Source organism: Agelaius phoeniceus, chromosome 32, assembly GCF_051311805.1.
Source record: "Agelaius phoeniceus isolate bAgePho1 chromosome 32, bAgePho1.hap1, whole genome shotgun sequence".
NCBI classification, from domain to species: Eukaryota; Metazoa; Chordata; class Aves; order Passeriformes; family Icteridae; genus Agelaius; species Agelaius phoeniceus.
This window is the reverse complement of record NC_135296.1, coordinates 2,635,921-2,706,199: the sequence shown is the minus strand read 5'-3', so window position 1 is coordinate 2,706,199 and position 70,279 is coordinate 2,635,921. Positions and strand designations below refer to the sequence as shown.

General features: G+C 50.9%; 2 protein-coding genes across 2 annotated transcripts; both read right to left on the bottom strand.

Moving 5' to 3' along the window:
- Positions 1-3,265: 3,265 nt before the first annotated feature.
- Positions 3,266-5,402, bottom strand: LOC143696278 (olfactory receptor 14I1-like). The gene is made up of 2 exons (XM_077192234.1): positions 4,480-5,402; positions 3,266-3,272 (listed from the first exon to the last, which is right to left on the bottom strand). Exons 1-2 carry the CDS (start codon positions 5,400-5,402, stop codon positions 3,266-3,268), a joined length of 930 nt encoding a protein of 309 aa, XP_077048349.1.
- A 19,049-nt stretch (positions 5,403-24,451) lies between these two features.
- On the bottom strand, positions 24,452-59,539 carry LOC143696277 (hydrocephalus-inducing protein homolog). The gene is made up of 10 exons (XM_077192233.1): positions 59,433-59,539; positions 58,057-58,246; positions 56,868-56,967; positions 55,519-55,637; positions 54,167-54,390; positions 52,180-52,247; positions 49,679-49,911; positions 48,766-48,866; positions 43,604-43,747; positions 24,452-24,563 (listed from the first exon to the last, which is right to left on the bottom strand). The coding sequence occupies exons 1-10, from the start codon at positions 59,537-59,539 to the stop codon at positions 24,452-24,454; spliced, it is 1,398 nt and encodes a 465-aa protein (XP_077048348.1).
- Between the last annotated feature and the right edge of the window lie 10,740 nt (positions 59,540-70,279).

The window sequence follows — 70,279 nt, the reverse complement described above, 5'->3', positions numbered from 1 at the left end:
AGCCATTTGCCCTGGCCAACAGGGCAGGGTCCAGTGAGAAATTTGCAAACTTTACCAGATTCCTCCACAACTAAAGCTGCCAACAAGTGGGAGCTTGCAAGTCCTTAGAGCCCCAAAGGCCACCTTTCATCTGACACCCAGACCCTGGTGACATGACTTCTTTTCCCCATGGAAAATGGGGTCAGTTTGAGGCCACTCGCCCTGGCCATCTGCATCGTTCCCGGTGTGAAATTTGCAAACTTGGCTGATTTTCTCCAAAACTAAAGCTGCTGGCAATGAGGACCCTGCAACTCCTTAGGGCCCCAGATGCCACCTTTCATCTGATACGCAGACCCTGGGCCAATGACATCATTTTCCCCATGGAAAATGGCCTCCATTTGCAGCCATTTGCCCTGGCCAACAGGGCAGTGCCCAGTGAGAAATTTTTACACTTTGCTGGATTCCTTCACAACTAAAGCCGCCGGCAACCAAGAGCTTGCAAGTCCTTAGAGCCTCAAAGGCCACCTTTCATTGATACCCAGACCCTGGCGACAAGACTTCTTTTCCCCATGGAAAATGGAGTCAGTTTGAGGCCACTCGCCCTGGCCATCTGCATCGTTCCCGGTGTGAAATTTTCAAACTTTGCTGATTTTCTCCAAAACTAAAGCTGCTGGCAACGGTGACCCTGCAAGTCCTTAGAGCCCCAGGTGCTACCTTTCATCTGATACCCAGAGCCTGGACCAATGACTTCATTTTCCCCATGGAAAATGGCCTCCATTTCTGGCCTCTCGCCCCGACCAAGAGGGTGGTGCCCAGCAAGAAATTTGTAATAACACTTTGTCCCCACCCCCTCTCATCCATTTCCCTCATCCAACCCCTGGCGCTCCTATGGATCAGGAATGGTGTGGCCAGCAGGAGCAGTGCAGTGATTCTTCCCCTGTGCTCAGCACTGGTTTTGCAGCATCTCGAGTGCTGTGTCCAGTTCTGGCCCCCCCATTTAGGAAGGACCTGGAGGGGCTGGAGCGTGTCCAGAGAAAGGCAACAAGGCTGGGGAGGGGTCTGGAACACAAGTCCTGTGAGGAGCAGCTGAGGGAGCTGGGGTTGTTTATCCTGGAGAGGAGGAGGCTCAGGGGAGACCTCATCCCTCTCTACAACTCCCTGACAGGAGGGTGCAGTCAGGTGGGGGTTGGGCTCTTTTCCCAGGGAACAGTGACAGGACAAGAGGACACAGCCTTCAGCTGCACCAGGGGACATTTAGGCTGGACATTAGGAAATATTCTTCACACAGAGGGTGATGGGGCAATGGCATGGTCTGCCCAGGGATGTGGGTGAGTCCCCATCCCTGGAAGTGTTTAAGGAAAGACTGGATGTGGCACTCAATGCCATGGCCTGGGTGACAAGGTGGTGTTGGGTCCCAGGTTGGGCTGGATGCTCTCCAAGGTCTTTTGCAGCCTGGCTGATTCTCTGATGATTGTGACCCTGCAGGGCCCTGGGGAAGCAAGGAGCCATTGTGACACTGCGGGGCCTGGTGGCACTAAGAGGACCATGGTGACACTGTGTGCGACATGGCAGCACAGAGCCAAGGCGCCATTGTGACACTGTGGGGCTGGATGGAAGCAAGGAGTCCATGGTGACAGTCTGGGTCCTCCTGGAACCACAGAGGCCACTGTGACACTGCAGGGCCTTGTGGAACCAAGGGGCCTTTGTGACACTGAGGAACCAAGGAGACCCTTGGGAGAGCCTGGGGACAATGGAATCAAGGGGCCATTGCTCCATTGCAAGGACTCCGGGAACTGAGGGAACAATTGTGACACTTTGGTGCCCCATGGAACCAAGGGTCCTGCAGGATCTTGTGTCACCAGGGCTCCATTGTGAAACTGTAGCACCAAGGAATTCATTGTGGCACTCCTAGGCCTCATGGAGCCAAGAGGCCACTGTGACCCTGCAGGGCCTTGTGGAACCATGCAGAGCATTGTGACAGAGCAGGACCTTGTGTCATGGTGGGGCCATTGTGACACTGCAGGGCCCCATGGAACCAAGGGGCCAGGGCTGCTCCTCAGGGACTCCTGGCATGAAGGAAACATGTTTGACACTGTGGTGGCCCTTGGGACCAAGAGGCCATTGTGACACTGTGGAACCAAGGAGAGCATTACTGCACTGCCAGACCTCATGGAACCAAGGATCCATTGTGACACTGCAGGGCCTTGGGGGACCACATCACCATTGTGACACTGCAGGACCCAAGGATCCAAGGGACTTTGTGACACCAAGGGGTCCCATGGAACCAAAGGGACATTGTGACACTGGGAGGCCTCATGGAATCATGGAGACCACTGAGACACTCTGGGGCCTCATGGAACCATGGTGACCCCAAGTCAGCTGGCAGTGTTGATCTGCTGGAGAGTAGGAGGGCTCTGCACAGGGCCCTGGACAGGCTGGATGCAGGGCCCAAATCCAACAAGGTGATGTTTAACAAGTCCAAGTGCTGGGTCCTGCACTTTGGCCACAACAACCCCTGCAGCACTACAGGCTGGGGACAGAGTGGCTGGAGAGCAGCCAGGCAGAAAGGGACCTGCAGGGACTGATGGACAGCAGGCTGGACATGAGGCAGCAGTGTGCCCAGGTTGCCAAGAAGGCCAATGGCTCCTGGGCTGGATCAGGAATGGTGTGGCCAGCAGGAGCAGGGCAGGGATTCTTCCCCCGTGCTCAGCACTGGTTGGGCAGCACCTCAAGTGCTGTGTCCACTTCGGGGCCCCCAATTTAGGAAGGACCTGGAGGGGCTGGAGCATGTCCAGAGAAGGGCAACAAGGCTGGGGAGGGGTCTGGAACACAAGTCCTGTGAAGAGTGGCTGGGGGAGCTGGGGTTGTTTATCCTGGAGAAGAGGAGGCTCAGGGGAGAAAAGGCAGTGTCTGGGCACAGGTTGGACTTGATGATCTCCAAGGTCTTTTCCAACCTTGCTGATTCTGGGCTTCTCTGAAACCACCTTTGGGGAAGTTGCAGGATGAGCCCTGGGCCTCCTCTTCAGAAGCTCCAGCAGCCCAGGTCCCTCAGCTTCTCCTGCCAGCCCCAAAGCCCATCCTGTCAGTCCTGCAGAGCCTCTGCAGCTCCTCCTCATTGCCCAGAACAGGGAGCCCCAGAGCCAGACACAGCAGCCCAGGTGTGTCCCCCTGGCCTGGGGTGCCTCTGGCAAGGGAGCAGCACCAGGCACTGCAGGAGCCTGCAGGACATTCCTGCAGCACTTGTAGGATGATCCTGCTTCCCAGGGGAAGTTCCCATGGTGCCAAGTCAGGAACTGCAATGGGGAGTGGGGCCAGAGAGGAAAGGGCAACCAGGGATGGGCTGTTTGCAGGGGAGGGAACAGGGCTTGGCAAGAGGAAGAAATTTGCAGCAGAAAGATTAAAGAAAGCAAAGGTGGCACAAAGGAAATGTTGAGGGCAGTTTGGGGGTGGCTGTCAGACAGCCCTGGCTCTGAGCAACAGTGTCTGCAGTGGCACAGGAAACTCCCAGCTGATGGGAACAAACTTTCTGGCTGACTGCAGAGGCCAGGACAAAGCTGAGTGGTTTCCCTGGTGTCCCCCCAGCCCTTGCTGACCCCAGGGGCTGATGGCATTTGTGCTCCCTCAGGTTCATGTCCCCACAGCAACAGCATGGGGGTGCTCCCCCTGCTGTGTGCAATGCAAACAGGGGCTGCTGAGCCAGTGCTGCCGTGTCTGTGCCTGCAAGGATGGGCCACCTGTGTGAGCTGGGGGAGAGGCCAGGGCTGCAGAGGGGGGATGTTGTTGGCAGCTGCATGAGGACGCTCTGGGACTCTGCCCTGGGCTGTGCAGTGCACTGGGGATGGATCAGCCCCTGCTCTGCTCCTCCTTCCCATCTGCCCCAGGGCCCTTGCAGAGCCCCAGCCATGCTGTTTGCCCTCAGCCTGCCCACAGCCAGCCTGGGGCTGCTCACGGGGGTTTTCTGTGCTGAGCATTGGCCTGGCCGTGTTCTTGAGAGAGCCTGGGCAAGGAGCCTGGAGCCCCCAGGGCCTGGCCTGAGGCGTCAGCGCTGCCCCAGCAGTGCCCATGGCCTGTCCCTGCTGCAGCCCCGGCACTGCCACCCCCAGGGCTGTGCCCGACCCCGAGAGCACTCAGGCCCTGCAGCAACACCAGGGCCACCAGGGCAGCGGGGCAGGGCCACGGCAGCAGCACTGGCAACACCAAGTGCTGCTGCTGCTGTTGGGCACAGCTGCTGGGTCAGCACTGATCTGCCCCCAGCTCTGCACACAGACATTGCTGCTGCAGCTCCAGAGAAGGCAACAAAAGGGCATCTCTGCAGAAAACTTTGCTGGGAGAGATCCTTTCATTCCTTTAAAGCCACCAAGAGCGCAGCCCCTCATTGACACAGTCTGTGGCCACAGGGAACGTGGAGAGAAACAAAATGAGAAATGGCACCTAGAATGACATTTCTTTGTGGAAAATAGTTTAAAAAATAAAACAAAGGAAAAAACACCTATAACCAACCTGAAGCATCCAATCATCAGTCTCCACACTGCAGCCTTGAGCTCCTGGATCCTCAGGCTGTAGATGAGGGGGTTCAGGGCTGGAGGCACCACCGAGTACAGAACTGACAGGCCCAGATCCCGGGATGGCGAGGAGATGGAGGGGGGCTTCAGGTGAGCAAATGCTGCAGTGCTGATGAACAGGGACAGTACAGCCAGGTGAGGGAGGCAGGTGGAAAAGGCTTTGTGCCGTCCCTGCTCAGAGGGGATCCTCAGCACAGCCCTGAAGATCTGCACATAGGAGAAAACAATGAACACAAAACAACCGAGTCCTAAACAGCCACTAACACCAAGAAGACCAAGTTCCCTGAGATAGGATTTGGAGCAGGAGAGCCTGAGGATCTGTGGGATTTCACAAAAGAACTGGCCCAGGGCATTGCCATGGCACAGGGGCAGGGAAAATGTATTGGCTGTGTGCAGCAGGGAATAGAGAAAGGCACTGGCCCAGGCAGCTGCTGCCATGTGGGCACAAGCTCTGCTGCCCAGGAGAGTCCCGTAGTGCAGGGGTTTGCAGATGGACACGTAGTGGTCATAGCACATGATGGTCAGCAGGGAAAACTCTGCTGAAATGAAGAAGAGAAAGAAAAAGAGCTGAGCAGCACATCCTGTGTAGGAGATGTTGCTGGTGTCCCAGAGGGAATTGTGCATGGCTTTGGGGACAGTGGTGCAGATGGAGCCCAGGTCAGCGAGGGCCAGGTTGAGCAGGAAGAAGAACATGGGCGTGTGCAGGTGGTGGCCGCAGGCTATGGCGCTGATGATGAGGCCGTTGCCCAGGAGGGCAGCCAGGGAGATGCCCAGCAAGAGGCAGAAGTGCAGGAGCTGCAGCTGCCGCATGTCTGCCAATGCCAGCAGGAGGAAGTGCCTGATGCAGCCGCTGTTAGACATTTGCTGGGGCTGCACATGGGCACCTGTTCATGGAGAAAAGGACAGTGAAGAGTTGGAAGAGATACTGATAACCAAAATCAAAGCCATTTCTCATATACCATCCTCTTTAACATACATGGGCATGATTTTCTTTTTAATCTCCCCCCCATGTCTCTCCTGGTATTCTTGGATATCAGAAACCCTAAGCATTATTTTTGCCCTCTGGGAGAACAGAGTGAATTCTCTGTGTCAAGATGATGAGTGGAGAGCGAGGGGAGATGGTTTGTCCCCTCATTCTGTTTGGAGTTTTTGTGGGCATTCACTTTTCTCAAATGGAGGATGTTCACACTCCCAAGTTTGTCTTACAAACCCCCAGATACTGCTGAGAGCAGATGTTTCCACCAGAGCCCAGCTCCACATTTGTAGCCAAGGACTCACGTTGCTCATTTCACCAACCCAGAAGCATTTTCAGTGTCACAACACCTCTGCCTTTCCCCATCAGTCTTATAACTCAGAGATGCTCTAGGACAGGTTTGCACCCTGGATTGAAGCTCCCAGCTTGGACTGAAATCTCAGGGAGACTTCCAAGTGTCCTTCTGATGGCACTGGATTGTGGGAGATGCAGCTCCTTCCCTGGCTGCACTGACAGCATTGCCCAGAGCCGGGCACTGGGGACAGCGTCACCCTGAGCCAGCTGTGCCCCCTGCCAGAGCCCCCAGGGCCGGGCAGCTGCTCCCAGCCCTGTGCTCTGCAGAGGGAACTGGGCCCGGGGCTGCAGAGCTGCCCCACGGCTCTGCTGCAGCTCTGCCTGCACAGGAGGGGCTGCACGCCTTGGAGCCCCGGCCCTGAGGGCAGAGGCTTGGCTGGGGCACAGGAGGGAGGGGGCTTGTTCAGAGGGAGGGGCTGCACTGCAGGGGATCCTGTGGGCATCTCTAAACTCTCCCTGCCACAGCATTGCTGGGCTTTGTTTTCTCTCATTGCCTGATCTTCTCTCTGCTTCCTGCAGATTTTCCTCCTGCAGGTGTTTCCCTGTGCCTGATCTCTCCCTGCCAGCACTCACAGAGCCCAAATCTCTGTGCCCTCTCCTTGGCCCTACAGAACCCTGCCTGTTTGCAGGGCACTGCCTGGGGGCAGGTTCTGTTTGCAGCTTGGAGAAAGGACAGCTCAGACTGAGCCTGATGGCTCCAGCAAAGGGGATGCTGCTGCTGGCCATGGGTAGAGTGGCTGAAAGCACATTAGGGATCTCCTACTGATCACTAAAAAGAAACAGTTTGGATTTCTAAGGCACACGTCAAAATTCATAAGAAAGAATTCATAATCAACATTTAATATTTATCTTCCCTTCCCTGCCATTGTCCAATAGTAGGAAACTCAGTGAAAAGTCTTTGGAAATTTCCTCAATTTTTACAAATTCCTTGTCTTGGAAATATTCTATGACCAATCAGAACCCCTCAGCGTGTCAGAGCTTCATGAGCATTTCACCTCCCCTGCACCAGAAATACTCAGAGTTGGACTCACAGGGTCTGTAGGCATTGGGATGTTCCAGCTTGAGGAGATGGCTCCAGGAGCTGTAGCTGCATTGTCCTGCAGCCAGAGGTTCCTGTGCCAAGGGCTGGCAGTGATTGTGCCCCAGGCACTTCTCAGCACCTTCCCAGCCCTGACTGATTGAAGCTCTCTGTGCCTCTGTGCTGTGCCCGGGCTGGCTGCAGGCAGTGTCCCAGCCCTGCTGGGCTGGCAGAAGAGCTGCTCATCAAGAGAAATGTGCTTTTGAAGCTCTTCTTGGTGACCAGGAGCTGCCTCTGTGCCAGGAGCCCAGCCCAGCTCAGCAGCACAGACACAGCACAAGGACTTTAATGAGCCTCTGGGCCTTTGTGCTCAGGCCCTGAACATCAGTCCCTGAGAGGGAGCTGAAGAAGCCTCTCCAGAACTCCAAGGCTGAATCCAACTCCAAAGTTTCTTGGACTTTTAATGGGTCCCACTGAGGGACACGACTGAGAAAGTGTCCCCAGGCCCCAGGCAGAGCAGAGAAGTGCAGGCAGTGATGACAGGTGGGGACAAAGAAAAGCCAAGTCTTGGTGCCCTGGGGCACAGCAGGGTCTGTGCCAGCAAGGGCTGGGAGGAGACCCCTTGTCCTGAGGCCCTGGGGCCTCCTGGCCCAGCCCCAGCCAGGCTGGGCACTGTCAGCCCCTTGTGCTGCCCTCAGCATCCCCCCCTAGCCCACATCCCAGTGGCCTCAAGGATCTGCTGGAAGGAGTCCCTGGGGAGCCTTGCTCAGCAATGGCCCTGGGGGCTCCTTCATGCTCCCTGCAGGGACTGCAGGTTTTTCAAAGGACTTTGGGTTTGGCTTTTGCCTTGGAATCTCTGAGAGGTTTGTGCAATCATGGCCTTCAATTATCTGCTTTGACAAGTCCCTTGAGAGCTTTGCATTGACACTCAATAGAAGTCATTATTGTGCTTGAGATACTCAAGGTTTTTTAAGGTACTTTGGATTTTTCTTTCCACTCTGAATCTCTGAGCGGATTTTGTGCCATCCTGGCCTCCAATTCTCTCCTCCATGGAGTCCATGAGGAGCCTGTGTTGGGGATGGAGCTCAGTTGGACCCATTCATGCTTTGAGACACCTTGGGGTTTTCTTCTGACTTCGATTCCTGGAAAGGTTTGTGCAATCTCCTCTCCGGCCCTGAGGTTCAAGAGCTCAGCTCCAAATGCACCACAGGGCTCATTAGGATCAAGCAAGTCCTGACAAACCATGGCTCTGCCTTGATTTCCCTCTGGTCTAGTTCAGTTCAGCAGGAACTTTTCCTTTAACAGTTATGGAGAAATATTTCAATAAGCTTCTAAGAAATATGTAATCCTATTTTAAAGAGAGTATTTTATTACTGTTCTCTAGAGAAGAGGTAATTGCAGCATTCTGTGCTTGATATTGATGTAGGGCCACTCCTAAGGAGGTCTGGCCAGGTCAGAGAAGTTATACCTTGAGAGGTGATCCATTGTGGACAACCTTGCCCCACATTCTCCAACCGCATATGAGAAACAATTTTCACTTTCAAAAATGTAAATGTTTTATTAAGATCTTATCAAAATACAACCAAAGACTGAATAAAAAAAAGAATGCAGCACCAGAAGCAAAGAATTCAGTCACTGTGTGCGCATCCACAAAATGGATGTTCTGTCTTTTATACCTCTAGCCCCTCCCAAAGTCTTGTCAATCAACCCCTTCTTCACTGTCCAGTGGTGGAGATCACTGTCTCACACCTTGATTGGAGGTCAGGTGCTGCCATAGTAACAAGCCAACCCTCCCAAATGCCCCAACTACTGAGGCCATCCTGTGATAACAATGCAAGGGGGAGGGGAAGGATAACTATACATCTACTAAACTTCTCTGAACATATATTTAATATTCACCGCTTAATTGTGAGACTCAGCCATAGGATTACTCATCTATAACAAACTCTCCTTTTCTTTTTCTATAAGTAATATTTTTAAACAATTGATTCAAAATTTTCTCTCACTTTTGAATGAGTCATACCAGCATCTGTTGATATGGGCAAGGACAGTGGGAACAGGAGAAAAAAAATCTCAGGTTTTCCTTAGACACACTCATTTGGAATGGGCAAAAGGGCATCCCAGAGGTCCAGTATGGCTTTGACTCCCATCTACCATGCCTATGTGTCTGCTACCCATAGTTGGGGTATCTTAGGGGTGAGTACAGAGACCAACTCGGTCCTGCCCTCCAGTCCCTGTTGAATTAAAAGACAGCTGAGGAATGATAGAGGTCTGGTATGGCCTTTTGTCCCTACCTTACCATGCCTATGGGGTTGCTACCCACAGCAGGGCTATGGAGCCTTCTTGGTAGCAAAAAAAGGGGCCAACCCGGTCTTGCCCTCCTTCCTTTGTCTTATTTTCTTGAAGAAGCTGTCCCATTACCTTTTACTGTCTGTTGTGTACTTGTCCTCAACAAATGCTGGTAATTCTCACCCATTAAAACAGAAAAACAGTTCTCAAGCTGGTTGGTGGAAGCTTGACTCTACTTTTTGGGCGTCTTGGTGTTTTCCTGGTTGTCTCTCAGTCTCTGCTTGAGAGTCAATCTTGTTTCACCCAGCCTGGATGTTACAGTCCACTCTTTGGGTTCTTCTACTGGGCCATTGACTCTGTTGCACTGAGTCCATCCCCGCTCTGCAGTTCGCATGGCTGATTCAGTGGTGAGCAGTACTTGAAAGGGACCTTCCCACTGGGGAGTTAGAGACTGACCTCTCCATGATTAATCATCACCCAATCCCCGGGATTAATGTTATGGATTCTGAAATCCAGGGTGGTAATTTGAGGAATTTCCCCTTTATGTCTTAGCCCTTCAAAGGTTTGTGCTATAGACATCACTTATTTCTTGGCATTGGCTTCCCCTTCCTCATAGGTGGCAACCTTCTGGGGTGAGGTCAGGAAGGGTAACCCAAACATCATTTCATAGGGTGACACCCCCAAATCTGACTGGGGTTGGGTTCTAATTCTTAATAAGGCCAAAGGGAGACATTTTATCCATGACATTTGGGTTTCAATCATTAGCTTAACTGGAGCTCTTTTAAGAGACTGATTCATTCTCTCAACCCAACTGGAACTCTGTGGATGCCATGGAATGTGTAATTCCCATTTTACTCCCAGGCCCTGAACAATTTTCTGCAATATCTTCGATGTAAAATGAGTTCCCTGGTCTGAATCAATCCTGTTTGCCATCCCATATTGGGGAATGATTGATTCTAGAAGTTTTACTCACAACATTGGCACTGGCTTTCACAGTGGGTACCACCTCTACCCAATCAGTCAAGTGATCTACTATCACTGGCAAAAACTTCCACCATTGTACATGGGGAAGCTCAGTAAAGTTCAGTTGAATGTTTTGAAAGGGCCATAAGGCTAGTTGTCACCCTCCCCTGGGTGTTTTCCTCATGATTTTCTTATTCACTTGTTGACATATCACACACCATTCAGTTACTTGCTTAGCTATTCTGAAAATTCCCATGAATCCCCAGTCCCTTAGAATTTGATCACTTTACAATTGTGTACCCCAATGGGTTGTTCCACGTACACCTTCTAGCATTTTTCTGGCAAAAGGTTTTTTCAACATTTGCCTCCCATCTACTAATCTCCACTTCCCTTCATTGTCTTTCTTAGCTTCTATTTTAAGGAGTTCTTCCTCTTCTGTCCCACTGAATATGGGGACTTTTTGCATTTCTCTCATGGGGGTTAATACTAGTATTAGTTTTTCTGTCTCTGATTCAATTGCATTTTTAGCCTCTAAATCAGCTAAATTGTTCCCTCACTCCTCCTGAGTCACCCCTTTTTGATGTCCTTTAACATACACCGCTGCTACTTCCTCTGGTAGTTGTAAGGTTTCTGACTCTTCTAAGACAAATTTTTCGTGAATCAGTCCCTTTCCCTTTGAATTTAATAGACCACTTTCTTCCCAAATTTTTCCAAAGGTATGTGCTACTCCAAAAGCGTATTTTGAGACTGTATCTATCGTTCCCCTTTTCTGTGCCAATATTTCCAGAGGTTGTTTTAGGGCATACAACTCACACCTTGGGCTGACCAGTTGGAAGGTAACTTTCTCTTTTCTATGGCCACCAACCCTTCATGCACTATAGCGTACCCCATACCCTGTGCCCCTTTATTACCCATGAAGGTCCATCGATGAAGAATCGTTTTCCACCTTGGAGTGGTTGATCTGTTAGGTCTTCTCTTCCTTTAGTTTGATAGTTTATAACCTCTAGGCAATTATGTATTAGTTCCTTATCTGGTTCCCCATACAAAAACTGGGCAGGGTTGACTTGGTTACTCATGATTAGCTCTAAACCATTATCTATTAAGATCTCTTCATACTTTAGCACTTGGGAATCAGTGAGCCATTTCTCAGCCTTTTGGCTCAGGATACTCCTTACTGAGCTTGGGGTAGACATCCTCAATTTTCCCCCAAATGGGTAATGTTTTGCTTTCTGCTATGAGTAGGGCAGTCACTGCCACAGCCTGAATGCAGGTTGGCCACCCCTGGCTGACAGGATCTAGCAGTTTTGATAAAGAGGACACTGGTTTCCTGGATCCTCCCCAGTCCTGGGCTAACACTCCATGTGTTACCCCTTTTTCTGTATCCACAAACAGATAGAAGGGTTTGTCTAAGGCAGGAAGACTCAGTGCCGGTGCACTGACTAATTTTTGCTTTAAATCCTCAAACTTTTGTTCATTGTCTTTTTCATACCTAATCTCTTCTTCTACTAACTTTTCAGACAAGAACCAGACAGCCTGTTTGTATCCTTCAATCCATAGCCTACAACATCCCAACAGGCCTAAAAACCTTCTGACTTCCCTCTTAGTTTTTGGCCATGGGAGTGAGACTAACCCCATAATTCTCTCAGGGTTCAGCTGCCAGCTCCCTTGACAAATCACGTGTCCTAGGAATTTTACTTCCCATTCTACAAATTTGAGTTTCCCTTTTGATACCCAAAGTCCTTGGTCCCCCAGAAAATTTAACACCACTATGGTGGATTCCCAAACTTCTTTTTCTTCCCGTCCTGAGAGAAGCAAATAATTTACAAATTGGATGAGCTTTATCTCAGGTTTAATGGAGAAGAGTTGTAGTACTTCTCCTAGGGTTTGACCAAAGAGGTTTGGGGTTTCAAAAAACCCTTGGGGTAACCCAGTCCAATGCAGCTGTTGCTTCTGCCCAGAATCGGGGTCTTCCCATTCAAAGGTAAATATATTCCACTTTCCTCTGCCAGTGGAAAAAAAGAGCATCTTTTAGGTCTATCACAGTAATCCACTGGTGTGAGGGAGGATATTACTCAGTAGTGTATAGGGGTTAGGCACTACTGGGTATCAATTCACAGCTCTTTTGTTCACTTCTCTCAAATCTTGGACAAGCCTGTAAGTCCCATCTGACTTCTTCACTGGTAATATGGGTGTATTATGGGGGGACATACATGGTTCTTAGGTCCCTTCCTCAAGTAGGTCCTGGATCATCGGCTGTAGTCCTCGTCTCCCCTCCAGGGAGAGTGGTTATTGTCATACCTGAACTGGATGGTTCTCATTAACTATTTTTATTACTATAGGTTTCATGTTTAATTTACCTCAGTTTTTTGGTTTTGCCCACATCATCTCATGAATGTTCTCCTCATTTGCTTCCCTTAAATGGAGAAGCTTAACTTCCATTTCCCCTTCCTCTGGAAGCACTCCAATGTCAAACTGCACCTGTAAATCCTGTCCTAATAAATTTCACCCTGCATCTGGAACTAACAGAACATCCCCACTTCCAATTTTATTTGTTCCTTCAAACTTCATTTGCTTTATAACTGAAGCTTTGAAACCTTCCCCTAGTCAAGGTTTGAAAAGACAAGTGTCGGCTAATGAAGGCAGGAGCCGCCCCTGAAATGGAAAATGTAAACCCCTTCCCTCCAAATTGTTATCATTTTGAAATTAAGGGGGCTCTCAGGCACAGATATGGGAGCAGGAAATAACAGTTCTTTATTAGGGAAGAAAATTAAACAAATAAAAAATGCAGTAAACTAGAACAACACTGACAGAGTCAGAACTCAGCCTGACACCCTGTTGGTCAGGGTGTTGGTAGCAGTCCAATTGGAAATGTGGCTGCAGTCCTCCTGCAGTGTCAGGTGTGGTTCTGTTGGAGCAGGGATCCTGTAGAGAAGGATGTATTCTTCCTCCGAAGATCCAGTGGAAGAAGAGGCAGCTGCTGTTCCTCTGGGGAATCCAGTGGAGAAGCTGTGCTGGTGTTTCAGAACCTCTGGATTATATCTGGGTAGCAATGCTTGGCTCCTCTCTCTGGGCGCAGCATCTCACAATGAGATGTTATAGTTCTTATCAGTCATGCAGTGACATTCAATAGCCTGTTATCAGCAGATGTCCCTTCCCGAGGGAGGTGTGATTGTGATCACTCACAGAGAGAGATAAGGAAAACTGCCCACTTGACAAAAGACAACTGCCATACAGGTGGTATTAGAATACATCTTGCCTTGCAATCTGGAACAAGCCCAGAGCCATCAGCCCGTCCCTGCTGGTTATGTGATGAGGCCTCCAAATCCCATCTTGAGAGATTTTTGGTTCCTCTCCAAGGGCTGTGAAAATGGAAGAAAGTGGTCAAAGGCATTTTCTCCCAAATCTTGCAGTGACATAACAAGCCTCAATATCTCCAAACTGAATGAGGGTGGATTTACATTTGTTAGAAAGAGGAGATATTTTACAATTATGAGAGTGGCACAAAACTGCAACTGTTTTCCAGAGAAGTGGATGCCCAATCCCAGGAATACTCCAAAGTCAGGAGCCTGACCCAGTGAAACTCTCTCATCCCCAGGGACAGAATTTCTGTAGTGTGTGTTCTCTGATGTGCTGGATGCCCTCACAACGCTTCTGGCCAGAATGTCTGCTGAGGGCAGCCAGGCTGCTGCAGGGGCAGTGACCTCACAGCCATCACCATGGCAGCCCTGTCCCCTGGGCCTGGCTCTGCCCTTTCCCCTGCCCCTGCCTTGGCTCTGCTGCCCTGAAGAGTTTTGTCATTGATATCTTGTCCCTGAGGTGCTGGGGCCAATGGCTTCCCAGTCAGCCTCCTGGGGCAGAAGTGGCTTTTCAGAGCCCAGCCAGGAATGAGCCCTGAGGCAGCGGCTCTGCAGTGGTGGCCACCAGGCCAGGCTGCCAAGGGAGGCTTCTGGCCATGGCCTGCAAGCAGCTGCTGCTGCCAAGGTGCCTTTGGTGCCTCAGGCTCTCCCTGGCACAGCTCCCAGCACGGCACTCTGCCCTTGTGCCCGAGGCCTTCCCTGTGCTGGGGCTGGCCTGGGGCTTTTCCTGCAGCGGGACCTGCCCTGCTGATGGCACAGGAAAGGCAGTTTCTGCTGGAGCAGGAGGCTCTGCCTGCAATGGGCTCCAACAACTCCAGCAAGGCCCTGCTGACTTCAAAATTGCTTCCTAGAGCACTATATTCTAAGAATTGTTATAGCTCCTGAACTGTGGAGTAAATAACTCTGGTTAAGATCTTTCTGTCTGATCATGATCAGAATCAATCAGAGCCGTATTTATATAAATTTATCTAGTATTCAATCATTAATCCTGTGGGACAAATTGCGTGAAAGTTCAATTCCACCTTTTCAGTCCTTTGCACATTTGACAAATTCTGGGGCTGGGATTGGATCCAGCCGCTGCCAGTCTCCTCTCCTAGAAGGAATTTTAGAAGTCTAGGGTGCCTGCAGGGGTTTGAGGATCCATGGTGGCTGTTGAGTGTCATTTCTCCACTTCATGTCTCTGCAGGAGTTTCTCCCATAAAGAAATAAAGCTTTTGCCTGAAGCTCCCACCGTGCCCATGAAACAGGAACCCCTCAGAGTGTCTGGGACATCCCGGCTCTTTGGCAGCCTGGGGACTCCTGGGATGTCACCGTGGAGCCCCCGTGAGTGCCTGTGACAGATCGGTGCCTTTGCAGCCCAAGGTGCCCTGGGATGTCACCATGGAGTGGCTGTGACTGCCTCTGACCACGGGGCTCTTTACCATCCCCAGAAAGCCCTGGGAGGTCTCCATGGAGCCCCTGCCCCTGCCTGTGACATTCCAGCTCTGGAACAGCCTGGAGAATCTTGGAAAGTCCCCATGGAACCTTTCTGAGGGCCTGTGACAAATCTGACCCTTAGCAGGCAACCATCACCAGCCCCCTGTTGCTATGGTCAGTTTCCATGGCAACCATCACCAGGCCCCTGTTGCTATGGTCAGTTTCCATGGCAACCATCACCAGCCCCCTGTTGCTATGGTCAGTTTCCATGGCAACCATCACCAGCCCCCCCGTTGCTATGGTCAGTTTCCATGGCAACCATCACCCTACCCCCTGTTGCTATGGTCAGTTTCCATGGCAACCATCACCCTACCCCCGGTTGCTATGGTCAGTTTCCATGGCAACCATCACCAGCCCCCTGTTGCTATGGTCAGTTTCCATGGCAACCATCACCAGCCCCCCTATTGCTATGGTCAGTTTCCATGGCAACCATCACCAGCCCCCTGTTGCTATGGTCAGTTTCCATGGCAACCATCACCAGCTCCCCCTGTTGCTATGGTCAGTTTCCATGGCAACCATCACCAGCTCCCCCTGTTGCTATGGTCAGTTTCCATGGCAACCATCACCAGCCCCCCTATTGCTATGGTCAGTTTCCATGGCAACCATCACCAGCCCCCTGTTGCTATGGTCAGTTTCCATGGCAACCATCACCAGCCCCCCTATTGCTATGGTCAGTTTCCATGGCAACCATCACCAGCCCCCTGTTGCTATGCTCAGTCCCTTGGCAGCTCCATGGAGACCCCATGCCAGGGGTGGTTGCCATGGACACCAGCTCAGGCCTGCAGCCAGAGCCCATGGCAACCATTGGCAGTCCCATCCCCAGTCTCATGGGATCCCAGAAGCACAGAATTGGCTGAGCTGGGAGGGACCCATCAGGATCCTCCAGTCCAACTGCTGGCCCTGCACAGGACACCCCAACAATGCCAGCCTGGGCCCGGCAGCGCTGGCCAAACGCTGCTGGAGCTCAGAGAGCCCTGGAGCTGGGACCCTTCCCTGGGGAGCCTGGCCAGGGCCCCAGCAGCCTCTGGGCAAAAACCTTTTCCTGACATCCAACCTGAGCCTGCCCCGACTCAGCTGCAGCCGTTCCCTCCACTCCTGTCCCCGGGCACCAGAGGGAAGAGGTTCCCACAGCCCCAGCCAGGGACCCGCTCCCAAGGCTGCTGCCATGGCCACCAGGGCTGGCACCAGCTGGGATGCTCGGTTTCCATGGGCCGGGCTTCAGGAATGGGATTCCCCAATTTCCTGCTCTTGCTAAAACCGCGCTGCCCTCGCTGCCCTCCCACCTCCCATGGAAAGCACAAAAGGCAAAGATCCCAGACTGGAATAAGAACAATTTATTGAGATAAGGAACAAATGGAACAGAAACAATATTGATAACAGAAGGGATAAATAAAACTTTTTACAGGGAAAACTAAAACACAGCTCACTGAGTCTTCTTGGCCACAATTTCCCCTGTCTGGAAAGGACACCCTTCTCCGCAGCGATAGAGAGAGAGAGAGATTCCCTTTCCTGCCCCTGGCAATGACCTGAGGTGGGAGTGGATATAATGACAGGGCCATGGCCAGACCCTTATGTTTTTCAATTCCACATCAGGTCATTGCCAGGGGCAGGAAAATTGACAGCTGTCTTCCCAGCATGGATTACAGGGAAAATGGATCCCCAGGGCTCTTCCCAACGTGGCACCTCCAATGGAGAAAGAAGCTGGAGTGGTGCATGAAGCTCTTCCTGCAGCTGGGGCACTCACAGAACTTCCCTTACTGGCGACTCCATTGGTGTCTGCTCAAGTCCAAGCTCATGGAGAAGCTGTTCCCATGAAGTGGGGCACTCGTAGGGCCTCCCTCTCCCCGGTGTGGATGCGCCGGCGGGTGATGAAGGTGGATTTTTTCTTGAAGCCCTTCCCGCAATATGGGCAGCGGAAGGGCCTCTCCTGGGTGTGACTCCACTCATGCAGGCAGAGATTTGTGCTGGTCTGGAACCTCTTCCCACAGGTGGGGCACTCGTAGGGCCTCTCCCCAGTGTGGATGCGCCAGTGGGTGATGAGGTGGGAGTTGCCCTTGAAGCCCTTCCCACACTCAGGGCAGCGGAAGGGCCTCTCCTCTGTATGAATGCGCTGGTGGCAGAGGTAATTGGAGCTGGTCTGAAACCTCTTCTGACACTCGGGACACTCGTAGGGCCTCTCCCCAGTGTGGATGCACAGGTGGGTGATGAGTTCTAAGCTGCAGCTGAAGCCCTTCCCACACTCCCCACACTCATAGGGCCATTCCCCAGTGTGGATCATCTGGTGGCTGATCAGGGTGCTGCTCTGCCTAAAGATCTTCCCACACTCCAAGCACTTGTGGGACTTCTCCCCATCATGAAGCTGCTCAGGGACCACCAGCTCTCAGCTCTGGCTGAAGCTCTGTCCACCTTCCTGGCACAGGGTGGGTGTTTCCTCCTCAGAGCACCCTGGTCTGGGTTTAGAGCCCCTCCTCCTGTGGCATCTCTGGGGATTTTCCTCCCTGTTGGATTCCTGTGCACTAGAGTTGCTCAAAACAGCCTCTTCCATGAGGTTCTGCCATGGAGATTTTTCCTCCCTGGTCTCCATCCTCAGCTCCTTCTCTGGGGGAGGAAGGACAAGGAGAGGATGGGATTTGCCTCTGTGCCAGAGGGAAGGGGAAGGAGATCCCCCCAGTGCGTCCCCAGCAGGACGGGGTTGGCAGCAGGGCTGTCCTGCAGCCGGGGGTGATGCTGGGCTGGGAGATGGAGCAGGAGAGAGGGGGAAAGGGGCACTGACTTCCTCCTCACCTGCCTGGGTGTCCCGGTGCTCCTTCCTCTTCCTCGCAGCCTCCTCTTCCATCTGGCAAAGTTTTGGGGATGGGAAATCCTGTTTTGGGAAGAAAACAAAGGGTGCACACAATGTCTTTTGTACTGGTTTGAAGGCAAACCAGGGGGAGAGTCTAAGGCAGAACTACAATTTAATAAGAAAATGAAGATCAAGGCAATGATACAGAAACACTGCCTTAAACTGACAGAGTCAGGATATAACCTGACACCCTGTTGGTCAGGGTGGTGGCAGCAGTCCCATTAAATGGTGGCTGCAGTCCTGTTGGAGAGATGAACGTGATTCTGTCAAAGCAGTGGCTCTGTAGAAGGGTCTGGTCTTCCTCTGAAGGTCCAGTGGTGGTTCTGGAGTTCTTGTCCTCTGGGAATCCAGTAGGCAAGCTGTTCCTTGTTGTAGCAAGCCTCAGCTTATATCCAGGTAGGAATGCTTGGATCCTCCCCCTGGGTGGAGCATCCCACAATGGGATGATGGAATTTTATCAGTCCTGCAGTGACACTCAATGGCCCATTCACAGGAGATATGTCCCCTGGAGGGCGTTATCAGGGCTGTGTCATGGAAGAGATCAAGAACACTGCCCCACCTGTTTATAGCAGTTGATGAAGATGGGGATTGAAAAGATGCATTTGGTTCCATCTTACACTGCAACCTGAAACAGTGGGGTAATCCCTGCTCAGGGGGTGAACACCACCCCCTTTACCCAAACTGGCTCAGGTGTAAAACCCCCACCCTGGGAAGGCCACACACACAGGGGACAATGTCACACTTGCCCTGCCCCAGGGGAGGTCTCTGTTCTTGTCACTCACTCTTGCTCTCCCTCCTTTTCTCTTTCTTTCCATCTCTCTGTCTACCCTACATTTACTGTTCAATAAAATCCACTTTGGATTTGGTCTTCTTAGGACCTTAATTGGGGCAGAGGCATCTCTCTAACAATTTTACTAGCCAGATTGTGACATTATTTTGGCACAGTGAGTTTACACACTGTTCTCTGACCCCAAGTGCTTTGACAACAGCATGGTTCCCTCCTCTGAGGAGGTTGTGCTTCTCTCTGGCGGAACTCTTGGAAACTTGGACACAGCTTCCTCTGAGTGACTTACAGGAGAGCTGATGAGGAAAACGGCTGTTGTGCGTGGCCAGTGTAAAGAAAATATCTTGATGTCCTTTCTTGAAAAGTTTGTTAAAATCACTGGAGGAAAGGGAGCAAAAGATACCAGCGAGACTGACAAGGTTCATTCACCCCAAGGTGAGGAACACAGGGCTGCTAAAAGTCTCACAAGAAGCCCAGCACAAGTAGCTAAATTCCCAAATAACTCCCAAATTCACAGGCTGGTGGGCTTTGCCAAGTGTGACAATCATTTTTCTCATTGTCCCTGTCACCTATGTGACAGCTACACAGACCTTTCCCTTCCTTTTCATAATCTATTTTGGGCTGAATTCCACTTTTCTTTTATCAGAATGCGCCAGCAGCTGAGCTGGAGCTGTGCAGGAACCAATGGAAATTGGAATTGCCACAAAATTGCTTGTACTGTCAGTTTATTAATGTTTGGGATTTGTTTGCATTTCCATCACAGCTGTCTTTAGGGAAGAGCAACTTCAAGGCATTTTATGTAGGGTTAAGTTTGATTTCTGACATGAAACAATTTTACTTCATCCGGTGCCCAGTGGATGCTCGAGGGGTCTCTGAGCCTCTCACCCTGGGGGATGCATGGGAGGGCCTGGGGGGGTTGTCCCTGTCCCTGTCACCCCAGGCCATTTCCCAGGGGGTGCCCCTGTCACCCCAGGCCATTCCCCAGGGGGTCTCCATCATTCTCACCCCAGGGAATGCCTGGGGGGTCTCCCTCCCTCTCACCCCTGTGCCAGGGGGTGCTCGGGGCAGTCTCTGTCCCTCTCAGCCCAGGGGATGCTCGGGGGTCTCTGTCCCCTGGCCCTGGGGGATGCTCGGGGGGTCTCCATCCCTCTGGCCTTAGGGAATGCCTGTGCAGGGCTGGGCACCAGGGGCTCTGTGTCCCTCTCACCGCTGAGGCTGCTCGGGGCTGGGGGGGCTCTGCCACCTTCTCACACCTGGGGAGGCCGGGGGAGTCTCTGTCCCTCTCAGCCCTGCTGTGACCCCACCCAAACATCATCGGGGGCACAGGGACAGAGACACCCCCAAAGCCCCAGAAGGGTTGAACCTGGGATTTGGTTTGGGGCTGAGGATTTAGGAAGGGGCTGAAATTGGGGCTGGAGTTGGACTTGGGGCTGAGATTTGGATTAGAGCTGGGATTGGGGTTAAGGCTAGACATGGGATTGGCTTTAGGGCTGGGGTTGGGACTGGGTCTGGGGCTAGACAAGTTTGGAACCGGGATGTGATTAAATACAGAACTGTGAGTGTGTCTAAACGTGGAGTGAGATTGAGACCAGGATCAGGGTCACGTTTGGGACTGAGCTCACCCAGAGCAGGACAGGAGGGATGTCACTGCAGGATGGCCCTGGCATTGTCCCAGCCCTCCTCAGACACCTCCAAACATGGGGGGCAGCTGGGTGCCCCAAGATCCAGGTGTTCTCACGCTGCCCCTCAATACCAGGTGAGCATTCCCTGAGGGCAGCCCTGACTGTGACCCTTGGGGCTCTGGGATCAGCCCTCACATCCCCGTGGGAGCAGCTGCAGACAGGGTGGGAGATTGCTCCCCACCCCTAATTCCTGCAGAACAGTGAAGCCCAGCTACCCTTTGCTTTTGGTGCCTCCTCCTCTCCATTGTCCTGTTTTAGGATCTCTGTATCTTACCCATACATCTTGCTTCACATCATCTTTTTCCTGTACATAGTGGCGAATTACAGCAGGAACTTTACTTTCCCCCAAAACACACAAGTGATTTAAAACAAATAAACACTTTAACAATCTTTCTTGTGGCTCTCTGATATGGGTGTATTTACCCAGATATCTTTTCAAGGTACCATTTGCTCTCTCTACAATTGCTTGCCCTGTAGGAGAATTAGCGATGCCTGTCACGTGTTCTGTCCCCCACAATTGCATGAACTGCTTTATTCTTTTGCTACAGTAAGCAGGCCCGTTATCTGTCTTGATGCGCCGTGGCACTCCCATTACTGCAAAACAACTACTGAGATGTCTCTCCACCTGCCCTGCTTTCTCACCAGTTTGTGCTGTGGCCCATATAAAATGACTGTAAGTGTCTTCGGTAACGTGCGCATACTTCATCCTTCCAAACTCAGCAACATGTGTGACATCCATTTGCCAGGTCTCATTTGTGTTCAGCCCTCTTGGGTTAACTCCCCGACCTAACCCGCAGCCCCCATTATGATGACTACATATGGCACAGGCTTTGACTATTGCCCGTGCCTCCTCCATAGATATCTGAAATTCTCTATGGAGGCCTTTTGCATTTTGGTGAAACATGGAATGTGCCTCTCTGGCCATAGTCTGCCTGGGAATTGGAGTCGCTTGTGTGATTGAGACTAGCTTATGTGCTCGCGCATTACCCTCTCCTAGACCAATAGCCCACTTGTGACTTCTGATATGGATAACAGAGAAAAGATGTTTCCTCAGCTTAATTGCCCTCTGCAACTGTATAAACAGCTCATGGAACCTCCTGTTTTGAACCTCTTTTATAGAGGCATCTTCTATTCGCTCACACGCTCCTGCAACATACACAGAATCTGTCACTATGTTGAGAGGCCCAGAAAAGTGCATCATGGCCCATACAACAGCCAACAGCTCCATCGTTTGTAAAGTATCCAACTCAGAAGCCTGGAGAATCTGATGGTGCCATTGTCCCTTTTCCTGCCAGGTTACTGCAGCCGTTCTGGATTTTTTTCCTGCATCCATATAGACTGTTATAGCATCCAACAGGGGCTTCTGTGATCTTTTTGCGTATTGAATCCAACCCCATTGCCCTACCCAATTCAACAGTATATTGGGAATATTATCAGTGGCAATCACGCTACCGGCTCCCAACAGAGCCTCTTGTAATTCCATACTGTTTGTCAGGTACCAGGTCAATGCATGTTTCTTCATTGGTATCCGTATCTGATCAGGTATGTATGTATGTATTTTAATATTTAATTGCAAGTTCTGGGGGGGGGTAACAATTTGATCAGTAAGTATCCATCCTAGATATTTCCAAGGTGCAGATAATTGAATTTTTTAGGAGCTACAGCCAATCCATGTAGTTTCAGGGCATCATGTATCTTTTGAATTTGTTGACCTGTAAAAGGTTGTGGCTGTGCAAATAAAATCTCATCCATATAATGATAAATGATTGTTTCAGGCCAGGCCTGCCGCAAAGGTTGTAAAGCATTGACACAAGGTTGACACAAGGTGGCGCTGTTGCGCATCCCCTGCGGAAGAGAAACCCGTTCAAATCTCGTGTCTGGCTCTTCCCTATTTAACGCCGGTAAGGTAAAGGCAAACCTCCGAGTGTCTCGAGGGTGAAGAGCAATAGTAAAAAACCAGTCCTTAAGATCAACAATCCAAAGTGGCCAGTCCCTTGGCAACATAGCCGGGTTAGGTAATCCTGGTTGTAAGGCTCCCATAGGCTCCATTGGTTCATTTACAGCCCGCAAATCATGTAGTAAGCAATACTTCCCGGACTTCTTTTTAATAACAAAGATAGGGGTATTCCATGGACTTGTTGACAACTGTAAATGACCTTGCTTATATTGTTCATGTACTAGTATATGAACTTGTTCCAGACTTTCCCTTTTTAACGGCCACTGCTTAACCCACACTGGAACGTCCGTGGTCCAAGTTAATGGGATTGGGAAAGTCCATGCAATGGCCATTAGCCTAAAGGGTGCTCATTTGTCAGCACTACTCCCATTTGAGGCAAAATGTCCCGACCAACAAGGCACTGTACAGTAGCGGGCAAAGGTACAACTGAGAAAACACTCCACAAAGTTTTTCCATCAATAGTTACAGATAACATGGGTGATTTTCTTGCAAGTGTTAGGCCTCCAACCCCGGTAATTGTCACTGTGGTTGTCTGTAATGGCCAGTTGTGGGGCCAGAAATCCGGACTAACAAGGCTGGAGTCCGCCCAGTATCCAATAAAATCCTTCCAAGGTTTGCCTCCCACCCCGATACTCCATTATTACAGTGCGCTTTGGTCGGTCATTCAGGTTCATTGTTAATAAAGTAAGTCCTCCAGTGGAACCAAATCCTCGCTCCCCTCTCGACTGTGATTGACAAGGGGGTAAAGTTTTAGCCATTTGTTCCAAAGGAACCAACTGAGCTATCCTTTGTCCTTTCTCGATTTGTATAGGTGGAAAAAGACTATGCACCATAACAGAAATTTCCCCGGTATAATCAGCGTCTATTACCCCAGGTAAAACAAACAATCCCATCATGGTGGCCGATGATCGTCCCAGGAGCAAAGCTCCCATAAGTTGTCCATCAATGATGATTGGTCCCTTTATTCCAGTCGGAACCTTTTCCTGTTAGGTGGTCATCAATGTTACTGCTACTGAGGCTGCCACGTTCAGCCTGAGGCTCCTGGCGGTGGCTGCTTGTAGGGAAGCTGAGCTGAGGTGTTGACAGCAGCTACTTGTGTCTGGGCGCGGCGGCTGGTGGATGCGCTGGCTTTCCCGTTTCCCGAGCGGCGTTGGCAGGCTCCGCTGTTGTGGGTATCCAAGCGACAATTTTGGCACCAGATGCTGGCTGCTTGACAAGCCCGTCACGTGTGTCCTATACCTCCACACTGGTAACATTTGAATCAGCCAGTAGATGAACCCCGTGGAGTATTTATTGCTGCTGCTTGTAGGGGGGCAAGAGCAGCTAACACCTGACTCTGTGAGGCTTCTGCCTGTTTTTGTAATCCTGCTCCTAACTCCTTAATAGCATCTACTAACATTGCTTGATTCCCTACGGGCACATTCGCCAATCGTTCTAAAGCTTCTTCTATAGACCAATTAGCTCCTAGGGTATTTAATACGTTCCTCGTAGCCTGATTACTGTTCTGGAGTGCACATTGTTTTAACAAAGTACCTGTCATGAAATCAGGGACTCCTGCCCGCTCAGTAGCATTGGCTACCTTATCTATAAAAGATCCAAATGACTCATCTCTCCCTTGATTTATTCCCATATAAGAAGGAATTCCCCCTGGCTCTTTTATCCTATCTATAGCCAACCGCACCAGGCGCATAGCCTCCCGACACTTATCAGGACCGAGTAAGGCTTGTGCTTCTGTCCGAAGAAAAGGCCCTTGACCCATTAACTCCTCTAGGGTTATTCCATGTAACGGGTCGCCTGGCTGCCGTGCTACTGCTACACATTCCTGACAGAGTGACTGCCAGTGTGCCTTAAACAAGAGCTGCTGATGCTGAGTGAAGATAAGCTTTGCTATTCCTCTGCAATCAGCTGGCAGCAAAACCTGAGTCCCCCAGATATAATCAAGCATTTGTTTTGTGGGCTCATCGGTTACCCCAAATTGACTAACTGTGGACCGTAATTGTGACAACAACTTCCAGTCTAGAGCAGTTATTGTTGCTTGAAACCCGCCTCCTGCCACAGGAGAATATATCACCGGACAAGCAACATCCATAGCTGCATTTATAGCCTCCTCATCCCCCGTATCCATGATATTCTTTGTTACCGCTACCCATGCCTCCCTTCGCCCCTGTGCAATGGCCCCCACTAGGTCACTCTCTGACCCAGGGATCAGCTCATTACTAGGAGGAGGAGATGGAGGGTTTGACACAGGCGGTGCGGACGGTGCTGTTGTAGCACACGCAGGGGGTGAGCTGCTGCTTGAAGCAGGAGCCGATGTTGGTGGCAAAATGACTGTAGATGTGGCAGGGGGTAACAGACAATTAAACCAGTCCCCATAACTCTTATTCTTTTCATGTGCCACGCTAGCTTGCTGAGCAGCCTTCTTTTCTGCCTGATATTGTAATAACTCATCATGCACAACCCGCCACAGCTTTCCCAACTTTTTTGCAGTTTTATCATCATCTATGACTGCCTCCCACAGCTTGTGCCCAAATTTATGCCACTCCGTTAACTCATGTACTGTATGAGGATTTTGAAAAACTCCCTGTTCATACCCATAAGCTAACAACCCAGGAAGCTCTTTCTGCAAATCTATGCCCTTAACCTGACGCTTTTGTAAAAAGCAAGTAAATAAATCATATGCTGCTTGCCTTTCTCTATCCATTTTAAAAACGTCAGCGCTGTTGCAGCCCTACAAGGTCTCGGCAGCACGTATCAGCCGGGCTCTCCGTTGAGGTCACCCAGGGCACGGCACCTTCCCTTTTTCAGCGGTGCTTATTCGCCGTCCTTGCTGCGACAGGACCGAAGTCCTACACCGATTCACCGTGGTTGCCGTTGCCGGTATCACGTCGCAGGGTCACCATTTGTTGGATCGGTGGAAGAAATGCGACACACAATATGCGTGATCAGCAAGTCTCGAACTTTATTGCTAGTTCACACATATTTACAGTGGTGTTAATGAAGCTTATACATATTGCAAAGCTGAGCTCATTATTGGTTAATTACTTATCAGTCAACCACGGCTACTTCTATATTCTTATGGTTATTTTGTTACTGCTTCTACATTCTTGTGGTTATTCTGCTGAAACTATCCTATATTTCTGGCAAAAGATCCTCTCCTCAATCCTGCTGTTGCACCAAGGGCACAATGTCCTTGTCACTGGTTGGACGCTGACTGCTGAATCCTAGAATTGCCTTCTTCTAACTTAACCAACGGTACTAGGTCGAGGTGACCTTTCTCAGCTAGCCAACTGTCCACAAAGCTCTCCACAGACCTCAAATGCTGTGTCCATCTCTGGGCCCCCTGGGGTAGGAAAGAGGAAGAAATTTGTAGGAGGAGGAGTAAAGAAAGCAAAGGTGAAGCAAAGGAAATGCTCAAGGCAATTTGGGGGTGGCGGCCAGGCAGCCCTGGCTCTGAGCAGCAGTGTCTGCAGTGGCACAGGAAACTCCCAGCTGATGGGGACAAACTTTCTGGCTGACTGCAGAGGCCAGGACAAAGCTGAGTGGTTTCCCTGGTGTCCCCCAGCCCTTACTGGCCCCAGGGGCTGATGGCATTTGTGCTCCCTCAGGTTCATGTCCCCACAGCAACAGCATGGGGGTGCTCCCCCTGCTGTGGGCAATGCAAACAGGGGCTGCTGAGCCAGTGCTGCCGTGTCTGTGCCTGCAAGGATGGGCCACCTGTGTGAGCTGGGGGAGAGGCCAGGGCTGCAGAGGGGGGATGTTGTTGGCAGCTGCATGAGGACGCTCTGGGACTCTGCCCTGGGCTGTGCAGCGCACTGGGGATGGATCAGCCCCTGCTCTGCTGCTCCTTCCCGTCTGCCCCAGGGCCCTTGCAGAGCCCCAGCCATGCTGTTTGCCCCCAGCCTGCCCACAGCCAGCCTGGGGCTGCTCACGGGGGTTTTCTGTGCTGAGCATTGGCCTGGCCGTGTTCTTGAGAGAGCCCGGGCAAGGAGCCTGGAGCCCCCAGGGCCTGGCCTGAGGCGTCAGCGCTGCCCCAGCAGTGCCCATGGCCTGTCCCTGCTGCAGCCCCGGCACTGCCACCCCCAGGGCTGTGCCCAGCCCCGAGAGCACTCAGGCCCTGCAGCAACACCAGGGCCACCAGGGCAGCGGGGCAGGGCCACGGCAGCAGCACTGGCAACACCAAGTGCTGCTGCTGCTGCTGGGCACAGCTGCTGGGTCAGCACTGATCTGCACCCAGCTCTGCACACAGACATTGCTGCTGCAGCTCCAGAGAAGGCAACAAAAGGGCATCTCTGCAGAAAACTCTGCTGGGAGATCTTTTAGTTCCTTTAAAGTCACAAAGAGCACAGCCCCTCATTGACACAGTCTGTGGCCACAGGGAACGTGGAGAGAAACAAAATGAGAAATGGCACCTAGAATGACATTTCTTTGTGGAAAATAGTTTAAAAATTGAAACAAAGGAAAAAACACCTATAACCAACCAACAAGAAGTACCAAGGATTAGTTTTAATACAAGTGATTTGCAGAAACTGGCCAGCAGTTTAATGTTTCTGAAAGCATCCAATCATCAGTCTCCACACTGCAGCCTTGAGCTCCTGGTTCCTCAGGCTGTAGATGAGGGGGTTCAGGGCTGGAGGCACCACTGAGTACAGAACTGACAGGCCCAGATCCAGGGATGGTGAGAACATGGAGGGGGGCTTCAGGTGAGCAAATGCTGCAGTGCTGATGAACAGGGAGAGCACAGCCAGGTGAGGGAGGCAGGTGGAAAAGGCTTTGTGCCATCCCTGCTCAGAGGGGATCCTCAGCACAGCCCTGAAGATCTGTACATAGGAGAAAACAATGAACACAAAACAGCCAAGTAACAGAAAAGCACTACCCATAAGAAACCCAAGTTCCCTGAGATAGGATTTGCAGCAGGAGAGCTTGAGGATCTGTGGGATTTCACAGATGAACTGGCCCAGGGCATTGCCATGGCACAGGGGCAGGGAAAATGTATTGGCCGTGTGCAGCAGGGAATAGAGAAAGGCACTGGCCCAGGCAGCTGCTGCCATGTGGGCACAAGCTCTGCTGCCCAGGAGAGTCCCGTAGTGCAGGGGTTTGCAGATGGACACGTAGCGGTCGTAGCACACGATGGTCAGGAGGGAAGACTCTGCTGCAATGAAAAAGACAAAAAAAAATAGTTGGACTGCACATCCTGTGTAGGAGATGTTGCTGGTGTCCCAGAGGGAATTGTGCATGGCTTTGGGGACAGTGGTGCAGATGGAGCCCAGGTCAGCGAGGGCCAGGTTGAGCAGGAAGAAGAACATGGGCGTGTGCAGGTGGTGGCCGCAGGCTACGGCGCTGATGATGAGGCTGTTGCCCAGGAGGGCAGCCAGGGAGATGCCCAGCAAGAGGCAGAAGTGCAGGAGCTGCAGCTGCCGCGTGTCTGCCAATGCCAGCAGAGGAAGTGCCTGATGCAGCCGCTGTTGGACATTTGCTGGGGCTGCACATGGGCCCCTGTTCATGGAGAAAGGACAGTGACAAGTCAGGAGAGGCTGCTTGGAGCCAAACCTGCCCCATTCCCTGTAGACAGTCCCTACAGCTAGAACTCACTCACCCTTCGTCCTGCTGTGGGAAAACCTTTGGCTGGAATTAGAGCACAGTCACACTCCCGGGCCACCCTGGGATAAACCAGACCCTGCCCAGAGCAGAGGGATCCCTGAATGTCTCACCTTCTCTAAAGGTCTCTGGGCAAGGTCTCAGCACCCCCTTGTGCCAAGGACACTCCCGGCTCCCTTGGCAAACCCAGCAGCATTTCCTCAGCTGTGCAGCTCTGCCCTTCCCCGTGGGACATTCAGGGAACTCCCAGAGGCTCTGGCACAGATTTGCACCCAGGAGGGCAGCTCAGAGCTTGGCAGGGCACAGCAAGGAGATCCCTGGTTGTGCCCATGATGGGATCTCAGGGAGGGGGCTCAGCTCATTCCTCTTTGCCATAGACTGCTTTGCCCACAGCCCATCAGGTGCCAGGGAAGCTTGGACACCCCATTCCCATGGACACCCCTGCCTGGCAGGAATGCCAAGGGCAGTGCCTGACTCAGCTGCTGCAAATGCCAGAGCCTCCCTGAGAGCAGCAGATAACAGTGCCAATGTCAGGGCAGTGCAGAACCAAGAGCAGATGTTGTGGTGCTGTGCCTGAGAGGGCAGGGCAGAGACAGCCGGGCACTCAGGACAGTGTTCCCGTGCCCAGCTGTGCCCGGCACCTCCCACACACCAACAGTGCCCTCCTGCCCCAGCACTGCTCTCTTCAGCCCCCTCTGCTTCCCTGAGCATCTCCCTGGGCCTGGACATTCCCTCCTGAGAGGAGCCTTGTCCCTGCCAGCGCTCACAGAGCCCATCCCAGCCTGTGTGCCCTGCCTGGGGCCCTACAGAAACCTGCCTGTGTGCAGGGCCCTGGCTGGGGCAGGCTCTGTGTGCAGCTGGGCAAGGGCAGCTCAGGAGAGCCCTGCTGGGCCCTGCAAAGGTGATGCTGCTGCTGTCCAGGGCTGAGGAGTGGCTGAGGGCCCTTTGGGAGGCTCCCAGCAGAGACACTGATCAACTGAATTTACAGTTCTGCAGTCCCTGTAAAAGTTCAAACATTAGTTTGATGATCCTGTGTGTCCCTTTCAACTCAGAATGTCCTGGGATTCTGGGATTACAATTCCTGTTCTGCTTCTCTCATCCCCTTGTTTTTTTATAATCAAAAGAGAAAAAAAAAAAAAAAAACCCTTGCAACAGCGTTAGAAGAGTGAAGTAAAAACCAGACATTAATTGGAAGCTTCCAGGTGTCCCAGTGGGGATGGGGCACACCTGGGGCCTGATTTCAACAATTTATTAAGGTTGATTAGTTAGGAAATTTAACAGGAACATCCAATAGGAGATTCACTTACCCCAGTTACACACCCCTGGCTCAATCCATTGGAGTAGGTCCAAGGGCTTCTTTGCCTTCACTTTTTATTCTGACTGCTCACATTCTGGTCAAAAACCAAAATCTTCTTCTTGTAGGTCCTCTTCCTGATAATAAGACTATACAGGATACTATATGTATTGTATACTATATGTATTTCAGGAATGCATTTAGACAATCAGCTTATTTTTCTAAAATCAAAGAAAAAGGTTAGGGAAAATAATAGAGTTAATAAAGGATTATAGTTATAGATGTATATAATAGTAAGAGAGTTCATGAAGAGTTTAATAGACTTAAAAAAGGAATATAGATTTATAACTATGTAATAGTAATTTATAGAGCTACAAATACATGAAAATTGTATAAAATGAAAAAATCTTTTTGTCATCACCCCAACGTTCCCATCCTTCTCCAAGCAGGAAATTGAAAACACTCTCAGGAAAGCTCCTGATCTTTACAACAATCCCAGGCTTACCTTCTTTGGGAAGTGCCCTCCGGAGCAGTGTCCAGGCTGGTCTGGAGCTGGGAGCAGCCCTGCCCCACCCAGCCCCTCTCAGCAGCAGCCCCTGCCCTGCTCAGGGCGGCTCCTTCCCCCCAGAGCTTCTCCCCAGTGCTGGGAGCAGCTGCCAGGGCTGGCTGAGAGCTGTCCCTGGCAGGCAGCAGAGTCCCTGCCCCAGCACAGCGCCCTGGGCTGCAGGACCCTGCTCTGCAGGACAGCCCTGGGCACCCCTGGCTGCAGCCCCGGCTGCTCAGCCCTGCAGCAGAGCCTGGCAACAGGAGCTGCCTTGGGCTGTGCCTGGGCTGGGGCAGCAGGGAAAGCCAGCCCTGCCCTAGGGCCACAGCCCTGCCCTGGAGCAGCCCTGAGAGTCCGCCTGAAAGGTCCTAAAAGCTCTGGGATGTGCCAGCTCCAGGAGATCCCTGCAGGAACTGCAGCTTCTCTTCCCACAGCCAGGGAATGACTGTTTCAAACCTGGGATGATTTCTGCCCTAGTGAGCCCTGAGTGAGCTCTGCTCTGTGCTCCCAGCGCAGGCTGAGTTTAACCCCTCTGTGCTGTGCTGTGCCCTGCAGGCAGTGTCCCAGCCCTGCTGGGCTGGCAGAAGAGCTGCTCATCAAGAGAAATGTGCTTTTGAAGCTCTTCTTGGTGACCAGGAGCTGCCTCTGGGCCAGGAGCCCAGCCCAGCTCAGCAGCACAGACACAGCACAAGGACTTTAATCAGCCTCTGGGCCTTTGTGCTCAGGCCCTGAACTTCAGTCCCTGAGAGGAAGCTGAAGAAACCTCTCCAGAACTCCAAGGCTGAATCCAACTCCAAAGGTTCTTGGACTTTTAATGGGTCCCACTGAGGGACACAACTGAGAAAGTGTCCCCAGGCCCCAGGCAGAGCAGAGAAGTGCAGGCAGTGATGACAGGTGGGGACAAAGAAAAGCCAAGTCTTGGTGCCCTGGGGCACAGCAGGGTCTGTGCCACCAAGGGCTGTGAGGAGACACCTTGTCCTGAGGCCCTGGGGCCTCCTGGTGCAGCCCCAGCCAGGCTGGGCACTGTCAGCCCCTTGTGCTGCCCTCAGCATCCCCCCCTAGCCCACATCCCAGTGGCCTCAAGGATCTGCTGCAAGGAGTCCCTGGGGAGCCTTGCTCAGCCATGGCCCTGGGGGCTCCTTCATGCTCCCTGCAGGGACTGCAGGTTCTTCAAAGGACTTTGGGTTTGGCTTTTGCCTTGGAGTCTCTGAGAGGTTTATTGCAAACATGGCCTCCAATTATCTGCTCTAATTAGTCCCTGGAGAGGCTTTGTCAGCAACAACACTCAGTGGGGTTCATTAATGCTTCAATGTACTTCAGTTATTTTAAGGTACTTGGTGTTTCCATTTTGATACAGAGTTTGTGACATGTTTGTGCAATCATGGCCCCGATTATCTGCTTTAACGAGTCCCTTGAGAGCTTTGCACTGACACTCAGTGGAGCTCATTAATACTCTGAGATACTCGAGGGTTTTAAGGTACTTTGGATTTTCCTTTCCACTCTGAATCTCTGAGAGGTTTTTTGTGCCATTCTGGCCTCCAATTCTCTCGTCCAGGGAGGCCATGAGGAGCCTGTGTTGGGGATGGACCTCAGGGAGACCCATTCATGCATTGAGACACTTTGAGTTTTTCCTCTGAATTTGACTCCTGGAAAGGTTTGTGCAATCTCCTCCTGAGCCCTGAACTTCCAGGGCTCAGCTCCAAATGCACCACAGGGCTCATTAGGATCAAGCAAGTCCTGACAAACCATGGCTCTGCCTTGATTTCCCTCTGGTCTGGAGCAGTCCATCAGGAAGTTTTCCTTTTCAGTTATGGAGAAATATTACAAAGAACTCCTAAGAAATATGTATTCCTATCTTAAAGGGTGTCTTTTATTGCTGTTCTTATTATACAACATGTGATTGCAGCATGCTGTGATTGATATTGATCCAGAGTCTCTCCTGAGGAGGTCTGGCCCGGTCAGTGAAGTTTTACCTTGAGATCTGACCCAGTGTGGACAACCTTGCCCCACAATCCCCTACCCCATGTGAGAAACGATTTTCACTTTCAAAAATGTAAATGCTTTATTAGGACCATATCAAAATAAAACAGAAGACTGAAGAAAGAAAAGAATACAGCAGCAGGAGCAAAGAATTCAGTCACCATGTACTTATCTACACAATGGATGCTCTTTTACACCTCTAGCCCCTCCCAAAGTCTTGTCAATCAACCCCTTCTTCACTGTCCAGTGGTGGAGATCACTGTCTCACACCTTGATTGGAGGTCAGGTGCTGCCATAGTAACAAGCCAACCCTCCCAAATGCCCCAACTACTGAGGCCATCCTGCGATAACAATGCAAGGGGGAGGGGAAGGATAACTATACATCTACAAAACTTCTCTGGACATATATTTAATATTCACCGCTTAATTGTGATAGTCAACCATAGGATTACTCATCTATAACAAACTCCCCTTTTCTTTTTCTTGAAGTCATTTTGCTTGAACAATTAAGTAAAAAATTTTCTCTCTCTCTTGAATAAGTCATACCAGCATCTGTTGATATGGGCAAGGACAGTGGGAACAGGAGGAAAAAATCTCAGGTTTTCCTTAGACACACTCATTTGGAATGGGCAAAAGGGCATCCCAGAGGTCCAGTGACTCCCATCTACTGTGCCTATGTGTCTGCTACCCATAGTTGGTGTATCTTAGGGGTGAGTACAGAGGTCAACTCGGTCCTGCCCTCCAGTCCCTGTTGAATTAAAAGACAACTGAGGAATGATAGAGGTCTGGTATGGCCTTTTGTCCCTACCTTAACATGCCTATGGGGTTGCTACCCACAGCAGGGCTATGGAGCCTTCTTGGTGAGGAACAAAGGGGCCAACCCGGTCTTGCCCTCCTTCCTTTGTCTTATTTTCTTGAAGAAGCTGTCCCATTACCTTTTACAGTCCCTTGTGTGCTTCCTCTCAACAGATGCTGGTAATTCTCAACCAATAAAACAGAAAAACAGTTCTCAAGCTGGTTGTTGGAAGCTTGACTCTACTTTTTGGGCGTCTTGGTGTTTTTCTGGTTGTCTCTCAGTCTCTGCTTGAGAGTCAATCTTGTTTCACCCAGCCTGGATGTTACAGTCCACTCTTTGGGTTCTTCTCCTGGGCCTTTGACTCTGTTGCCATGAGTCCATCCCCGCTCTGCAGTTCACACGGCTGATTCGGTGGTGAGCAGTACCTGAAAGGGACCTTCCCACTGGGGAGTTAGAAACTGACCTCTCCATGACTTAATCATCATCCAATCCCCGGGATTAATGTTATGGATTCTGAAATCCAGGGTGGTAGTTTGAGGAATTGCCCCTTTATGTCTTAGCCCTTCAAAGGTTTGTGCTATAGACATCACTTATTTCTTGGCATTGGCTTCCCCTTCCTCATAGGTGGCAACCTTCTGGGGTGAGGTCAGAAAGGGCAACCCAAACATCATTTCATAGGGTGACACCCCCAGATCTGACTGGGGTTGGGTTCTAATTCTTAATAAGGCCAAAGGGAGACATTTTATCCATGACATTTGGGTTTCAATCATTAGCTTAACTGGAGCTCTTTTAAGAGACTGATTCATTCTCTCAACCCAACTGGAACTCTGTGGATGCCATGGAATGTGTAATTCCCATTTTACTCCCAGGCCCTGAATAATTTTCTGCAATATCTTTGATGTAAAATGAGTTCCCCAGTCAGAATCAAGCCTGTTTACCATCTCATATTGGGGACTGATTGATTCTAGAAGTGTTTTACTCACAACATTGGCACTGGCTTTCACAGTAGGTACCACCTCTACCCAATCAGTCAAGTGATCTACTATCACTGGCAAAAACTTCCACCATTGTATGTGGGGAAGCTCAGTAAAATCTACTTGGATGTTTTGAAAGGGCCATAAGGCTACTTCTCGCCCTCCTCATGGGTGTTTTCCTCATGATTTTCTTATTCATTTGTTGACATATCACACACCATTCAGTTACTTGCTTAGCTATTCTGAAAATTCCCATGAATCCCCAGTCCCTTAGAAATTGACCACTTAACAATTGTGTACCCCAATGTGTTGTTCCATGTATGTCTTCTAGCATTTTCTTGGCAAGGGGTTTTTTCAATATTTGCCTCCCATCTGCTAATCTCCACTTGCATTCATTATCTTTCTTGGCTCCTGTTTTGAGAAGTTCTTCCTCTTCTGTTCCACTGAATACTGGGACTTTTTGCATTTCTCTCATGGATGTTAATACTATTTTTAGTTTTTCTGTCTCTGATTCAGTTGCAGTTTTAGCTTCTAAATCAGCTAAATTGTTCCCTTTTACCTCCTGAGTCACCCCTTTTTGATGTCCTTTAACATACACCACTGCTACTTCCTCTGGTAATTGTCATGTTTCTAACACCTCTAAAATGAGTTTTTCATTAATCAATCCCTTTCCCTTTGAATTGAATACCCCCCTTTCTTCCCAGATTTTCCTAAAGGTATGCGCTACTCCAAAAGTATATTTATAGTCTGTATCTATTGTTCCCCTTTTCTGTGCCAAAATTTCCAGAGGTCGTTTTAGGACATACAACTCACACCTTGGGCTGACCAGTTGGATGGTAACTTTCTCTTTTCTATGGCCACCAACCCTTCATGCACTGTAGGGTACCCTGATACCCTGTGCCCCTTTATTACCCATGAAGATCCATCAATGTACAATCGTTTTCCACCTTGGAGTGGTTGATCTGTATGATCCTTCCTTACTTTAGTTTGATAGTTTATAACTTCTAGGCAATTATGTATAAATTCCTCATCTGCTTCTCCATACAAGAACTGGGCAGGGTTGAGTTGGTTACTCACAATCAGCTCTAAATCATTAGCTATCAAGATGGCTTCAACATTCAACATACAGGAATCAGTGAGGCATTTCTCAGTCTTTTGGCTTAGGATACTTCTAAAATGAGTATGGGGTATATATTTTCAATTTTCCTCTAAGGGTGAATGGCTTGGTTTGAAAAGACAGGTGTTCACTAAGGAAGGCAGGAGCCTCCCTTGAAATGGAAAATGTAAATCCCCTCCCTCTGAATTATTATAATTTTGAAATTAAGAGGCTCTCAGGCAAAGATATTGGAATAGGAATAACAGTTCTTTACTAGGAGAACTAAAAATACAAATGAAATAGTACAAACAACAAAAAAAACCTACTGAGTCAGAATATTTGTTGGTCTTGGTAGCAGTCCGATTGAATGGTGGCTGCAGTGCCCCTGCAGTGACAGGTGGGGTTCTGTTGGAGCAGGGATCCTGTAGAAAGGTGTAGTTTTCCTCTGAAGGTCCAGTGGTGGTGTAGATGGGCCTGGTGTTCCTCTGGGAATCCAGCAGAGAAGAAAGCTGCTCCTCTGGGCATCCAGTGGGGCTGAAAGCTGCTTCTCTGAGAATCCAGTGGAAAAGCTGTACTAGTGTCCCAAAATCTCAGATTATATCTCAGTAGGAATGCTTGGCTCCTCACTCTGGGCAGAGCATCTCACAATGAGATTATGTAATTTTTATCAGTCATACAGTGAGACTCAATGGCCAATTAACAGAAGATACCTCCCCAGAGGGGGATTGATTGAGGCAAAGATAAAGAAAACTGCCCAATGAACAGAAGATAACTGCCCCATCTCTAACAGATAGGAATTGAAAACACACCTAGCTACATCTTTCAATTTAAGGCATTTACAAAAGTTGCCACTTAAACTTCTGAGTTTGGCTGCCCTAGGTTTTTTTCCTACATGCTCTCGCAGCCCCCTTAAAAACTACCTGAGAGACCTGACCCTCCTTCCAAAGATGATACATCCTCTTTTTATTCTTAAGTTCCTCCAAAACCTCCTTGCCCATCCAGGCTGGGCATTTGCCTCGTCGACTTGTCTTTTGGCACACAAAGACAGTCTGTTCCTGTGCCCTCAAGATCATTGTTTTGAAGCATGCCCACCCTTCCTGAACTCCTTTGTTTTTAAGGGCTGCTTCCCAAGGAACTCTCTGAATAACTCTCCTAAACAGGCCAAAGTCTGTCCTCTGGAAGTCCAATGTAAAAGTCTTATTAATGTTCCTCCTGACTTCACCAAATACGGAGAACTCTATGATTTCATGATCACTGTTCCCCAAGTGGCCTCCAACCATCACATCTCCCCCCAGCCCATCTCTACTTGCAAACAACAAGATCTAACACAGTCCCTCCCCTGATGGGCTTACCCATCTGCTGCCACAAAAAGTTGTCCTCCACAAACTCTAAAAATTTCCTGGACTGCCTTTTTTCAGCTGTTTTAACTTCTCAGCAAATGTCTGGCATGTTGAAGTCACCAACAAGAACAAGAGCTGATGATGCAGAAGCATTCTCTACCTGTTTATAGAATGAGTTGTCCACCACTTCTTCCTGGTTGGGTGGACAATAACAGACTCCCAGTAGGATGTCAGCCTTGTTGGTCTTCCCTCTAATTCTCACCCACAGGCATTCAACTTCATCATCATTAATTTCAATACCTATGGTGCCCAAAGCCTCCCTAATATAAAGGGCCACCCCTCCACCTCTTCTCCCTTTTCTGTCTCCCCTGAAGAGCTTGTAGCCATCCAGTGCAGCGCTCCAGCCATGTGAGTCATCTCACCATGTTTCCCTGATGCCAATTACATCATAGCTCTGCTGTTGGACCATAGCCTCCAGCTCTTCTTGTTTGTTACCCATGCTGCATGCACTGGTATACATACACCCCAGCTGGGCTACTGATTTCACCCCTAACTCAGGCTTACCACCCTTGGGCCTGCTTCCAGACAGCCCAGCTGCTTCCCTACCCCCTTCAGACCTAGTTTAAAGCCCTCTCAACGAGTTCTGCCAGTTGATGATCTAAAAACCTGCTGCCCTTATGTCCTGGTTTGAAAAGGAAGAGAGTTTTTTGGGATGCTGTAGTCAAACCGATAGGTGCTCAGATTTGAATATTGGCACCTGGTGTGGCCACTGAGGACATGGATGTGCCTCTGAGAACACAGGGGGGTAAAAGCAGAGAACGCCCAGGGGGAAGCTCTCTTGGGTTCTGTCTGTGAAAGAGGTCAGAGCTGCCCTGCCCTGCTGCGGGCTGGCAGGGAAGGGGAAGCCATGCGGCCGGGTGAGGTAGGCTGGGCCTTGGACAGAGAGGGGAGGTGAAGGCCCCTGCAGGATGGAAGGGTGGAGGAACATTGGAGAGTCATCAGGCAGCCAGCCCCCCAGAGAGAAAGAGAGTGAGCCTGTGCCTGTGCTTGTGCCAGCTTGAAATTCGGTATCACATGCGGGCAGCACGGCCAGCCATAAAGGAGAAGGGGGGTGCAGCGAGAAGGTGCCCGGCAGGGCAGCGTGGGACTTCTGGACAGGCCGAGCCTGAGATTTTTAACCCTTTTCTTGGATGATGGAAACCTTACAAATGCTGATCCTCCTGGAGCTGAATGAGAAGAGAGAGAGATGAGATAAGAGGAAATGGGCCACGAGAGAAGTTGAGAAGAATCTTAGGTGGGAGGAGATGATGGTGTGGCCTTTGGCTGGACTTTTCTTGTATAGCTATGGACAGAACCAATTTTCTCTTGTGACACAGAGACTGCATTTAGGGTGAGGCAATGGCTTGGAGCCAAGAGAGTGCAGTGATGTTATGTGAAGGAGTGTGTGAACAGAGACAACAGGTGAGGAGGGCAGTGGTGCCCTCTGTCTTCATGGAAGAAGAAGATCTCTGTTCTTGAGACCCCTCGGCCCCAGGGGGTGAATCTGGGGGGGGACAGGTGTCCCAAAAGTCAGAGTCTGTGCTTTTTATGGAACTGGGCAAAGCATCCTTAAAAGGGGAACCCTAGAAGCAGCTCTGGTCCATGTGCAGTGGTGAGAGCACTGGGCATGGAAGGAAGAGGTCACGATGGCAAATGCTCTCCAGGCAGTGCCACGTGTGATATGGAAACACACAAGGTCTCAACTGTGTTTCCAGGGGAAGCCTATGGTACAAGAGGGACTCCTCTCTTCTTGATGAACGGAGAACTGATTATCTAAAGGGTGGTGATGGACTGAGAGTTGGTGATCTGAGGGGTGGTAACTGAATTGAGAGTCCAAGGTTTTGTCTGACTGTGATGTATTAGGAATTTGGTGGGGGGAGGAGGAATGTTTGGAAGGTTTTCATCCTGAGTTCTGTGTGTTTCTTTTACATATTGTAAGTTAATAAAGTTGTTTTTTCCCTTTTATTCCTCAGCTGGAGCCTGCTTTGCTCTATTCCTGGTCACATCTCACAGCAGACACAAGGGAGAATGTATTTTCATGGGGGCACTGGCATTGCGCCAGCGTCAAACCGTGCCACCTTTGTAGCAGATGATTGGCCCGTCTATAACTCAGAGCTCCTCCGCACCACAGGTAAGAGACCCAACCTGGCAGATACTTGGGACAGGTGGACAAAACTGCTGCCCAATGCTCTAGAGCAACCCCAAGAACTGGACCTGTTGGGGTCCTCCAAGGCCACATACTGGGTCAGATTTTACTTTAGATGCCTGAAAAACAATTGGCCAGAAATGGACTGGACCAAAAACACATACCAAAAAGACATATCAGCAATTAACAAAGCCTATAACTATCCCTATGGATAACTATCAGCTATATTGAAAAGCAGTAAATGCAACGCCTTATTACCTATCAAATTTTAACATGGTCTGATTTCTTTAACAAGAAGGCTAACAAATGTGCCATATAAAATGATGCCAGATACAGTCACAAAAAGCTGTTGGGTTGTTCAGCAATATGCTAAATTGCACGTTATTATATTTATTTTCCAGTAACCCGGCACTTTAAAAAGCCTTACTGCATTTCTGTTTCCATGGAATTTGCAGTTACCATGGGTTTTTCTCATAACTGATTTACTTATAATTCTAACATGCTTGTTACAACTTGAATCCCTCCAGTGCACCATCATGCTGTTATTTCACTAATGGCTTATTCACCTTTAAGTAGTCTTTTTGTGTTAATAACTTTGGACAAAATTACATCATGGCATTATCTATAACTTTTAAGGATGTTCATTTTAATGCTGTTAAATTGAAGCCCAATATTGTAATGCTCAGTTACCTTCTGTTAAATTAAATAAGGCAAAGGTTTTTTTGTTAAATTTTGGTAGATTTAATTTCTGATAAGTTTCAATATTACTAAGTTTGCACAATGATCTATTCCAGTTTTTATGGGTCCAGTTATGTTTGGTATTACTAGTAATTAACTTTGAGTTCTCTTGAGTGCGCTTTTTGTTCTACTAAGGTGATAATGACATTAATTTGAAATCCTTTTAGGGCTGAGTTTAAGTTCCTCTTGTGAAGCTCAAGTGCAGTCCAAATAAATTTCTGTCAGGTTTGAGTGTTATTTAATCTGAGGTATCATAAATTTTACTAGTGAGCTGTTCAGTGTTTTCTTTGGATGCATTTATTCTGTCATAAATACATCAATCTTTGATTTACTGTTTTTATAGCCAGCTTTTCATTTGCTTTACCATCTTTTGGTGTAATTATCTACAAGAGACGTGTCATTTCAGGATCCTCCTTTTGTTCTCTAGCTGCTTATGTATCTCTCAGACCAGACTACCCCTCTAGCTGGGCTCCACACTGTGGCTCTATGGTTTGACCCAGTGCTGTCTCATCATTTCTAAGTATTTTTCAGAGTTCCAAGAAATGATATCTCAGCTTTGTGGGAAGCCTCCTCTAAACTGATGGTATTGTGACATCTACTCTAAGTAATCAGATGCAGCCCCAATTATTATTACAGAACCACTCCAAGAGTTTGCTGGGTTTAAAGCATCTCTATGCTGAGGGAATTTTGGAGGAGACAGCTATTGCATGGTTCATTAGTCTGTCACCCCTAGACCTTTACTCCTAAGTGCTAATCTCAAGAGCCTTGTTTTAAATGATGTTTAGGGAATTCTCTCCCACTTAGAGCTTGGGTGGTGGCCAGGCCTTAGCTCTGCCTGGATGGGAATTTGCCAACAGACCCAGATGTTTTCTGCATCAAAGCTAGATTTGAGTGGCTTTGACTTGGCAATTTGACCCTCTAGACATGACAGTTGAACTCTTTTTAAAGGGAGCTTGGGAATTATTATCTGGAAATAATTCTCCAAGTCCCCACTGAATCGAGGTTTGTCAGCTGTTTGCAGACTCTGGGATGATGGTACATTATTGCAGAGATTGCTATTTACCTAATTCCACCTATGTTGTTAGCTTTGTCTGCTATTTGAAATATTCCTGATTGTTGTATCCAAATTATTCCTAATTGCTCTAAGTTTCTTGTCCACTGCATGTATTATTTTGCTATGATGTTTCTTCATACTCATAACAAAAGGCATGCATCTCATTCTTAAGAAACAATAAAGAAAAGGAATGTATGCCTTAAGAACGTTCAAATAATGCAATATGTACATGAGAAATTTGGACGACTAATCAGTTTGAATAATGCAATATTTACATGAGAAATTTGGAAAAAAGATCATCACATCTAAATCCCAATTGAGGGTACCACAGTGCAGCCTGATTGATTCATTAACTTCAGGAGAAGATGTGCCTGTGTTTCATCATCCGCAGTTCAAAGCAGTCACCTGTTCATTCCATCAGATACTGATCAGCTCTGAAAAAATGAGGCCCAGTGCAAAGAGAAATAACCTCATCACCTTGCAGCTTTTGCTTCAAAGGTTTCCTTGCAGCCTTTGTGGCCAGAGCAGGAACAGGAGGAGGACTGCCCAGACATGGCTGTGTCTGGAAACTGACAGAGGCATTTTGCCAACAAAAGCCTCCTGGCATCCTCATGGTACAGTGCTCCTACGAACCTTCTTCAGTTATTCCCTGTTCCAGCACCCAGGAGGACATTCAGTGATGTCAAAGATCAACATTTCCAGCTCACAGACTTTCTCATACTTCTCAACTCATTGGAAACAATGGTCATTTCTTTCCATTTCCCTAAGAGACATCGGACATTATTCTTTTGTTTTCTCATGCTGCAAAACTCTGTGTCAATGACTTGATAGAATTTGGTAAGTTTTGTTGATTGTAATTGGTCTTTTATCTATCTTAGCCCCGTATCTAACAGATAACCAGTGATAACCTTGATGAGATAATACCCTCACAAGAGTGAGCTCTTTCAACATCAGAACATAGGAGCCTTTTTTAAATGAACAAAAAGGGGGAGATGTCATAGACAGGTAGAATAATGATAAAAGAAAGGCCCTATGAAATCAGGCCTTGTTCTGCCATGTTAATAGCTGGCCTGTCATCTCTTCTGAGTACAGCTAAGCAGGTACAAGTTCCTATGTGAAGCTATTGTGAGAATGAGACTTTGTGACCAATCTATTCTGAGGGTGAAAAACAAATACACCTGCAACAACAAGGGATTTGTCCCATGAGAATCAGTGAAGAGAACAGGTAAACAATACAATAGAGAGATTTGATGCACAAGTAAAATCTATTTTATTAACCAATAATAGAATAACTGGCAAGAAATCTATGAACTAACTAAAGTTGCACACAAGGTCCTTCAAACTGTAAAATGAGTTGTATGAATAAAGAATAAAGAGTTCTCCAGCTCAGCTGGGTCCTCTGGGATTTCAGTTCCCCCCTTCTTTGAGGCTTTGTGTTCCCTCTTCTTTGGGGCTTTGGGTTCCTTCTTCTCCAAGATTTTGGGTTCCTTCTTCTGTGGGATTTTGCTTTCCTTCCTCTCTGGGGCTTTGGTGTCCTTCTTCTCTGATGCTTTGCTTTTCTTCCTTTCTGATGCTTTGCTTGCCTTCTTCTCTGGGGCCTTGGTTTCCTTCTTCTCTGGGATTTTGGTTTCCTTCTTCTCTAATGCTTTGCTTTCCTTCTTCTCTGGAATTTTGGTTTCCTTTTTCTCTGGGATTTTGGTTTCCTTCTTCTCTGGGATTTTGGTTTTCTTCCTCTCTGGGGATTTGGTTTCCTTTTTTGGGATTTTGGTTTCCTTCTTCTCTGGGGTCTTGGCTTTCCCCTTCTCTAGTTTTGGAGGTTGCTTCCCCACAGAGACACCCTTCTTTTCCTGCTTCTGCCTCTCTTCATCCTTCTGCCTCTCTTCCTCCTCTAAGGCTTTTGCCTCCTCCTGAAGCTTTTTACCTGACTGCTTCAGCTCCCTTCTGCAGACAAAATAAAATAAAACAGAAAATATGGCTGAGAGTCACCACCAGAAACTTGGGCTCCCTAGTCCTGGATGGCCCTGCACTTCATTCCTTGACCCTGAGGCCATTTCCATTAATTCTTCTCAACCCACAGATGTTGGGAACATCCCAAGTGAGGCCATTGGTGGAAGGGGACCTCCAGGACCAGCCAAAGCTAAATTTTGCCATCATAAGCTCTTGACTGTGCAAGCTCCCTCTTAAGGCACAGCCAGACCCCTCCAGCCCCTGCCAAAGGCTGATCCACCAGCTCTCTGTGCTGGTGCCTGAAAACGCCCTTTGTCTCTTGGCTTCCTAGTTTAGAGCAGAGCTGACATCTGCTTATCTCTCCTACAATTCTTACTCAGCTCATTCAGCCCCGTTCCTCCTGGGCATAGCTGAAGCATGATTTTAGAGAGTTCAGATTTCAGCTGAGGCTTAGAAGCAATTCCCATTGATCAGGATGTAAGTTAGACAGGCAGACCATAGGTTAATGATTATGAGATGCTTAAGCTGGAGCTGACTGTTCTATTGTTTACCATTAGGAGCTTCTTTCTAGAAGGAATGGAGGAAGTGAACTGTTATAAGAACATCTTGAAACCAGGAGAACAATGGTTAGCACCTGGGCTTGATGTCAATCAGACACTAAGCAGGGGCCTTGGATCGTGCCAGAGGGTCACAGAGACCTGATGAAGACATTCCTGACTTCATCCCTTAAGACCACGGACCCAATTCGAGACCCAGTTCAAGGGAAGAATTGCACAGGTGTGAAGGACCAATGACCTCATTTGAATACACAGCGGGGATGGGAGGTGCTGGGGTTGTGCAGATGTATTGTATGTAAGATCTTGGGCAATAAAGAGAGGACAAAGAACCTTGGACAGCGCGGTCACGCCTTTTAGGGACGGCTCTGGTGCCTCCCGCCGGTGTTAATAAACACACCACTGCCTAACTTTAATTAGTTAGAGAGTCTCTGTCCGTGACCTTTGGTTTTAACGACTCCTAGCCTGCTCCTTCATGAGAACAATCCTATCAGTCAGAAAGCAAAGGCTGCAGGAACTCCTCTCCTGCAAGACAGGCTCTTGTCAGCCAGATTTCCTGCTGGAACCCAGCTGTGACCAAGCAAACCAGTGCTGGCTGCCATGGAAACCATTGGAAGCAGCCTCGTCCCTCTCCTCCCCATGCAACCAACTTCAGCCTGGCCTGAAGAAGTCCTGATACACAGGCTGGCTTGAAGCAGCCTCCACTCCCAGCTCCACCCTTGGCCTGTGTGTCCTGAGCTGGGCTGCCTTGCTGGAGCTGAGCTTCTCCTGTGCTTGCCCACTGCTGCAGCTGCAGGGGAGCCTAAAGGACATGAGCTTTTCTGGCTGCTGTCCCACCATAAGGAGAACCCTGGCAGATCAGCATTGCAAGGACTTAATCTGGGGCAGGAGCAGGACCCAAAGCAAGGTTTGCTCTGTGCCCCACGCCTGCCCATACCACAATGCCACTGTTTTGGTGAAGAAGGGAGGTGATGAAGAAGATGCCACTCCACACCATGCACTTCAAGACACCTCTAGAGGCAGTGCCAAGGCAAGTCCAGAGCCCAGCTCCCTGCAGGCAGCAGCTAAGCCAGGAGGGCTCAGCACTCAAATAGAGAAGAAGATGTTCGGTCTCAACAGGAGAAGGTAGCCAGGGAGCTCAGAGTGGCCATCCCTGTGTTGCTGCTGGCCTTTGCTATGCAGCACCTCTGAGCTCAGAGTGCTTGGAGCAGGGAAGCCCTGCAGGGACAATAACCCATGGCAGAGCAGGAACCCATGGAAGGCTGACTCACCTCTCCCTGAGAGGGGCCTGAGAGCCACAGTTGATCTCCCGGGGGCTCAGGGAGGAGCTGACACGTGAGGCCTCCCCGGGCACCAGCACCTCGTAGCTGGGGCCTCCCTCCACGTGGCACAGCTCCGGGACATTGCAGGTGCTGCTGAGGTGGCCAGAGAAGGTGGAGGAGACCTGCTGGCTCTCTCCTGGCTGCAGCACACCTGACACTGGCAGGATACTGAAAGCCTGGGTGGAAGACAGGAGAGATTGAGGTGCTGAGCATGGAAATGGATGCAGAAGAGCATCTTGGAGCAAAGTGCAGCTGTAGCCAGAGGGGCCTATTCCCCAAACCCTGCCAGAATCACCCTCACCGCATCCTGCATCCATGCCACTGACCAGTGCAGGGACCATGGGGAAAATCTTCTCCCATCGTCACGGGTCAATGCATTAATTAGTACATTACATAAAAGTGACTTGGGATGTCTCCTGGCAGTAGAAATTCTCTCTGATGCACAACTTGCCTTTAAAAAGTTTCAAAACTTCCTGCTTTTAGAAAAGGAGGAGACTCAGAGTGAGAGCTCTTGGAGCTGAGGGAAGGAGCCCAGCCCAGCTCATCTGACTCCTGAGGCTCTTGCCCTCTCTGATTTAAATGCTGCTTTCTCAAGGTGCTACAGCAAAAGCTCCTGCAAAAACTTCCTGTGGAGCACCTGAGGAGTTCCAGGGGGAGCAGTGCCCTCCACAGGTGCTGCACAGTGTCCTCGGGCAGCCTACAACGTGTCCTGCACGGCTCTCCAACAAGCAGCTGCTTCAGCAGCCCTTTGTGATGGGCCTGCAGGGATGGGAGGCCCCTCTGTGGCCAATGCTGAGGGCCCCCAGTGGCACTGGCAGCTCCAGCCCTGCTTGCCACACTGACAATGGGCAGTGAGACAGATTCCCTCTTGCCTTCTCCGCTCCCAGGGGAGTGTGCACCACGTCCAGGGAGCACCTGAATCCCTCCAAGCCTCGTGGCAGGTGAGGGTTTTCAGGAGTTGGGGCTGGCACCTGAAAAACAAGCCATTTTCTGTGCTGGGAGGAAGAGACAGCCACTTTGCAAAGTCTCCCTTTGTAAGACAGCTTCAGGGCCAGCAGTGCAACAGCAGCTCTGGGTGAAAGCAGAGCCCTGCAAACAGGGAGTCTGGCTGCCTTGGGAAGAGGCTCCATGGAGATCAGGACTCATCCCAGCTTGCTCTGGGAGGGAAGCTGGAGGTGTTACCATGATGATGCAGAGAAAAGCCTCATCTTACATTGGGAAGGAAACAAGGCAAAAAAATCCCACACTCAACACAGGTCTGTAGGATCTGAGTCAGCTTCTCCAAGGAAAACTCTCCTATTTCTCCCTCCCACTCAGCCCATGTCCAGCCACTGGCCCTGCTGCCCAGCCCGCTGGCAGGGCACAGCAGAGCAGGGCAGCAAAAAGGGAGCTCAGCATGAGCAGGACTTGGTGCTGGCAGGCAGGGGAGGCAACACAAGCACTGGATGTACAAGAAAATCTACCTCTGCTCCTGAAGAGTGGGTAAAATCCTGCACTTCTTTCAGGGCTCTGGCTGTATCCTCCTGTCCAATCCTGAAGTGCCTCCATTGAGATGCCAGGGAATCCAAACTGGTTTTCTTCTCCTTTGGTGGCTGGGGTTTGAATTTAGGTGGGTAGAGCTCATCTCTGGAAAATAAGATAACTATGAACAGGGACCTGCAGTGGGAGGGAGGGACACCTGCACAAGCAGCTCCTGGCCAGGATGCAGCCCCTGGCTGGGTGCTGGCACGTTGAACTGAGAAATGGCTTGATCCAGCCCTTCCCAATCCAGGCTGGAGCAGGTCTGTTCTAAAGGCAGCCCAGGGATGACACTGAGGTGCTGCAGCAGCTGCAACTGCTCGCATTGAGCAACTACAGAGGACAGGCATGAACACCTGGTGGGGATGCAAAAAGCACAGTGGGACAGGGAAAGACAGAGAAGGCAGCAAAAAGGTGAGATTTGAGGCACCGAGGGGCAGACCCAGCCAGTGCCCAGCCAGCAGAGCCCCCCCAGTGCCCAAGGCCAGAAACTCTGCAGCTCCACCAGGGATTTATCAGGAATGTTCCCCTGACACTGCTGGGGGGTTGGTTGACATTTTCCAACACTCCCAGGCGACTCAGGTCGCATTCCCCATCCATCCATCCATCCATCCATCCATCCATCCATACATACACAGGCTGTGGTGCTGGGATCCTGCCAAGCTCTGCCAGCCTTGGGCTTGGGGAGATTTCTGCCAGATGTCCTGAGCTCCGTAATTGTACTCTCTGTTCCAGGAAGCAAGCAAGAAAGATTTTAAAAAAACCCAAAACAAACCACAACAGAGAAACCTAAAAAACCTTCAACAGCTCAACCCTGCTCAAGTTATTTCTTTAGGGAGAGCTACCACTCTCCAGCTGACATGCTGGGCTTCTGGGGAAAAAGAAAATTACATGTTCATCTCCAAACTGAAAAGGATTAAGGTAAGAGAGAACCTTTCAAACTAAAAATTATTGGCCCAAAGGTGTTACCTTTGCAAGAAATCTCTAGTTAAGACCGGGCTGACAGTTAAACAACTGGTTCTTCTGGTGGGGAGAAAACCTCCTCTTTGAGGGAAGCAGCCTGATAGTTGAAAGCAACTGCTTTGTCAAACTTCAGGCTCCCTGGCACAGCCTGCATTGCCTGTCCTTCCTGTTCACTGATTTACAGGCAGTGCCACAATGGCCCAGGTTCAGATGTTTGGTGCCATCCAGGGAATTTGGCATTGCCATTTCCATATGTTTTAATAGAAGTTTAAATCCTTGCAACCACTCTTCAAATGTCAGCTTTCCTTTTTTTTTTTACAGAAAGCTCAAGGTTCCCAGAAGTCTTCTGACGTCCTCTTTTGTGCTCAGAGAGATGACATTTTCAAACAGATGTTTCCAAAGTTCACAGCATTTGAAAGAAGAATGAACTGAAATGCCCCTGGATTCCAGCTTAGCCGAACTCCATTCTGTGTCAGACACTGAGATTGCCACCTCTAAGGCAGGAGCTGTTTGTGCCACCCATCCCTCCTGTCCTTCTCCCCAGCAGCCTGGGCCTGTTTTCCCCGGCAGAATCCCTGTCCCTGTGCACCCTGCCAGGAGCAGTTGCACACAGGCACACATCTCCCCTTGCCCTCACCAGTGGGTTTCTCTCATCCCCGAACACGCCGATGACAACGTTGGTGCGATGAGTGCCCAGGGCCTGCACTTCCACCACAACTGGGATCTCTGCTGTGCTCTGGGGCTGCACAATCCCACAGGGCTTGGGGCTGGAGTAGAACACAGCAGAGTCCTCCTTGCGTTTCTGGAAGGGACAGAATGAAATGCAACTTCAGAGGGACCTCTGAAGAAACTTTAGACTCCTTAACATCCACGGCAACAGCAACTGAAACACACGTTTCAAACTCCCCAGCACAAAAGTAAAAGGCACAAACAAGATGCAAGAATTGTAGGCTTAGCACTCCCAGGGGATCCTGCAAGGAGGCTGCCAGCACAGGCATTGGTGTCAGTGGATGCAGCAGCTTTTCACAACCCTCTAAGATCTCCCACAAGAAAACACCCTGAAGACCAGAACATCAACTGTTTCCTCAGGAGCTTCAACTGCCTCCTAAAGTTTACAGTCAGGTAGGATCCTGCTCTCAGCAGATCTTTAGGACTGAAGAGAAACCAGCAAGGTCTTGTCCAAACCCTTTTTTCCCCTTAATAATCTCCTCAGTAATATTTGACAGAAGGAGGTGGATGTGATGCCAAACCTGGGGAATGAGCCCGTAGCAGCCAGGAAGGTGGCTGGGATTCCTAATGATGAGCTTCCTCTCATATGGCACCTTCAGGTGGCACTCATCGTACAGCAGCACTTGGGGGGACACTTGGAGCTCAGGAACGAGACATCTGGGCAAAGAGATGACCCCAGGGGAATCAGAGATACTGAGAGAATGGAGAACGTTTCCCCCCAAAGATTGTGAAATGGAGCAGAACACATTGGTCACTGTCAAATGCACACTGAACAGCCCTACAGGGATAAATTGCCTTCTACCCCTTCCCACTCCAACATGTCTTGTCAAGGAGGGGCAAACCCTGAGAGGCAGCACCCAGAGGCTGCCCAGTGCCCCAGGCAGAGCACTTTGAGCCACAGCTGCCTCAGCCCCTCCTTTACCCAAGAAGGCTTGAAAGGACTCCTGGAACAGTCCCAGTGAGCCACGAGCTCTGGGGGAGCCTTCCCAACAAGGATCAGTGCTCCCTAAGGCTCAAGGAACACACAACTCCAGTGTCTCAGTACAAATGACTCCCTTCTCTCCCATGGTGCTGTTGCCCTGCCTGAGAACTCAGCTCTTTGCCCCAGCCTTGGAGGGCACGAGACAGCAGCTGCCCCACAGAGTGGCTGATCAGCCCCTGCCAGGCCCTGCAGCTCCCTGGCTCCTTCACTGCACAGCTCCAGGCCCTGCCTGGCCCCAGCTCCACCTGCTTTACAGAATGGCAGCCCAGGCACTGCCTGGATGGCTCTGCCTGGGACAGGGAACAGCACCAGGGAGCTGCATCCCTCTTGGCATTCAACTGACACCCACAGCAGCACAGCAGCATGGAATTCTGCTGCAGCAACAACGACTTTTGGTCTCAACCCTGACAACATTAAAGCTCAAATTGGGAAGCAGAGGGAAGGAGAATAACTGGAGCTGACCTGCCACAGCAAGGGCTGCTTTCCCCTCGTATGACCTTGCCCTCACCACTCTTGCTGGGAGCCACTTCCCCCCTTCCATGTGCCCTCATGGACAGAGCCAGACCCTGACTCTCAGCAGGCTGCTTGGTGTGGCCCAAACCAGTGCACGGTGCTCACAACCAGCACAACTCCACCTCTTGCAGAAGAAGGAGAGGAGGCCCTCGGGAAATTTGTTCCACCTCAAGCACCAAAAACCAGGCCAAGAAATGATATCATTCCTGGTGCCCTTAGCAGAGGGCCCAGGACCGTGCTGGCTGTGAGCAGGGGTGCTTTTCACCACAGGCTGCTGCCCAAGCACTGCTGTTCCCATGTCCAGCTGGCACAACATGAGGCCATTAAGCAGCATTTCTCCTTGGCAGCTGCAGCCAGCAAAGCCTGTGCAAGGCAGTGCCTGGGGGGGCCAGGCAAGGGCTGGTACCTGGCTGTGAGGATCAGGGTTGCCACTCCCTTGCCAATACCCTCCAGGTCCACCAGCATTCTCCTGTAGAACTCCATCACCGTGTTGGAGCACAGGGTCACCTGGTGGAAGAGAAGAACAGTCAATTCTTCCTTACAAAAGCTCATTACCCACGGGTGATATCCTCCAGTTCCTGAGGGAGGATTTGGCCTTAATTCTTCTGCTGCTCCATGTGTAGAGCACAGTCTCAGAGTAACAAAAGCCTTCTGGCAATGCCAGATTTGTTAAACACCCCTTGCTATCAGGCCACAGGTCACCTACATTAAAACATTAGACTAAAGCTCTATGCACCACTGCATTCAAATTAAGGGGCCAATTTTTCATCTACAATGAGAAATGCAACTACAATGACATCCATGCAGAGGAAATCTGACTTGAACACAGCGAGTTCAGCTTCACAGGAGGAAGCTGAGGGCAAAGTGTGGCCCAGCAGGTGCTGGGCAGTTCATGGCTGCAGAGTTTTTTGTCCCCACTGGAGATTCCTGCAGTGAACACACATCATCCTGCTCCCCAGGAGAGGGGAAATGAGACCAAGAAGAAAAGCTAACTGCTTTATCCAATGACATCTCTCTAACGGCCACCTTCTGCCCTCATCCTTGCTCTGCCCACTTGCAATCAAATAAATCTCTCTCAAAAACACAAGAATGGCTTCAGGCCTTGACCATAAGGTATGTGACCTCAGCATATGAATTTGGAAACCAAACAGTGCTCCTTGAGGAACATCCCGAGTAAGCCAGCTAGCAGAGGCCTCCCAGCAGTGCAGATCTCTCACTGCCAGGATGCTCAAAGCTGGCACCAGAGCTAAAGCCCTCCCACACCGCAGTGCAGCTTCAGCCCTGGTGCTGCAGCGTCTGTGGCTGGGCTCTTGCCGTACCTCGATATCCTGGTGTCCCTGGGGCAGGATGGTGCCTTGGCTGGGATTCATGGTGAACTCCCTGGGCTCCACATAGAAATGGATTCCCTTCCTCCAGGCCGGGTCAGTGTCCCTGCGGATCTGATCCACGCTGTCCACAGCCGGCTGCGTGCCATCGTCCGACATGCGGAGCTGGAACGTCAGGGGCACCGGGGAGCTGTTGGTGAGGCGGCAGCGCCGCGTGTAGGGAAAGCCTGGGGAAGGACACAAATATCCATTCAGGCACCCATTAGGGCATGATCCTGGGGGGAATATCCTGGCAGGATGAAAGTGGGATTGGAGTTGAGCTCTTTATTAGCTGAACTACAGCTCAGCGAGAAGCTGCGTGAGGAATGAATCCTCACTGAGTTCCCTTTGACACAGATTCCAGACTGCAGCCTTGAAAATGCCCACTCCTAGCCCTGCTCAACACTGCAAGCTTCTCTCTTTGTGATAGGGAGGAGCTCCCTCACCTGCCCCAAACCAGCACCAGTTCTCTCTCAGTGATGAGTGTGCACCCAGACCCAGCATTTACTCTGAGAATTCAAGCTGTCAAATTCCCTCGTCAGCCTGCCAACACTCCCACCGTTTTCAAGATATATAAACAGTGAGTCGTCATTGAGAAGAAGCTACAGCAAAAGGAAGTGAGGATGGAATCAGGAACTAGAACGTGATGCAAAGCACCCTAATGCAGCTTGTCTCTGCAGGACCCTTAAGGCATCTCTTGGTTTGGGCCAAACTGACTGAGCACGTGACAGCTCAGAGCCCACTCAACTGGGGGCACACCCAAGCCTTGCTTTGAGATTAGCAATTAGGAACCAGGTCCCACCTCACCCAACAAACGGGGATATCACAGCCATGCTGCTCACTATGATTGCTGCCTGCAAGGGTTTCCCCCACTCTAGCTCTGAGATTTGCTTTCCACCCCACAAAGCCAGAGATACAGCCACTCATGGTGGGGATGTCCTGCAGAGCCCACAGAGCAGCCACAGCCTGCTCTGCAGTGCACATCTGGCTGGGCTGGCAGCTCTGTGGGGAGGAGACTTCTCCCCAGGCCTGCTCACCAAGAGTCACTGGAACACAGATGGGGAGAAAAAAACAACTGCAGCTGCAGCCCAGAGCTTCTCTGTGCCCATCCAAGTGACCACTGCCAGCTCCAGCAGGGACTCCAGCAGGGAGGCAAAGAGAGGCACAAAAAGGACAAACCCAGATGTCAAAACCTCAAATGAGACTGAGGCCAGCACATGCAGACAACAGTCAACAGTTACAAAGAAGAAAAGATACAACAGCTGCCTGCAGCTGAAGAGACCTTAGGAATGAAATGGCATTCAGCAGGATCAATCTCCTGCTTCAGAACCATATTTCCATCTGTTGCCTTTCTTGTTTCATTTCTTCAAAAGGCAACTTGACAACTGCCTCCGTGGTGATGCAGGCTGGGGCAGAAGCAGCTCAGGAAAGGCAATGAGTTTCCATCAGAAGTTCATGAACTTCATTGTTCTGGGTTTAGGCTTGGCAGTGAATGTTGCCCTTGGTCTGGGAAGGGAGATAGGGGTTTGGGGGGGTTTTGGCCCTGGGCTGGGCTTTTCCGTTGGGGGTTTTGGGAGTTGTGGCGTGATGCCGTGGGCTGCTGTGCAGTGGGAGCTGAGGCTGGGCAGGGAGCGGAGCTTCCCTTCCTCCCGCTCGGGGATCGCAGCTCGGCCGCTGCTGCTGCGGGAGGTTGTGTGCTTGGCCCGGGACTGCCCTGGCTGCAGCTCAGCGCTGCCATCGACCCTGCCTGCCTGCCCCGCTCCTGCCTGCTGCTGCTGGGCACTGCCCACATCCCCCTGCCCTTTGGGGGTTTGCAAAAGGAGCATTCCCTCCTTCCCTTCCCTTCCCTTCCCTTCCCTTCCCTTCCCTTCCCTTCCCTTCCCTTCCCTTCCCTTCCCTTCCCTTCCCTTCCCTTCCCTTCCCTTCCCTTCCCTTCCCTTCCCTTCCCTTCCCTTCCCTTCCCACACCGGCTGGGAGGGGATCCCTGCCCTGCCAGAGCCCACAGCTCCTCCTGCTGTGACCACAACTCCACCAAAGGGGAAAAACGGGACCTGGCCCCTGGGAAACCTCTGTTCTTGCCTTCTTGTCTGTGCTCTCCTGAGATAGTCTAGGAAAGAACTGTTATTCCTTTTCCCATAGTTTTGCCTGGGAGCCCTGTCATTTCAAAGGGATAATAATTGGGAGGGAGGGGCTCATCTTTCCATTGCAGGAAGATTCCCACCTTCCTTGGCAGACATCTGTCTTTTCAAGCAGCACAGAGACACCAGAAAATACTGACTTTCTATTCCTTGCTCCTATTGGATCTCACAATGGCAAAATGCCCCCTGAGGCAGCAGCCCTGCAGCCCTGCAGTTGACAGCCTGAAGAGGCTGCTGGGGCAGACCAGGAGTGAGGGATGCTTTTCTGTTGGAAGACACAGATCCCTGACGCTGTGTCCCAGCCCAGGCAACACTCACCAAAGGAGATGTCCCCGAAGTCGAGCTCAGGGAGGTCGAAGTGTACACTCGGTGCAGTGACGCTGCCCCTGGAGGCCGAGGACAGAGCAGGAAAGGGCTCGGTTAAAGGGATTGCAAAGGTCCGGCTGTCGTGGCTCGGGGGCACAAAACCTGGGCTCAGGGCACCCTGGGTTTCCAACCAACACAGCACCGTGTGCTCAGCACAGGGCCCTGTGCACAGGGGGCAGCTCACGCCAAGTGGCAGCAGCCAACAGCCCCTGATGGGCTTTGGGCACAGGGCAGGCAGGAGAAGCCCCCGGCTTGCTGGGGGTCCCATGAAGGACCCTGAACACACACCCAGACAGGGCTCCGTGCCTCAGTTTCCCCATCTGCAAGGGGATGGACATCAAGGTGTGCCCACAAACTTCTGTAAGCAGCCCTTCCAGCCACAGGTGCCCTGCTTTGCTCCTTCTTAGCTGCAACTGCTGTTCCCATGGAGGAGCTTTCTCAGGAGAGTTTGACCCACCCAATCATTACAGACAGGGTTCTGAGACACAAATCCAGGGCATTCCCAAACATCCTCTGGAAAGAGCAGCAACAGTTCTACCCAGGGGACAGATGAATCCTAGAGGAAAGGACCAGCTTGTCAGCAGTGCCCCAGCTGGCACAGCCAAGAGCAAGAGCTGCAACAAGCAAACAAGGCTGTCCTGAATCTAGCACAGCACCTCACCTGGCCTTGAACTCAGCAGACACACTCCAAAAGTCACCAACATCCACTGAAATCAGCACTTGAAGCTGCACAACACTCACCAGTTGATTTCATGGTTGATGCCAATCAATGCCCACTCTGCCTTTTGGTTCCAAATCAAGGAGCAGTGACCTGGGCCTTGTGTTGTATTCACAGGACTGCCCCTGGCTCTGCTCTGCACATCTCAACAAGAGACACCTGCCCTTGCTCCAGGAGAAAGCTGCTTATGCACAAACACCCCATGACCACTTTGGGGGAGGGACAGAGGAGAATCAATTCTTTGATGGTGAAAGGTTCCCTCTTGATTTCCAAAAGAAAAAAACCAGCACTTTTCCTCCAAAAACAAAGCCAGCATCATGGTTTCTCCACTATGGGCACACCTACTCACCACTTTTCTCTAGCTAAGGAGTAACTTCCTTGTTCTTCTTTATCCATCTCCCTTATCTTATTGCTATCATCCAGTGCAGATTGCTTTCATTTCTTGACTGCCTTGAGCCAGTGCCTGCCAAGAGCAGCAGCCCAGCTCCAAAGCTGCAGAGCAGCCAGCATCAGCTCTCCTGCTTCCACTGCATTATCCTAGCAGCAGATGGCTCAGGCTGGCAGGGCCAAGGCCTCACGCTGCTGTGGTGCTGAGGACTGAGCTCTGCCTCCCCTATGGTCAGCCCTTCTCCCTTTGGCTGGGCCAGGATTGTCTCTTGCCATGGCACCAGCCCACGGGATGGTGCCCCAGTCCTTGGCACAGTTCCTGCTGCACAGTTCCCTGACTCCCACATCAGCCCTTTGCTGGCTGTGCAAAGGAGGCACCAGAGCACTCTGTGCACAGGAGCTGGGAGCATAGCTTGTCCCCCACAGCATGGCCATGAGAGCTGAGCTGAGGCTGCTGCTGCCCATCTGGCATGGATTATTCACACAAGGTTTTACAAACACTGCTGCTGCTGCAGAATCACCCAGGCTGGCCCATCTGCAAAGCCCTGGGGGCCTTGCTGGGTGTTCAGCTGGGACATCCCAGAGCAGCTGCTGCCCAAAGCTGATCCATCCCACTGCCTGCCATGGCCCAAGGCACAGGGAGGATCCCTGCAGGGAGGAGTCATTCCAGCTGCCAGGCACCACCCAGGGCAGGAGGCATCCTCACACTAAAGCAATGCCAGCAGCAGAGCAGACATTCAGACCTTTTTTCTCTGCTCCAGCCCAAAAGGAGGTAGGTGGGGGATGTCCCAGAGACAGCCACAGATGTGCCCACCCAGCTGCCAGGGTCCTTACTTGATGGTCAGGATGGCAGGCCTAGGAGATCCAGCCACACTGAACTGGAACTCTTCCTCAAAGCTCCCCAGCACGGTGGCACTGAAGGAGATCTGGACACTCTGGCTCCCACCTGCTGCAATGATGCCCTCCTCGGGTGCAAACTTGAAGCACAAGCCCACGTTGCTGCCTGAAGGGATACGGGTGAAGGGAGCATCAAGAGCTCCTTGGTTCATCAGTTTCACCTGCAGCAGCAAGAAAGCAAAGTGGAAATACATGTGGAACCTTCCCTTCTTGTGAGTTCTTGGCTAATGATGCAATGAACACCCAGCAAAGGCAGAAGATGCTTTGTGCTGCTGAATGGCAGAAGTCAAAAGATACAACAGGACAAGTTCTGCCTTTGGGTTCTCATGCAGAGCAGTGGCAACTCCACAGAACTGCAGTCACCCTGGGCTTATCCCATGGACACAGAGCAGTGCACCTCTGCTCAGCAGCACCCAGCTCACTGGGAGCTGGCCCTGAGAGCAACGTGGGCTGATTGCAGCTGCGGAGTGAATCACCCCAGAGCTGCTGCTGCCCCACTGAGCACAGCTCCAACAGCACCATCTACTCATTCACCTTTTCCCATACCATCAAAACAATACATTGAGAGTGAGGCATCAGCATCAAAATGTACAGACAGCACCATCTCTTGGTAAGAAAACTCAGGGTGTCTTTCTCTACCCCAGCCAAGCTTTTGAAAGTGTCCGACATGACGCAGTGCCTCATTTTCTACCTCTTTCAGTTGCTCTCTCATGAAGTTTTTGCAAGCTTGACACTATTGGGGGGAGGCAAATAGGTAGAAAAATCCTTTTGTTTAATTCCCAGGAACACTTTTCTCTTTCTAGAGCCAGAGATGCAGCAAGGCTGAAGTGTGGTGAGGGACTGCTCAACAAGGGAGAGAACTCCCAAGGCTTTCCTGTCACTTGCAGGAATAAGCAGGGACACTTGACTGGGAGCTGTTGCAGTGGGCTGAAGGTCAAAAGCAGCCAGTTTGTTGCAGCTGCTTCTGCAGAGCCCAGTGCAAAGGTGCCTTGTGTCTGGCACTGCCACAAAAGCCTCTGAACATGCAGCTTTTGGAGCCAGTGCTGGGTTCATGGGCCAAGGGCTTGTTTTGCAGGAAGCCTTCACGCTGATCCCTAAGGAAGGCTGCCCAAAAGCAGGGACTGGGGCTTCAGGAACAACAGACACACCTTTCTGACCCCCCCAGATTTGAGCAGTGCATCAAATATTCCCTACTCACAAGTGCCCAGGTTGGCAGCAATTCCACAGCTCCACCAGGCTTGCTGCTGCCTCAGGAGCCATCAGGATCCATCCCAAGCCCTGCTGCTCACCTCACAGACATGGGGGGTGTTGACAAAAACGTTCCCAAGGTTCAGAGTCTGAGAGCTGAGTTCAACCAAGGGTCCTTGGCCTTGCCCTCTGAGCTGCAGGGGCAGCCTGCTCTCACGGCCTGGGGAGAGATGTCCATTGCAGTACAATCATTGCCTCTGTCACACTGGATTTTCCAGGCTGCCTCAGTGCTAGTCCCTGACTCTGAGCTGGATGCAACCAGCTCCTGATGCTGCAGGAGAAGATATGCACCCTTCTCTTCCCTCAGGAGAAATCCCTTGGGGCTGACTCCTAATTTCTAACCCATTCCTTGGGCTGCTTTCCAATTTGAGCCACCCGTTTGCTGAGTTTAAAACATCTCTGGTGTCCTGTAGTGACAGGCCAAGGAGTAATGGGTAGAAATTGAGAGAACGGAGATTTAGGTTAGATATTAGGGAAGAAATTTTTACTGGGAGGGTGGTGAGGCACTGGGACAGGTTCCCCAGGGAAGGTGTAGAGGTTCCAGCCCTGCAAGTGTTCCAAGCCAGGCTGGATGGGGCTTGGAGCTACCTGCTCTAGGGGGAGGTGTCCCTGCCCATGGCAGGGGCCTTGGCACTAGATGATCTTGAAGGTCCATTCCATCCTTAACACACTGTGATTCTGTGGTTTCCTTCCCATGCACCTAGAGGAGCTTTGAAATCCATTCAGTGCAGGCACAAAGCTCATACAGAGTTTGGCAATTACCAAACTCCCAGGCCCAGGAGCACAGGACTTTGTTGCCCAAGTTGCTCCCCTTCTGACACTCAGCACTGTGTTCTATTTGCACAGACTGAGAGCTGCAAGGGCTCAACTCCCACACAGGGAGAGAAGCAGCTGCTGGCCAAGGGGGCTCCCTCTACAAACAGCCTGGGCTCAGTGGGGCTCAGCCACCTCTGCTCTGCTGCTGTCTGGGCACTGGGAGGTGATCCAGGCTCAGGGAGCCCATTTCTAACTCAGCTCCTCCCACCTGATGATGGATCCATGGCAAATGGACCCATCCTGGAGGCCAGGGGCCTGGAGGGCCTTAGTGCTTGTTCACTAAAGCTGTTCTGCTCTGGAGCTCTCTGGCCTTTGAGGGAATGCTGGCAAAGCCATGGCATGAAAACCTCTCCCTGCACTGCCTGGGCTGTTCTGGGATCAGTCAGGCAGACACAGCACTCTGAGCCCTGGCCTGGCACGGGAGACTCCCTGGAAGCTGCAGGGCCAGGGGGGATGTGCCAGCACTGCCCTGCTGACCAGGGACTCTTCCCAGCACTTCCATGGGAGCCCAGTGGGCTCAGGCTTGCACCATGGCTTCACTGAGGGGGAGAGAAGCAGGGCAAAGGAGCTGCACCTGAGATGCTGCAGTAAGCCACACTTCCATACTCCAGTGCTTCCAGGGGCTTGAAGGTCACCTTGATTTCAGCTGAACAATTTGGCCCAATTTCTCCCTCCTACAGCAGAAAGAGACAGCAAAACATTGCTCTGCAAACTTCACATTGCTTGTTTTCACCACACTCCTGTAGGCCTTTGTTTAGAGCATCAGTGATGAGTGAACAACACAAGGAGCCAAGGAAACACTCCAAACCCAGCTCAGCACAGCTCTCAATGCTCAGCTGATCAGCTCCCACTCTCCACAATATTCCTGCTGCTCTGACACAAGCTCTTGGCCACATCATGCTCCTGTCAGCTACAGTGGGATGCAACTGCCACTGTGCACTGCTGGCTCTCAGCCTTAGATGGGCCATAGGAGTAAGCAAGAAGAGAACATGATCCCCTTCCTTGAAATGCAAATATTAGTTCAGCTGTTTTGAAAGAAAGCAGAGGTTGGGATTATTCGGGGCTTTACTCCAAGATGAGAAGGGGTTTTGCACTGTGCAGACACCAGGCATTCATCATCTCTCCCAATGCCAGTACTCAGAATCAGGGCTCTGCTGGATGGGAGCACGTGGCAGTTTGCTTGCATCAGCAGAAAAGGAAAAGGTTTTCTGTCCCTGTGTGCAGGAGAACTCCAAAGGCCCATTTCAACCTTGCACCCTTGTGTCCAGGCTCACAGATGACACTGGAAGGCAGACTCAGAAATAGTGCAAGGCGTGCTCACAGGAGGGGAGTGGCATTTCTGTCATTAACCTTGGGCTGAATTTGGCCTCCTTTTGCCAGGGAACCATTGCAAGCTTCAGGTCAGTGTGTGAGCTGGCAGTGCTCCAACAGCCTCTGCTGAGCCCCACGTGTGGGGGGAGCCCCTGCCTACAAGAAGTGCTCCCTGTGACACTGCAAGGACACGCACGCGGGGCCTTGAGCTCCAGCCTGGCAGCAGAGCTGGGCTTTGTCAGGCTCCCAGCCCTTCCTTGAGCCTGCAGGGCACAAATGCTTTGAGCAGGGAGCTCTGCAGCCGCTCCAGGAACTCCATGTCCTCCCTGCCAGCACATGGGGCCAGCTGAGGATCTGCCCAGTGACCGCAGCCGGGGCAAGGGGTGGGTGTAGGGAGTAGGGCGGGTGGGAGGAGGAGAAGGAGGAAGAGAATGTTCTCAGCTATCACTCACCATTGGCTCAATGACAAAAATGTCATGGGAGAACAGCATGGGGTCTTCTCGCACCTTTGCCATCTTCTCCTGGACCATGCTGCTCAGGAGGGCACTGTGATCTCCACTAAAGCCCTTCACCTTCTCTGTTTCTTTCTCCTCTGGGAAGTTTTCCTGGGACACCTCTTTCTGCAGCTGCAGCAAACACTGCCTGCAGCCCCAGGGAGAGACAAGGCCAGCAGATGGTTTCATGAGCCACAGATTTGCAGAGAGAAGTGGGAGAGCAGGAGAGCAAAGCACCTGGGGAGGAGCAGCAGCAGCAGCTCCCCAGCAAAGGCTGAGCCCAAGCCACAAGGGTCCCACATGGATCAGAGGATAACTTGCTGTTCACTGGCACAGCAGGGACTTTTACTCCACACTTGCAAGCTCAGCAGAGGTTTCCAAAGCCAGCAGCCCTCCAGAGAAGCTCCTGCCTCAAAGCCTCTGCCACAGCTGAGGGAGAATCCAGCGGCCACCTCAGCTGGCTTTTCCTCCCACTGAGCTGCTCGGGGGAGGCACAGAAAGATCACAGAGCACCCACTGCAGCACTTCCCTGGCAAGGGGAGACCAAGCTGGCTTGCAGCTACGTGTTACCAGCATCACTCTTTGTTTCTTCCATTTTGGACCTGCCCCGTTCCCTGCTCTGCCTTTCACAAGAGCATCCCAGAGCACTTCCAAAGGAGATTGATGAATTCAGGCACCCAATCCCTTCAGTGACATTCAAGGTTTCATATGCAATATGCATGAAAACAGAGCCTCTGAGAGGCAAAGGGACTTTGTCATGCAGGAGGGAGACAGCAAACTCCTGGAGAGACCTTTTCATGAGCCAGAGCTTTTTGGCTCCCATCCCAGTGCATGGCAGTAGAATGTCCTGAGAGGGAAAGGATCCTGCATTATCTACTCTCATAAAAAATCCTCTCTGCTCTGAGAGCTCAAAAGCTTCTCTGACAGCAGGACAGGGGGAGACAACCAGCCCCCATGGGCAAGGAGCTTTTGAAGGAACTAAGGGGAAAAAAGAGGGTGTATCACCTTTGGAAAGAGGGACTGGCAACTCAGGAAATGTTTAGGGATGTTGCCTGGTCATGTAGAAAGGAGATTAGAGAGACAAGAGCCCAATTAGAACCTGAGGAAATCCAGTCATCACAATCAACCTTTCCTTCCCAAAATGCCGTCCCTGGCTGGACTATCAATGAACTGGAATGCTGAGTGCTGAGCTCCTGAAGCCCAGGGACACACACCCCAGTGCCAGGCATGGGTTACTTGGCCTAAACCATTCCAAAGCACCAACACCCCCTGAGGCCACACATCAGTTTCAGTCTTGGGCCTGTATCTCACTGAAATGCATCTTTCAAACCAACCTCCTCTTCTCTTCATTCTCTTCTTCCTCACTAGGAAAAGCCTTCCACTGGAAGTGGGCTGTGATGTTACTCCTGTTTTCAATGAACAGGGTTCTGTGGCTTGACATGGTGATGAAAGTCTTGTCAACCTCCACGGAATCTGTGCTCAACCCAATGTTGACATCTACAGCTTCTCCATGGAGCTTTGTGTGGATTCTTTCTTCACCTGGAACAAAGCAAAGGGGAGTCTTTGCTCAGCTCACTGGCTGACGGAAGCACAAGGAACAGAGCAAACCACAGGGCACAGAAGAAAGTGTCACAGTTTTGAGCTGAATGAGCCATTCTGTGGATCAGTCCATTTATCACATCCTGACAGCTCTGTGTGTAGAGCGTGGGGATGTCCTGGGCAGCTCCTTAAACACCTTATTTCTGAGGGTGTTTGTAGAGATTTGGCCCCAAGGTGACGGTATGGGCAGGGAGATTGGTCCATGTGCTCCGGTGACCCACTCAGGTCACCGGGATTTCTGCATCCAAGTCCTTCAGGTGACAGGGCTGAGGAGCCCTGTTCAGCCCTGCCTTGCCCAGGGTCTCCCCGGGCATCCCAGGAGACTCCTGTCTCTCCTGATGCCTTGGATCCCTTCTTGCTGACCAGCAAATATGCCTGGGGGCAGGTGGGCAGCAAAAGGAGGCCCAGAGGAACAAGTGAAGGGACAGCCCACAGCAGGAGGGGACACAGGTGAGGAAACACAACCCGCCTGGCTCTGCAATGTGACAAACCACTACAAAATGAGCACCATGACAATCATCATCATCATCTCCCTGTCCAAACCCACAGCCACATCAGTCTTGAAATATTTTATATTGTTCTGATCTGAAAAACCAAGCTGGAGCATTGCAAATCAAATAAGAAAGGGACAAAGGAAAGATTAGTGAGTACAGAGCAGTTTCTACATTAAGACTGAATGGGATTCCTCAGTCTAGAAATCAAATGGGAGATAGATGTGAGAGGTTTGCAACAGCGTGAACGGCCTGTGAAATGGGGACAGGGAAAAATTTGTTTGGATTTGTCACAACAAAGGAACTTGAGGGCCCGAAAATGTTGTTGTGCAGAAACTACATCTATGTGTAAGGGCCACATAGAGAAAGGGTCTGTGACAAGCCAGTGGAGAAGCAGCATATGGGACAGAGGTGTGCAAGAAATCCATTGCATTGGAGAGAGTCTGATGGAGACCTCACCTACAGCACTGTCCAGGAATCAAATAAAACTTCACCCAGGCATAGCCACATGGTAGTGGAGAATCAGGGATCCTCCTTCCTCCACTCAGCAACTCCAGCAAAACAGGAGTCCAAAATCTTTGCCTTTGTTAGAGGGGATCCACTTTCTCAAGCCCCTGAACACCAAGGAGTTCTCAGTTTGCTTTGGGGTAAAGCTGAACAGGGGAGGCACCTCTAGAGGGAATGCAGGGGATGGGACAGCAGGGAGCCATGTGGAGAACTGTCCTGTGCCCTGCAGGGCCCAGCACTCACCTGAGCTGCAGCACACGGCCAGGGAGCCGCAATGGGCACCGCTGGCCAGCGGGTGAAATGCCACTGTCACCTGCACGGTGTCACCAGCGCCCAGAGCTCCTGTGGCCGGCACCACGGAGAAAGGACTGCAACACAAAGAGAGGCATCAGGCCTGGGGGACACCTGGCCATGAGATTCCTGCTGCACTGCAGCTCCCTGCAGCTCCCTTGGGCAAGCAGGGAGCAAACCAAGCACAGGCAGCAGAAGACAGCCAGAACAGACAGGATCAGAAACAGCCACTGAGCCACTGCTGAAGAGATCCAGCCCTCACAAGATCCTGGGGGTAAAATGACCTCAGCTCCCCCATACTCTGCATCCAGCTCTCTGCAATGAGGCTCAAGGGTCCCACTGCCAGCAATCCCATCAGAGAATGGTTGGTGAAAAGCACAGAGAGGGTTCAGAGCTATCTGCATGCACAACTTGACACTGACTGCCTCAGGAATTTCTCTTTTCCTGCTGCCTATAAACCTCATCTCAGGAGATGCAAATGTTAGGGCACTCCCTGTCCTGGGAGATTACAGCCTAGGAATCAGACAGGGAGAAGGAACTTTTCTCTGAAGACCAAGGAATAGTTACTGTTGAATTTGCAGTGTGGTTCTTTGGTTTCTTTGCCCTTGAAAACATCCTTTTGTCCAAAAGGATGGTTTTTGTCCAAAAAGGACACATTTTATCAGCATTTCAATGGAAGCTGCTCTAAGAAAAGGAGCAATCAAAACTCTGAAAGAGTGCAAATGCAGATTAGAGCAATAGAGTGACATGGAAACAAGACCCAAAAGGAGGATGCCATTTACAGTCTGAAGGGTCCAATCCCAGCTAAATGAAGCACCATGAGCAGGAGCACATCAAGGAAGCTGAACAGGAGGTTTCTCTGTGTTTACCAGCAATGCAGTCTGGGACTCTGGGCTGTCATGCAGGCTGGTAATTGTTTGCTTGGCCCAGCAGAGAAACTCTATGCAATGTGTTGGAAATAATGATGCAGATGTGTTGGTGCACTTTGGATTTACCAGGAGCAATCAGGATTGGTCACCAGGTAAACAGCTCTTGCCTGACAAACACAAGACTCTGTGCTTTGATGCTCAGGGAGAGCTCAGGGGAAATGTGCTTGTGCCCAGCAGCTGCTGGGCTTTGTGCTCTTCTACAGCCCCAGGGAGGAAACAAAAGTTGCTGGCCTTGGTGCTTTGCTGCTGGTCAATGTGTCACTTCAAAGTGTCTTCTGGGGACTTTGGTGATGAATGCATCACACACAAAAACAAAGAGAGCGTCTGGCAAGCTGAACTTTGTTCATGTCAGTAGTGACAGCTGATGAACTTGCTTCAGGTTCTGCTCATTCAGGACCTCTTGCTGCAGTGATGGGCTGAGCTGTTCCCATTCCCACTGGTGAGAACATCACTGCTGGCTGATGGGGAAGCCTTGGGCCAGCAATGTTCATGTGCTGGACGTGAGACTTTGGAGGGAGGGGAGGAAAGACAAGGCCCCAGCAGCCCCAGAGCCAGATCAGTGCACGTGCTCCTGCATCTGCCCCGGGGCTGATGCCAGCACTGCTGCAGCTCTGCTGGGGCTCGGGGGGATCAGGGCCTGCTGGGGGCAAGGCACAGCATTCTTCTCTTAGTCTTTTGCCAGAAATTTCATCAGAACAGAGAAGCTGCCACTTAGGGGAATCCCAGGCCAGACTTCAGCACTACCTTCCATTCCATTCCATTCCATTCCATTCCATTCCATTCCATTCCATTCCATTCCCACTTCTACCCCATGTTACATGCTCCCATGCTCCTGCCTTCAGATGGCAGGATGGGAATAACATCCTAGGGGTGACTTCAGGGCTTGCCTGAGAAAGAAGGCAAGTCTTCTTCTTTTCAAATTATCAGGAGAAAAGGATCCAGCCAAGTTCAGGACTCAGTTGTCAGGACTGAAAAACTGAGTGCAAATCAGCCCCTGCATCTCCTACATCCCTGGGCTGTACCCACCAGACTCCTCTGTTCCTGCTGTAGCAGTCATCTCTCACACAGACCTGGCTCTACAGCTAAACTTAACTCCTCTCAATTTCAGCCAACATCACTAAGCTGTTCCCTGAGCCCACAGATAGAAGAGCTGTGAAGGACACATCCCTGACACGGTAAGAACCCAATGAAAACCACTGCCAAGAGATGGGGCTGGCAAGCTAAATGTTGGCCTTTTCTCTGTTCATTGTGAGCTGCTCCTTAAGACACTTCTCATCCTGTTAGATCCATCCTCTCAATGAATCACTACTGCACCTGACAGGCAGAAAAGATAAGGGATGGAGGGGGTTTTAATAGGTTCTTTTCTTCTGCTTTTTAACTAGGTCCATTGACATGTCTGTTTCCTTGTATGGCATCTAAAGACAGGCCCAGATCTCCCAGTGGCACCTTGCAATCCCCAGACACTGCTCTTGCTTTGAGCAGTGTGTGTGCTCAGATGATTTCCAGAGGTCCCCTCCAGGACCACTGCAAAGCCACGTGCCTGTGGCCTCCCAGAGAATGGCTCTGTTTGGCTGACAGTGCTGAGGAAGCATTTCAGAAGCTGCTGGTGCTCAGCAGGGTGCAAGCCAGCTACCAACATGTTCCAGCAGCCTCCAGGAAATCTGGGACAGAGAAAGCTCCAAGGCCGCTGAAAGCAAGAGCAGATGCCATCCATGCTGCTCACTTCCAGCCAGGCTGCAGGGCAGCAGCTGCAATGCTCTGGCTCCTTTTGCTGCTCTTCCCCAACCCTGCCCTCTCCCAAAGGTGTTTTGCACAGGGACAGATGAGCTGCCTCACCTCTGGGTGCTCAGCTGGTACCGAGCTGCCCGGGCACCGACATTGCGCACCAGCAGAGTCTGCCGGGTGCTGACCTTGACTGGACACTTGGAGAAGTCCAGCTGGGCAGGGAAGTCCAGCACAGCTCGGGCACCAATGGCCCGAATTGGCACAACTGTCCTTTCCCTGGCAGTGATGCAGACCAGCTCGTGGCAATAATCCTGCAGGAAAAGAAACTGCCTCAGCACAGGGCATTTAGTGCCATCCCCATGGCAGAAGAAAAACCATTTCTATAACCCTTCAAGGACATCAATTTACCTATTGCACCCTAAAATGAACACAAAGTTCTACTAATATGTCACATTTTACAGGCACAGGAGCACTTTGCCAAAACCATCTCTGTGGCATTCAGCTCTTGTGTCACTTGGGTCATTCCCATACCCTAGGCCACCATAGTTTTTACTCTAAATTTTAATGATGTTAAAGAATTCCTAAGGCCCTTCTAAGGAGCATGGAGCAAGGGAACACAAGACATTCCTCTTTACGTTTCTATGTTCCCACTGTCTGAGAATAGGACAAAGCGTTCAACTGACTCTAAGCAGCAAAAGGAAGATGAGAAAACAGCTGCACCAAAAGAGATCCTGCACCTCTGGCCTGGTGCAGAAACATCAGTTGGCTCAGAACTCCCCTCTAACTTTGCCTGTCCAGCCAAGTCAGGAGAAGAACAGTGCCAAGAGGCAGCAGGATGCTGTTGGAAAGGGCCTCTCTTTATTTTCCTGCAAGGCTTCCTCCCTTCCATGCCATGTCCTAAACCCTTCTGTATGAACAAGCCTCCAGATCAGAACATGAACCCTCCAGATGCCAGCACTGAGGTCAGACTTGCCAGGGCCTCAGCACTGCTGTTCAAACCTGCCCACAAAAGCACCTTTGGCACGGAATGGGTGCCAGCTGACAGAGCAAGCACAGTGACAGGCATGAAGACAGAGCCCCACCAGTGTCACTGCCACGAGCTCTGGGCTCACAGCTCTGCCTGTAGCTTGTACCTGCCCTGCAGCAGCTCCTGCAGGCAGGTGTCCAAGTCCCCTGCAGCGCAGCAACCTCCTGCTGACCAAGGGCACCCAGAGCCCAGTGTGCCTGTGCCAGGCTGGGCTCACGGGCACAGCACATCCTCTGCCCTGGGCCTGCAGCTGTGCCATGCTCACTTGTGCTCTGGGACAGCACAGCTGCAAGGCTGCAGAACAGAGGGGCTGAAAAAGCACCGTCTTTGCTCCAGCCCAGGGGCAGGCAGGGAAGCTGTTGCCAGTCAGCAAGGAGGGAAGCTCCCTGACCTCTTTGTTCCTCTGCTGTTTTCCACCATAATGAAACCCCTTCCACTGGACCTAGAGATGGCCCAACAGCGATCAACAGCCCTCTGTCATTTTCATCCTGTTCCCTGTGCATCTTCCCCTGGCAATGCTCAGGGATGTGCAGGGAGGGGAAGCAGAGCCTGTCAGGCCTGGCTGCAGTGCCTGCCAGCAGTGCCAAGGTGTGACTGGCTGCAGGCTGCCTGCCCACGGCCTGGAGCCCAGCTCACAGCATGCAATGGGCTGGAGCCAGAGTGCAGGGAAAACAATGGCTGTGGAGATCATCGTGTGCTTTGGCTCCTCCAGCCTCACCTTGTTCTCGTCGGGGCTGAAGCGGATGCGCACAGGGGCAGAGGCGCCTGCTGGCACCATATGGTACACATCCCTGGGGCACGCCAGCTGGAAATAAGGGCAGCTCTCCATGCACACCTTCACCAGCCGAGGCATCTGCAGCAAAGACACCAAACGATGATTTTGCCACTTGTGGAAACAGGACCAGAGGAGACCTGTCCGTGCCCTGCTGACATCCCTCCCTGGCCCCTTTCCCAAAGCACTTTCAGCTGTGCAGGCACAGGCACATCATTCACAAGGCTGAACTTGAATCCCTTCTCTCTGGCTCCAGCATTTTGGCCAGGGCCAGCAGGGCAGTGCCTGCTGGGAAGGAAGGGCCGAGCAGCTCAGCACCAGCAGGATGGAGACAGAGCACCTGAACCAAGTCATCTGCATATTCAACAAGGCCAAAAAACCTGCTGGCTTCTGCCTGCACACAGCCATGAAGTTGTCATGGTCCAGAGGGGGAATGTGCTACCTACAAGCAAACCAGCACATTGTCCTGGGGGAAGGAAGAAATGCCCTTCTAGCAGACCAGGTTTGGGTAGGGACCTTGTGGGGATACAGTCAGGCAGGCAGAGCAGCAAGAGAGGAGACCAAACACTGTGGCCTTACTGGGAAGAAAAGCAAACCTGAAAAGCAAAAGAAGGAAGGAACACAGCAAGACCATCCCTAAAACAAGGAGAAGGCAAAGAGTATTTCAATGGGCAGTGAAGCAGCAAGGAAGAATCACAAAACCATGAGAGCAATCAGCTTGCCAAAAATGACAGAAACACAGACAGGCTGTGCCTATGGACTCTGGGCTTCAAAGGCATTTTCTGCCTGGAGAAACATGACCAGCACTGAGTGACAGTGTGGTTCCAGTATGCAAAGCCAATCTTGGCTCTCCAGGGCTTCCTGCTGCCTGTGCAGGCAAGCTGGGCTGCTGGGCATTCCTGCCTGCAGCCAGCAGGCCAGGTGCTGCCCTCTGGGATTCACAGACACAGCACACATGCATTTTCTAGCACACTGATATCCCCTGAGCACCAAAATGCTCTCCAAAAGTCTAAACCAGATGCTTTGGGCTCCCTCCCGTCTCCTCCCACCAGCCCACTCTTGGCACAAGCCTCACTTGAAAAAATGTTTCCCTGACTGAAATTCAAATGGCCTCAAGTTTTCCCCTTTACAGTGGAACACAACTGCTGACATTTTTCAACTTTTTCCCTCGCAGCTCTCTCAGGAAACTGCAAAACAATCCCAATTTCTTCAAGTGAAGGTGGAAACCTCCAGGAACACATGGCTTTGGATGTGCTGTGGTTCTCCAAAGGGAACACAGAGCACCGTGTTGCTTTTGGAAAAGCTGAGCAGAGCTGGATGAAGCTGAGCAGGAGCCTCAAGTGGCCCCTAAAGGCCTCTCACTGCTTCTGCTCTACCAGTCTGGTTGCAGGGCTCTTTCAGAACACGGTTCCTGCAGTGCCAATGCCATTAATGAGAAGTGATGCCAGCATAAAGTGCAGAAGGCTCAGCCCCTGAGCTCTGACTCTGAGCTGCACAAAGGGAGCCAAACTGGCTGAGAGAGGCAGAGATTCCTACCAGGAGCCAAGATTAACCAAGGAGACACAGGATGTGCTATAGACTCAAGGCAAAGCATGAGAGCAGGTAAGAACTGTACAGCCCTCAACATTCCTATCAATCCAGAGCTTGCAAGAGAAGGAAACTCCTTTGGGATAGACACCATCAAGGCATGGCCAAAATCAGGGGACAGTTTCCAGCACAGGAAGATTTCCACCATCTCGCAGAACAAGGTGCTGAGACATTTTCCTCTGCATGTGCTGCAGCAGATAACTTGCTTTGCTGTACACTGGGGGAATGACAGCACTCTCCTCTTCCAGCACAGTGTTAAAGCTCTGGGTGCCAGCACTTACCTTGTCCTTGTTCATGAGAGACAGCACCATTTCAGAGACCTCCCCAGCGACGAAGTTCTGAAATACCAGCACTGGTGGGGAAATTCCAAACCAGCTCTGTTTCGGGGCAGCTGACAGCAGCTGGAGAGGAGAGAGAGCAGGGAGAGCTTCAGCTGCTGGGAGGAAGGTTCATGCACGAGAATCTTCCACTGATCCCCATGAAGTACAGACTCTGGGGGAGCACGTCTGCCCAGCCCACACTGGGCAAACAGTGGCTCACCCACCTCTGCTCTGAGCTGATCCACAGCTGCTGGGCCACACAGAGCAGGCTCAAGCCAAGCTGCTCTTTTGCCATGGATTTCTCCAGGTTTCTTTCTCCACAATGCCAGGCAGCACTTTCCTTAAGCACAGCCCTGTGCCCATGTGGTCACAGAGCTCTGGGGCACTGACTGAGCACTCCTGGAGTAAGGTAAAACCCATGAATTTACAGGAGACTCCATGGGAAACAATTTTGGGATGTCCTTTACTCTGAGACAGGGAAACCGAGGCCCACACAACTGCAAATATCTTTTTTGCTCTAGAACTTAGACATCAGTAAGAAGAGCACAGGACCAGAGGAGATGTGAGAGATGAGCTGACATTTGGCTGAAGCCAAAAGGTTATGAAGCAAAAGAATGGAATTTGCTGGTTCTGTGTGTTGCTTGTGGTTTGCATTTGTTCAGGTTGAGTGTCACAGTGAGAGGGACGGGGTTGAAGACCTGACCAAAAGGAAGGAGGACGAGAGGGGAGGGGACAGAAAAGTTGGTGGTCAGTAGAGAATGGAAGCTCCTGAGTACCCATCCAATGGCAAAGGGCACAGGGGCCGCCCCAGCCGGGTACAAAGGGGATACAAAGATTGCCATTTTCTCGGGGGGTGTGTGTGTGTGCTTGGCTCTCGGGGAGGGAGACATGCCCGGCTCAGCTGAATCCTTACTAAGAAACACTTTTCTTTTGCTCTGATGATTTTGTTCCCTTTCATTGTACTTAAAATTCAGTGTGTTTCAAACAGAGGGAAAGGCAAAAATAAAAAGACAAATGAGCTGCTAAGAAAAAGACAAGTGAGGTGAATGCTGAATGAGGATAAGGTTCAGTTATTTTCTCAGCAACTTGGGTAAAAGTAGAGTTGCTATCTCCTTTTTCCATGAGCTTTAAATGGGTGCTTTCTTGTCATTATTGCTATCTTATTCAATGCCATTGTAGAGGCATGTCTGGAATGACACAACAACAGCAAATGCTTCTGGAGCAGAGACATTGCTTGGAGAAAACTCTGCCCTAGCTTTGTCTGCCTTCTCCAGCCACACTGCTGTCACTGCAGAGAAGCAAGCAGGTCTCCTCTGTGACTTCACAGCAGACACATTCTGCTGAAGGGAGTGGCTGCAGCACACTGTCCCTTAGCTGTGCCCTTTCCTGAGGTGTTCCCAAGGCCCCTCTCCAGGACAATCCTTAACCTGGATTGTGTTCCGTGGCTCTTGGGGCCAATTTACTGCTCAACAGCCCACCTCAATCACCTACCCCTTTGGACTGTGCTTTCTACTGAGCCAGTCCTGCCAGAAAAGCAGCTTTAAACACACCTCTAAGTAGGCACTGATCCAGATAAAGCACATCCATTCCCCTCTGCCCAGGGCCAGTCCCCTGTACATTTGGCAGCCTGCAAAATCTAACACCCCATCAGAGTCCCAACACATTGTTCCAGCCCAAAGCAGTAATGCAATTTGTTTTGTTAAAGCTGAAGTAATTCCTGCACATCCTTGGCCTTCAAAGGCCAACGCTGCCACTCTGGCGGGAATCCGGTGACCCCAAGCATTTGATGGTGACCACACCAAAGCAAGAGGTGCCTCCTTCAGCAGGAGAATGGCAAATGGCAATGTTGTGCCTTTGTGTCCCCAGCCTTCCCCCTGTTAGCAATGGCAGCTACGCTCCAGCACACCCCAGCAGCTTCAGCTGAGGTTATTTGTGTTGGCTTAGTGCAGATCAGGACTCCCAGTCCACCACTCCCAGCAGTTTGCAATGACAGCAGGACCTGGACACTGAGGGCTTTTGCTGGAGGCAAGCCTGTCACAAGCACACACCCTCTTCAAACTTCCTGTTAAACAGAAAGGAAAAGAGCAGGAAAAGGCTACCTTTGGACGAATCTCACTCCTGTCTAGAAATGGGCCAATTCTAGGCAGAATACTCCCTCCAGTGTTGGCCTCCTTCTTCCTGCTGAGAAACTTCTCCCTCAAGAACTTAGAGGGAAGCAGCTGAAAGGCAAAAATACACCAGCTAGAGCCTCAGAGATGCGCTTGTTCAGAAAGGCTTTTCTTGAACAAGTGGCACTGGTGAATAACTTGTGATCACAGCCACTGGGACAGCCCTGGAAGCCCTGGAAGTTTCCTGCTGAAATACTTAGCATCAGTCAATTAATAAAACAGAGTGCAATACACATACTCCAGCCACAAGGCTCTGTCCCATGAGCTTCTCCGTGACCGGATGGGACATGGTTGGGGATTTCTGCTCTTTGGGCATTTGTTTCCTCTTATGTTTCATTGGATTGAGGCAGTGACCTTTCCAGAGAATGGGGAGGAGCTCTCAGAGCTGCCTGAACTCCAGCCCTGCACAACACTCAGAACTCACAGCAAGGAGATATCGCTGCTGGCTGAGTCCAAGAGATGCAAGAAAACAAAGTTGTACCTAGAGTGAGGTGCACAGGAATGTGTCCAGGTTTTAGTTCTCCCTGTTAATTGTTTTCTCTGTCTGGGCTGACAGAGCCCTCCACAGAAGAAAACAGAGGGATCTCCTTGACAGAGCCTCAGCAGTGGGGCATCTTCAGTCAAGTGAGCTGCAGACAGCAAGGGACCTTTGTGGCCCTGGCCCCAGTGCTGCCTGCAGGGCTGGATCTGTGCCCACACAGGAGCTGGGAAAGAACAGCTGCTTTGCAAGCTCTTCCAGCTGGGACCAGCCGTGGCTCTCAAGGC

Bases quoted from the DNA above. Each gene is read 5' to 3' on its own strand.
- LOC143696278 (XM_077192234.1), bottom strand. From the start codon at position 5,402: ATGTCTAACAGCGGCTGCATCAGGCACTTCCTCCTGCTGGCATTGGCA.
- LOC143696277 (XM_077192233.1), bottom strand. From the start codon at position 59,539: ATGTCAAGCCACAGAACCCTGTTCATTGAAAACAGGAGTAACATCACA. The intron at 58,247-59,432 runs GTTGGTTTGAAA...CTGGGGCTGCAG, and splicing joins GAGAATGAAGAGAAGAGGAG to GCAGTGTTTGCTGCAGCTGC. The intron at 55,638-56,867 runs GTGCAGCTCCTT...ATCTCTCCCCAG, and splicing joins GGCTTACTGCAGCATCTCAG to GCCGTGAGAGCAGGCTGCCC.